Genomic DNA, 50866 nt, shown 5'->3' with positions numbered 1-50866 from the left:
ATTTTATCCTGTTACATCGTCAAAAATATTTTAAAACCACAAATAACCATCTGGCTTGTCTGTGTTTCAACCTGTTAGATTTTTGGGGGGGGGGGGCGTCAAACAACAACACTATGATCTCACCTCAATCACATCCCTTTTTTGTCTCAGCAAAAGCTGTGTGTGTGTGTGTTGTGTGTATGTGTGTGTGTTTTGGCCAGAGCTGATTTGCAGTATGTGTGTGTACATCTGCATGAGGTGTGCATGATCTCCTGTGTGATGGAGCTGCTGAGCTGGTATTTGCTGGATCAGCAGGGTCTGCATGTGGCCAGAAAACACCATCATGGAAAATTCCATAGGATGGATGGGGAAACCACTGCGGTGTGTGAGAGAATAACAAAGAGTGTGTGTGTGTGTGTGTGTGTGTGTGTGTGTGTGTGTGTGTGTGTGTGTGTGTGTGTGTGTGTGTGTGTGTGTGGTGTGTGTGTGTGTGTGTCAATGCCAAAGCCACTGTTATGGTAGGGTCGCCATGGGGACGGATAGTGCAGTAGAGGCAGTTGGACAACTCCAACCTGATTTCAAGGACATTGAAAGTGTTTATTGTCATGTGTTCAGTAAATAAACAGGTTTCCCCGCACAGTGAAAATCTTACTTTTCCGTCCACACTGAACACCAACAGAATTTAAAGGTGCGGGAGACTTTCGTGACCAATTTTTACAAATCTGTCAAACCTCAGCCATATCCTCAGTATCATGAATCTGTCAGTCTGTCATTACTCACCTGAATCTCTTGCATTACGGTGAACAGTTTCTTAGTTCCATCCACCATAAACAAACCATGTGTTTACAGAGCCGGAAGGGAGCTCAGGCATCTTCGGAATTTTGTTGTGATGTGCATTGTGGAAAACGCCAGTTCGCTCCGCTGTCTGGCAGCAGCAGCTGGAACAGACATGATGCAGAAACAGCAGGAGCTCTCTTCCCTCTATGCATATTCCTCCTGCTGTTTCCGCATTTTAGCCGTTTCCGCATCGTGTTTTTTTCATCCATATACTGTAATACCATATGCTCTTCACTTCCCACAGTGCATGTCACTACAAAATTCCGAAGATGCCCAAGTTCCCTCCCAACTCTGTAATCACATGGTTTGTTTCTGGTGGATGGCACTAAGAAACTGTTCACTGTGAGGGAAAAGATTCAGGTGAGTAATGACAGACAGACTTACAGATTCATGATACTGAGGATATGACTGAGGTTTGACAGATTTGATGAAAAATTGGTCACGAAAGTCTCCCGCATCCCCCAAATTGATAGCTGATACCGGATCAGATTCGTCAGATTGGGACATCCATACCACATGTGAAAGTGGCCTGGGTCGGATGTTTAAAAAATCTGATTAGTGCTGTTCAAACTGTCTTTCAGATTGGGTACAGGTCACATATGGGCAAAAAAAATCAGATTTGGGCCACATTTGGCTGCAGTCTGAACGTAGTCTAAGGGTTAATGAAAAAGCTCTTCAGATACAGTATCAGTATTTATTAGGGATGCACCGATACCACTTTTTTCCAGACCGAGTACGAGTACTTACATTTGAGTACTTGCCGATACCAAGTACCGATAAGAGTACTTAATAATCCTATTCCAGTTCTTAGTTCCTTTAGTAAATGTGCTTTATTGTCGTAATTAGTCTGACTGGAACAAAGTGCTGCTACTGACATTTAATGTGTTGGAATGAGCATTTGTCAATTAATCCACCAGGGGGCGCCGCTCTGAATTAACCATACTGGACAAATACCACGAAGAAGAGGAAAGTTTTTTGAGAAGAAGAAGAAGAAAGTCAGTAATAACAAACATGGAGACGACAGAGGTAACACTAATGTGATACTAATGCTGCAGCGTTTTCACTGGTAAGGTTTAAAAGATTAGCTTCAGCAGGAAGAGAAAAGAGAAATGAGTGAGAAGTTTCGTTTTCACTTCTGTTGGTGGCGGTCCGAACTGCTCTGTACACCCGCTGGTATTCTCATTCTGTTTACACATCCACCAGCACCTGGTAGAGGGATGGAATGTACGCAGAGGACGGACAGAACGCTGCGTCCGTATCTGTCTGTGTCTTTAACGTTACTTGCAGTCAGTGTTACTTTTATCACCGTCATTTATTTTGAAAAATCTCCACACTCTTCACACTCCCCACACGTTATTCCACCGCCACGTACCTGCTGCACTGAACTGTGAATGTCACACGGCTGTAAGTGGTATCGGTGCATTTGTATCGGATGTCTTTTACGAGTACAAGTATGAGTACACACATTGAGTATCGGAGCCGTGCATCCCTAGTATTTATTAAATGCGCTGATATCGAGGTAATGCTAAGTGTTTTTGCTCTTCTTTTCTCTGCTCCCATGGTTGAACTTCTTTCTGGTCGATTTCCAACACCATAAACATTCAGAAGAGGGGGGTTTTTATGTGACGAAGGTGTACGTTGGGACGTTCTGTGGAAATTCTGTAGTATTTTGATTCTTTGATCATAATCAGATCTCAGGTTCACGCAGAATTCTTGCAGTTGTGATATGACTCAGCGGTTATGTTGTTAAATTTGAAAAAATGGGTGTTTAGTTATTTGGCTCTTGGCTCTCAGTGTAAATGACATGAACGTACAGCAGATAATTCACAATATACCTGAAATTCTGAAGGTAGAATTCACTGCAGACAGAGCCATGACTTTGGATGAGGTCATGAGGTCCATTTTTGTTGTCAACCGTTCAGGATTCCCAGATGATAAATTCTAAGAACTCTGGTAATATTTTGAGTTTGCATCTAGCACCATCTTCAAGTCAGAACCTTTTCTTTTTCCCGGTCTCTTCATCTTTGCTGTGCTAAGAAGCTAGACTGGGATGGAGAATATTATGGATAGATGTGGTGGCACTGTCATCATGAGTATTAATACTGATCATGGGGGGGGGGGGGTTATAAGACAGGCTAGGTCTCTCTGTCTCTTCTCCCTTTCTCTTTCTCTGTCTCCTTCACTCTCCCTTTCTCTTTCTGTCTCTCTCTCTCCCTTTTTCTTTCTCTCCTCCCTTTCTCTCTCTCTCTCTCTGTCTCTCTGTCTTTCCCTCCCTCTCCCTCTCTCACCCTGTTCCTCTCTCTCCCCCCTCTCTCTTTCTCTCTCTCTCGTTCTCTCTCTCTCTCCCTCTCTCTCCCTTTCGCTCTCTCTCTGTCTCTCTCTCCCTCTCTCACCCTATTCTCTCTCCCCCCCCTCTCTGTTCTCTCTCTGTCACCCCTGTCTCCCTCTCTCTCTGTTCCTCTCGCGCTCTCTGTCTCTCTCTCTTCTTCTCTCTCTCCCTATCGCTCCCTTTTGCTCTCTCTCTCTCTCTCCCTCTCTCACCCTATCCCCCCCCTCTCTCGTTCTCTCTCTCTGCCCCCCCCATCACCCCCCCGTCTCTCTGTCTCTGTCTCTCTCTCTCTCTCTCTCTCTCTCTCTCGATTACGTCGACTAATCGCTGCAGCACTAGTTCTATTCATATGAAGGGGTGGGTTTGGGGTACAAACTATGTATTTGACTTTCAAACAACACCGTACAAATGGACACTGAAGGTTTAATATGAAGACCAAAGTTCAGTAAACATACTGTCACAGAATGCTTTGAGAACATTTAGATCACAGGTGTCAAACATGCGTCCCGGGGACCAAATCCAGTCCACCAAAGGGTCCAATCCGGCCCGAAGGATGAATTTGTGACGCTGAAGATTAACAATCAATGGTGTAAAAATCATTTTCATTCGGGTTCCACATACAGATCAAGTAGATCTCAGTTGGGTCAGAGCAGTAAAATATTATCATAAAACGTATGCATAATGACAACTGCAGATTTTATTTTTGTTTTAGTGTAAAAAAAAAAAAAAAAAAAAAGGAAAATTGCATGAAAATGTTTATATTAACAAACTATCCTTTTACAAAAAAAAGTGGATAACCTAAATAAATATGAACAACCTGAAACATCTAAAGAGAAGTAAATGCAATTTTACCAATATATACCTGTTACTAAATGTTTTGTGTATTTAATGTAAGTTGTAATGCACATGTGTAAATGATAAACTGATAAACTGAGGCAGAATATTGTTAAGTGACACTCTCAGATATAATGATACAAACTGTAGAGCACAGGTGTCAAACATGCGTCATGGGGGCCAAAACCGGCCCACCAAAGGTTCCAATCCGGCCCGTGGGATGAATTTGCAAAGTGCAAGTTAGGGCATCAAACTAAAAAATAACAACATAATAATATATAAATAATGACAACACCATTTTTTTCTTTAATTTAGTGCAAAAAACATTAAATTATGAAAATGTTGACATTAACAAACTATCCTTTAACAATGAAATGTGACTAACTTTAAAATGTCTGAAGTAAATTAAGTGCAATTTTAACAATATTCTGCCTGTTACTGAATGTTTTATGCCTTTGTAAAATCGGATCTGTAATGCATATTGTACTTACATTTCTTACCAAATTTAATTTTTTTCAGGTTATTCCCATCCTTTTTGTTTGGATAGTTTGTAAATGTAAATATTGGCATAATTGAATTGATTGTTATTTTTGTGCTAAAACAATTTGGAGTTGTCATTATTTATTTGCTATCATGGTATTATTTTCAGTAGAGTCTGTTGTGGTGGTGGGCTGCACAGCTTCATATATGATCCAGATGTGTTTGGCGGTGATGAGGCAGGTAATGGTAAAGGAGCTGGAAGACGTCATGTATTTGTCCTTTATGTAGCTATATGTTCCCCAAGAGGAAAATTAGACGACAGCGCTTACGTCAGGGCTGCACTTGTGGTTTAAGATCTCCTCTCAGTTTCCTAAACAGATTTATGTGTGTGTGTGTGTGTGTCTGGAATCACACTGCCGCCTGTAAATGCAGAGGCGTGTTATCACATGTGACCACTTGACTTGACAGTCTGCATCCTTATCGCTGCTCTTTTATCTCCCTGTTTTCCACTTTACACCACAGATGACTCATGTTATGTGCTTCCAGTCTGCATGTCTCGGCATAACTCATGTTTTCAGCAGCCTTTTCCTGTTCAGGATTATTCTTTCTCTAACATGTTAAATCAGACACTAAACCACTAATTGTGAAGTAATGCATCGATCAGTTTTTGTGTATGGACAGTCTAGAACACAGGTGTCAAACATAGGGCCCGGGGGCCAAATCTGGCCCGCCAAAGGGTTCAATCCGGTCCCTGGGATGAATTTGTGAATTGCAAAAATTACATTGAAGATATTAACAATCAAGGATGTTAAAATCACTTTAGGTCATTTCAGTCTAAAGTGGATTAGACCAGTAAAAGACTCATCATTACCTATAAATGATGAAAACTGTAAATTTGTTTCTTGTTTTAGTATAAAAAGCTGTAAAATCACTCAAAAATGTTGACATTTACAGACTAGCCTTTTACAAAAAATGGAATATCTGAAATGTCTTAAGAGAAGTATATGGAATTTTAATAATATTCTACCTGTTATTTAATGTTTTGTGTATTTGTAGATCCGTTGTGATTCACATGTATGAATGATAAACTGAGGCGTAATACTGTTAACATTGCACTTATTTTACTAATGAATTTTCAGATTCTTCATATTTGTTCATGTTATGCTCAAGTACAATTCATAGATGTAAACATTTTCATTACGGAATTTACCTTTTTTTACTCATAAGTTCTTATCCTATTATTTATATTATTTTACTGGTTTGGCCCACTTTATATCATTAGGCTGAATGTGGCCCCTGAACTAAAATGAGTTTGACACCCCTGGTCTAGAATAACCTGAACAACCACCAGCCTTAGTTTAGGAAACACTGTAATACTCACCCTGCCTCAGTGCAATGATCACCACGTATCATGCACCTTGTGTGTGTGTGTGAGAGTCAAAACAATCATCCGCATTCCTGCACTTCCTTGAGTAGTTAGTCTGAGTGTTTTTTTTTTGTGTTTTTTTAATGAATATAAGCTTTTAGTGTGTTTGATGTATAGATGTAACTTATTCCATAGACTGGAGGAACTGGAAAAGACAGAATTTTTCAATCAGTTCGTTTTTGGTTCGGGAAGTTCAAGGTGACCCATGGTAACCTGTCCGGTGCCATGGTTATGTCGTAGACCTCTACGCCTTATTTTGTCGGTAAGAAAGTCAGGTTTCCCAGTCACAAGAGCACGCCTCATAAGAAGTACTGTGTACGTGTATTCAGAATTTCATTTATATTGCTGCTAGGGATGTAACAATTACCGGTATAACAAAACCGCGGTAAAATTGCCAATGGTTAGTACTACCGTTTAAATTCTAATTATCATGATAAACGTGTTTGATTACCACACTTTTCCGTAGAAAACACCTATGTAGAGATGTGCTTTTATGTCAAATATTTGAGTATAGTTTTAATTCATTAAAATTTTAACTTGATATACCTAATATTTGGAACAAATATTTAGTTTTAAAGTCTTTGAAAAGGTTCGTTAAGCATCTGTGTGTTATTTATGCAGTAAATTATATACATTTTTCAAATCAAATTTTATATACTTTTTTGTGTTTTCTAGCCTTTTATGTTGATATAGTAGGTTAAAGTGAAAAAAAAATAATAGGCAGATGATATAAATGAAGTTGTGCTGAAAAAAAAGATACCAAACATGGGTATATAAATATTTCTTTATATAATATATAAAGGCAAAATCAAAAGCACTGAAAAATGGCCAAAATAGGCTCAGACCCCAAAGGGTTAATACTTGAATGCTTCTGCCAAGAAAAAGTGCATTGTGCCAATTATTTTGTTTTTTTTTGTTTTTTTTTCCTTTTTTCAAAATACAACTTGGTTAAATTATTTCAGTGTATGTATAAGTACTTACAACAATACCACAATAATAATGATAACCATGATCATTTTGGTCACAATAACCGTGATATGAAATTTTCATATCATTACATCCCTAATTGCGGCATAAAAATTGTAATTATCTGAGTGTTTCAGTTGTATTTTACGGTAAAAAAAAAAAAAAAAAATTTGGCCTCAAAAATCAGCTGTAGACATGGGCATCAGTGTTAGAAAACCCATATCAGTCGACCTCTAGTCTCTTGCCACATAAAGAGTTTGTTAACGTGTTCTTTTATTGGAAGTTCCAGGGATGAGTCTGGGTTCAGTTCGGTCTCAAATTTGACAAAATGTGTTCAGATCACAAATAAGGTGGACACTCAGCGCTGAGGACTCAAAAACAATGAGCCCCGAACATTAGATGAAATGTACATTTATTCACCCTATGGGTGGGCTCACCTGGACAAATGGGTTGGTCTTTAACTTAGCGTTATCCAAAAAGATCAAACAGATGTGGGGCCTTAACTCTAAGTAAACTTATGCCAACAGTAAGTTTACCCTTATCACCTATTTGACAACACTATGTGTGTGAATGTGTGTGTTCAGACGTGTATCTACAAGAACAGAACCTACTTAACTCTTGTGCAGACAGATGTTTCCTATCTTAACAAGCTTAACCTACTGATAACATACTTAAACTACAACAGAGTACTACATAAATCCTGGTCACAAAGAACTCACTATTAACATTATTGAAGTAAAACAGATTAAACAAAAGAATCCTATGTTACAACAATAACTACTTAATACAAACAATTCATCCTAAAACTTAAATATCTAAAGTAACATATTTTACAATTCCCCCTTTTGACATGATTTTATCATGTCAACAATCATATGAAATTTGTTTTTGTATAACATCTTTATAACAATCATAAAATTACCCATATGTAGACTACATGCATAAACCAGATTACTTCATTATATCCAAAAACAAACAATGAAAAGACATAAACACCTACTATACTTAAGATTACGGATGTAACGATAGGAAAATTTCACATCACGGTTATTGTGACCAAAATTATCAGGGTTATCATTAATATCGCGGTATTATTGAAATTGTGCTCAGAATGTTCAAAAAGTACTTATACACACACTGAAATAATTTAACCAAGTTGTATTTTAAAAAAATAATAATAAAAAAATAAAATAATAGGCACAATGTACTTTCTGTTGCAGAAACTTTCAAATATTAGCCCTTAGTGGTCTGAGCCTATTTTGTCTGTTTTTCAGTACTTTTGATTTTGCCTCTATATACTATATAAACAAATGTTTATTATACCCATGTTTGATGTCTTTTTTTCAGCACAACTTCATCTGTATCATCTGCCTATTATTTTTTTCACTTTAACCTACTATATCAACGCAAAGGACAAAAAACACACACACAAAAAAAAATCGGATTTGAAAATTTGATGTACTTTATTGCATAAATAACACAAAGATGCTTAACGAACCTTTTAAAAGACTTTAAAAGTGAATATTGGTTCCAAACATTAGGTATATAAAATCAAAATTGTAAAAAAAATTAAAACTATACTCAAATATTTGACATAAAAGCAGATCTTTACAAAGGGTTTTTTCCCCTAAAAGTGTGGTAATCAAACACGGTTATCATGATAATTAGAATTTAAACGGTAATACTAACCGTCTGCAATTTTACCGCAGTTATCGTTATACCGGTAATGGTTACATCCCTACTTCAGATAAATGTTGTATGTTAACAGGTTCTGGATCAGTACCAGCCAGAAGAGGAGGGAAGCTGTTTGTCACTTTGCTCAGACTCCAAAGTCAACTTACTGTTTTTATTCCATTAGAAAAATGATGAAAGCACCATGTGTTGTGAGCAGCAGGGTGTGTTTTATTCTTTAATCCCATTATTCTCTATGACTGCTGACGGGTCAGGAGGGTGGGAAGGCAACACTGATTCTCTGGAAACTGCTTGTGGACGCCTTTGTTCCACAGCAGGAATCTCACAGCGTTTCCAGTATGAACACAATCTGATCACATCTAAGCCCATCATGGGCCTGCAGGGGAGGGGCTAGGGTTCTGAGGCTGGGTTCCACAATTCCCATGAAAAGACTCCAAGATTCAAAACGTGTGTACAGTTAAGAAACAGACTTCCCTGTACAATGAAAATATTACACAGTGAATGCCAAGAGAATTTAAGATGCATAAAATAAAAACAGTAAAAAAAATAGAATAATTTAACTAGGAAATTAACCCATAAAGACACAGTGCTACTTCTGTGGCACTTCCAAAATAATAATAATGTTTTATCACCATTTATTGAAATAGGATTCTGTTGGGTTTCTGTAAATTGACTTAGAGTCTGGTTTTGACCAACTCTATATATAAAATGTCAAGAGATAACTTTTTGTGATCTGGCGCTATATAAATAAAATTTGATTGATTGAGTGATTTAATTGGTTTTCCCCTGTAAGTCGCTTTGGAAAAAAGCGTCTGCCAAATGCGTAAACATAAACATAAACATAAACATAAATATTATCTTCTATATTTTGCAGCTTTTCAGTGTAAGTCATGCATTTTCCTGTATTTAATTCACTGATCATGTAGATTTTCATAAAAGCTCAGGTTAAAGTTGAAGGTTATTTTATCAGAAACAGAGAAAACTGAAGAAAAAGTGTCATTTTCAGTCCAATCTGTCATTAACTGAACATAAACCCAGTGTGTCCGGTGTGTTTACTGGTGAATCAATATTTCAATTTCAAATTATGATTTTTTTTAAATTTTGTTTATTTATTGCTTACTTTGATTGTTTTGTTCATTTTGTTGCTTTCTCATCATGTTATGTATTTTTTGTAACTATTTTTGTCCACTTTTGTTCATTTGTTAATTTCATTTATTTTACTCACTTAATTTTTTTTTTTTTATTTCTTCAGATTACTTCAGTTTTGTTGCTTATTTTGTTCATGTTACTTATTGTTTTATTGATTTTTAATAATTTTTGTTCATTTTATTCATTTTGGGTGTTTTTGCTCATTTTATTGCTTATTTGATCTTATTAATTTTTTACTTTATTTTAGTACATTTTTTGCTTAATTTTTTCCACATTATTTGTTATTTTTGAAGAGATTTCTGAAGAGACACCATAGCTCCTGGGATCATTCAGGCGCTCAAACTCCCCACCACGGTAAGGTGGCAGTGCTGTCAAACGATTTAAAAATTTTAATCAGATTAATCACAGGTTTGCTGTGGAGTAATTTCGATTATTCACGATTAAATATCATTGATCTTAATCTGCATTAATCATGTTCATTTTGCGTGAACAAACAGACTCATTAAAGAAGTGAGTATATCTGCACTTAACATGTTATTAAACACCTTCATCAGTTTCAACTATCCCCAACTGTTCCAGCTTGGGGTTTTTTTGTCCTCATATTTCCATCCAGAGGGCCAACGTGCTGTTGTGCTCTTCCATCTTTAAGGGGTGGTTCTGCTGCCTGTCACTACCGGACCAACTGACCATTTGTTCATGTGCGTTAACGTTAACTCCACTGGACAAACTGACCCAAATGTGTTGGAGGAGACGTTCAGTCATTCTGCACATGGGTTCATGGAGTTATTATTTACAATCAGAATAATCAGAATGGATTAATCTGCGTAACGTTAACTCCACTGGACAAACTGACCCAAATGTTGGAGGAGACGTTCAGTCATTCTGCAGATGGGTTCGTGGAGTTATTATTTACAATCAGAAAAATCAGAATGGATTAATCTGCGTTAACGTTAACTCCACTGGACAAACTGACCCAAATGTGTTGGAGGAGACGTTCACAGTCATTCTGCAGATGGGTTCGTGGAGTTATTATTTACAATCAGAATAATCAGAATGGATTAATCTGCGTTAACGTGTTCATTTTAACAGCCCTAAATAAGACAGTTGTAATGTAAACACTGTAAACAGTCAGTCTGGCTGTTGTCGACTCCCGTCAGCTGTTACCGATGAAAACAACTCTTCCTCTTGCTTTTCATTCTGCTTATCTTATTTCCATTTTCAGATGCCGTCCTCCTCTACTGTTGTTCTCAAGCAGAGATTTTATCAACAGTCTTATTTGATTGTCTTTCCTGTTTTAGTTTGATCATCAGAAACTAATGTCAGCTTTGTGTCAACAAACAACTAATCAAACAATTACTTGAGCATTCTTAAGGAGATTTACTACTCTATTAGCTGTGGGAATTGGTTCTGTCACAACACAACAAACTGGCTGAAATGCAAGTGTGGTGTGGTGTGTGTGTGTTTGTGTGACTAGTCATAACCTGGCCTTCATCCAGCAGGAAGTGAGCGTACAGAGAGACCGTGATCACATTATCTTCAAGTCTATTGAGTTAAGGCTGCTCCGGCGCTCTGCTCACTTTGGTCAACAGAAAAATAACATGTTTGAAACTGTACAACACGTGTGTGTGTGTATGTTTTGATGAATCAATGCTAAATAAAGCATTCAGTAAACATACAGTGCATCGGGGAAAAAACTGACCTAAAACTATCATCACCCATCAGTAAATCAAAGCCTCCAGTATCTGCTGAGATGGTTCTGAAGCCTTATCTGTCTGATCATGACTCTGAGCGGTGGCAGGATGTTTTCTGCCCAGTACTGCTTTTATCATCCCACACAGAACAGACAGGCGACTCCCTTTAGGAAGATAATTTTTGAAAAACATGTTCCCACATCATATCATTTTAACCCTTTAAAACCATTTGTATCAATTTGGTACACCAGGTTCTAAGACCTCTGTCTAATCAGCAAGATCCATCCACGATACTTTCCTTAAACACCTGTTGTATCTGACCGGTATGTGTTTTCTGCCCCCTGGTGGATTATCGTCCCACTGCAGCCAGTGCAAAGACTTTTTTAGCCTTTTTCAATATGGTCGCTAACGCTAAACCGTCCACACACTTTTTGCAGGAAAGTTTTTGGTAATTTTCAAAAAGCTACATTTAGAAGATTTCTATAGAGGGTATGCATGCGACGTTACCACTAGCGGAAGTCACTGCAGTTCCGCCCACTGAGTGGCAGAAAGAGGGAGATGAGTGGCAGTGTTGGCTTCAATACTGTCTAAACTGAAGAACAATATTTAATAAAAAATGGGGAAGAGCCGTTGTGTGATTGATTGTATGAACAGGTTTGAAAAGCAGTGGGAGCTATCGTTTTACAGACACCGAAAGACAAACCAAACCTAGATCTGTGGATCCTGTTTGGTGTCAGCTAACATTCATTTATGCTGTATTTTTGGGTCAAATCAGACCTTAAATGACTATTGTTTTGGCTAATGTTATTGCTTAGTAAAACTCTTGGTTTCATGATCAGATTTTCATGGTTTTTGTCTTCATTTTGTGATTCTGAACCTTGTGCTCCTACATGATTAGTAAACTAACTGAAACTGAGGCTAACCCAGTTTTCAAATACAGCGGAACTGGAGAATAAAGCTACAACGGAGTATTAGGACCACAGAAGAAAAGAAAAACACTGGTCATGAGTATAAAGTCAGAAAATATTGATATAAAACCTTAATTTTATGAGAATAAAGTGAATACAAAAAGAATCACAATGTTATGAGAATGAAGTTGTAGTTATAAAAAAAATCATAATTTAACAAAAATGTCATTCATTTATGAGATTAAAGTCGTCATATTCCAACAATAAAGCCATAATATTATGAGAATAATGTGTAATTTAAAAACAGGTGGTATAAATCTGCTAATTTCCCAGAATGCAGTGGTGCCCTGCTGGTCCACAGCAGTAGTATCTGTGTTGGATAAAGGACTGGATCTGAACTAGACTCAGTAAATCTGCTCAGTCCCAGTAGATCATGCATATTCACTGGGGTCAGTCCACGGTCTACTGTAAATGACCTTTGGATCAGCTGGTTCTGGGCCCTAGTTTGGAGCCTTTGGATCAGCTGGTTCTGGGCCCTAGTTTTGGAGCCTTTGGATCAGCTGGTTCTGGGCCCTAGTTATGGAGCCTTTGGATCAGCTGGTTCTGGGCCCTAGTTTTGGACCCTGGTTGTCAGTGATGATGAAACCATGTATATTTGTTTCACGTAAAAATAGCATTGATTCCCTATACCAGGGGTGTCCAACTCTGGTCCTCGAGGGCCGGTATCCTGTATGTTTTAGATGTTTCTCTCTTCCATCACACTGGAAGCCATTTTGTCATTATCAGACTTCTGCAGAATTTGATGATGAGGTGATCATTCATTTAACCAGGTGTACTGGAAGAGGGAAATATCTAAAACATGCAGGATACCGGCCCCTTGAGGATCAGGTTTGGACACCCCTGCCCTCCACTCTGGATCAGGTCTGGATCCTCCATTTGTGTCCACATGTCAGTGTTCATGGACCACTTGTTCTTTGGTAGCTCGTACAGATCCATGTCCAGTCCAACTGTCCTTCATTTAATTTCATATTTCACATTTTCCTGGTCTGGCTGTGTTACTGCTATACTCCGTCATGTTGGGCAGGTTGGTTTAAGACACTCAGTCTGACTTAGAGGGGCGTGGCCTGGGGGAGAAGTGACCTATGTGCAAACCCTCTATTCTTTTTTTTTCTTCTTTTTTTTTTTTTTTTTAAATAAGTACTTCATGATTTAAAAATTCTAGCACAAAATAAAACAAATGTATATAAAAAATTATGTGAAATTACTATATATAGTCATTATATATTGTTATATGTAGCAATTTAATTATTGTTTATAGTTGTATTGTTAGACCTTGTAAAAATAGAAAAAAATGTTTTTCATTTTCTTTGTATTTTTCTATTATGTTCATTTTTCTACCATGGGTCTTAGAGTTTTGTAACTAAGGCTGTGTATCGGCAAGAATCTGCGCGATACGATACAAATCACAACACTAGGATCACAATACGATATATCACAATATATCATAATACTGTTAAAAAGGCAATTTTTTGTTTTTCTTTTCTAATGATTATTTCCTTGATGAATTGAATTACATCAGAAATCTGCACAAATACTAAAGACACTTTTATTTGATCAGAACAGGATCTAATGTTATATCCCAAAATGTTCCTGTCTTCAAACTATTACAGTTTCAGATCCTGTTCAAATGTTCATATTCTATTAGTTCAGAACTAACATCAGAACATTATTTTTGTGCAATCCCAACAAAGGAACTAACATTATTTAATAAAAATAAATAAGTAGTAAGTAAATAATAACAAATAAGAAAACCAAAAAAGAACCTCCACAATATCTGCATTTGAATAAATACCTAAAATATCGATACAGTACTTTTTAATGTCGACACAGTATTGTGAAATCAAATATTGCGATATATTGCTGATCCGATATTTTCTTACACCCCTATTTGTAATGTCAGTTTTCTGTATGTGATGCACATATGGAAAAACCGACAGTCAAGCTGACTTTGAAAACGTCCAGACCAGTTTGGTAAACCAGTCTGTCTTCTTCTGTCCTCTCTCCTGGTCCCTTTGTTACTGTTTCCTTTCATTCAGTTTGGTTCACATCCTTCTTTTCCCTTCGTCTGTTTCTCTCTTTCAACAATATTCCCGGACTAATGGGTATTTTTCTGTTTCATTGGATGTTAAAGCTGCTGAGGTCATTGTCGATGATGTAAGTCTCAGGGGTGAGTGGACTGTTGTTTTTCTCTGTTTGGTTGCAGTGTCACCGCTCTGTCCTCAAATTGGTGTTGCCATGGTGATATGGGTTGTCACAATGCACCCAGCAGGCCACTGATTCAGTGTTTTTTCGGGGGCATGGGGGGTGGGGGTGGGGGGTTGTGCTTTAGTACTGGAGATGATCCCAGTAGCACACAAACCCACATGTGTTGGTGAACCTTCTGTGCTCTTCTTCAGGTGCTTTCAAACCTCCCTGTCCCTCCTTCATCATGTCCTCTGAGGCCACGCCTATCCAAGGGTCACGACCTATGACCCCTCCTCTGAAAACTCCAGGATCGCCAAGTTCTGCCCCTTTGTCAACAGGTAAATGCACATCTAGGATACACATACAGGATATGAACCAAAAGCTGATAGTTCTAACCTTTAACTGAGCCCATCTCATGGATCTAAAACTAGGTTAACCCTTTAACCCCTGACATGTCTGTGGTGAGCCTTCTGAAGGTGTGATTTAATTTAAATATTCATATAAATTCAACTGCTTAGTCAATAGGAAAATTATTCCAATCATGCTGATAGAATAGACTTTGTTCTTTTCATAGACATCTGAGCATGCTCAGTTCACCCCCCACCACCTGTGGAAGGGGGGGTCAAACACAGAGCAGTGAGTGAGACTGACTCACTATAAAAGTAGACGGTTTGGGCTTTTTTTTTTTTTTTTTTACACCTTTTTTCTTGTGTTTTTTTTTCTGTTGTTTCCAGGGTTGAAGTGATTTTCCTTTTTTTTTTTTTTTACTGTGTTTCGTCCATGGAGTTAAACAGGTGTCAAAAAGCAGCTGGACTGATTAAGAAAAAAAGAGCCAAAATTAAAACTACTGGAACCAAATTTAAATATTTCTTGCTTATTTTATTCGTTTTCTTTTTTTTTTTTTTTACTTAATTTTAGTCCATTTTTTGCATATTTTTATGTTATTTGTTGTTTTGTAAATATTTTATTTGTTTTTGTTCATTTAGTTGCTTATTTTGTTTATTTTCCTAGATTTCATCTTTTAATTTTTTTTTTTCTTCAATTTTGTTCAGTTTGTGTCTTATTTTGTACGTGTTATGTATTACATTGTTGGTTTATTATTCATATTTGTTATTTCTTTGATCACTTTGGCTGTTTTTGTTCATTTCGTTGCTTATTTTTGTCCTTTTTTTTTTTTTTCAACCATGTAACTATTTTTTGGAATTCAACCAGGTGTCAAAAAGCAGCTGGACTGATTTAGAGAACAAAAAGAGCCCAAAACTAAAACTACTGGGCCCAAATTCAAATCCTTGTTGTTGTTCAGTTTGTTCCAGTTCTCAGTTGATGTTCAACATCCTAAATCTCTTGTTGATGTCCATTCTAGTGTCTTATTTAGTCCAAACCTGTCAGACTTCATTCCTCTATTTGTCTTTTTCTGTTATTCCACCTGTTTGGTAGTAAATGTGAGGAGGGTTAAGGGTTAAATAAATCCTGTTTTAGTGGGATATTGTCTAACAGTCAGTGCACCACACAACCCCAATTTGTTTTCAGGAGTAAAACCGTTTTTAGTCCAATGGTGCGATGGAGTATTAGTATCAGTTGTCGTCATCCATCCATAAACAATTTTTCACAGAAACTTCTTCTCCAAAACTGTTAACCACTATCAATTGAAACTCATTGCAAAGGGTCCTTGGGCCCAGGCCTACCAAGTGATTGAATTGAGAAATATTAATTTTTGAATTTTTGATGACTTTTGAAATTTAAAAAATCCCCATTGGTTCATTATGAGACACATTTCAAAGTGCTATAACTTTGGAACAGTTGAAGGTATTAGTCGCTTTTTCATTGACCCTATAATTATGTGAGTATAACTTGTGCATAAAAATGTACTTAATGGAAAAACGACAATTTCGCCGAAACTCTGGTTTTTCGATGGAAACTTTTTGCGCTGGCAAGAGGTGCTTTTTTGGGCGTAGTTAAACTGGTGTATCATACAAAACTGCAATGGAAAGACCTTTTTCCGCAACTAGAGTCTCATGAATAATAAAACTGATGTTGACGGACGTTATAACGAGAGAAGAAGAGTTTTAAAAGAAACATGGTGTGATACGTGTGGATACACCAGGAAACCCAATAATTTTTAATTTAGTAGGAGATAGAGGGGTAATATATAATAATAATGAATATATCTGTAAATCAACACCATTTATGTTCGTCACCATGTTTATGGAATGACTTCTCGTGTCATCTTGTGATGATAAATAAACAAATCCTCGCATTTGTGATTTAATGGAAAAACTGACATTACGCACTTCTGTTTTTTTGACATTTAGTAAATATGGGTAAAGTTTTGCACAGATGTCCAATGGAAAGCAACTAATGATATAATTACTATTGGCAATAGATAGGAAAGTCACAGTTGGGCTTTCATTCAGTGCATGACCTTTGACCTTGAGTGAAAGGTCAAATGAATGTCAATTAATGTCTTTAAATATGCCGACCCTTGGTCCTGTTTTTTTCTTGTTACTAAATGATGTTTCTAAGGAGAACTAATGATGAGTTTGTGCCCTTTGTCCTGATGTCCCATCAGAGTCCCTCCGGCCTCCGGCGTGCAGACACAGAGAGCGCTCCCCCTCCCCTATGAGAGGCTACCTCATCCCCAGCCCCCTGCCCACCCGCAGGAACAGGACCTGCTCAGCGTAAGCACCACACCCACCGAACATTCAAGATGAGCAGAAAGGCAATAAATAGAGTTAACCCTTTATCAGGCACCCATTCCCATTGAAATACTCTGAAATTCAAAATGTCAACCTTGGTGTGTTAATATACACCGTCATCTACCTCCTTGTCGGTTGCCGTGACAACAGTCTCCCTCCTTTTGCCATAAACATCTGAATAGCACTTGGTAAAAAGTAAACACAGGGGGGGGGGGGGTGTAGTCTTATAGGTCCCAGTGGAAAGGGCTGGACTTTTGGAGTATTCCAACCATGCACTTCCTGGAACCACAGTAGTCAGTTAATATGATTAATAATAACAATGAATGTGTCCATTGGTGAATTATTCTTTCACACACAATGAGTTGGTACATATGTCATTTTATTAATAAATTAGAGGCTGATTTTAGACTTTTCAGCTAAACTTAACCTAACCCTAACCCTTAATCAATATGATGTCTGTCTGTCTGTCTGTACTCTAGCGGTCACATTTCAAGCATTATTGATATCAATCCATGTCCAATTGATTGTCCATATTCTCTAGTTGACCTGATTAGTTTTTTTTTCCAGTATCAGGAAAAGTTCAACTTTGGCTCAGATATCAGCCAAAGTTCAACAAATGGTTATTTCTCCATAATTTCTGTTAAATTCATCGTATCGACTTCAAACCAACACATGCATTTTTCTATTCTGCAACCAATAGTCTGCATCATGATGTCATAGGGGCCACACCCTCGTTAGCGCCCGGGGTAAATATCAGGGGGCAGTAAACTCAGTTTTAAGACATTCCTAATGGTTGTAATATCACCAGTATTCATCTGATCAAACCTAAATTTAACCTGAAACATCTGTGTTCAAGTCCATTCTCATATGACAAATTTTGCAACTCTAGGTTGCGTGACTTCAGGTTGCTATGGTAACATATGTAATATTTGTCTGTCATTAATGACATCCGTTCTGTTTGTAGCGATTTCAGACTAATGCTAAATTATTGTAAATTCAACCCTCTATCCATTACCTGTATCATTTGTCACATGCGTAAATAGATTTTGACTTATTGGCATCTAAAGACCAGGGCTCAAGCGCCTAATTTACATATTCATAAAACGGCTTCTATCTTGAAAACTAAGACGAACATCGACTAACTTTGTATTATCAACTTTTAGGAAGTCAGATATGGTCTTTCATTTGGTACAGGTTTTATTGACCTTTAAAGGTCAAACTCAAGGTCATGATTTTCAAAATTTTTGACCGCAACCGTTTTGCAGAAAAACGACTGGTATCAGATTATGAAGTCTGAAAATATCGGCCAAAGTTCTCTGTCAAAGGCCTCCAGCAAACACTTTATGGCAGTTTTGTCTGTTTGTTTTGAATTTAAAACCAAAAGCAGCAAAGAAAAGCTCAGAAAGAGAGGAGAAAAAAAAACATATTTGAAAAGGAGGAGGATGCAGTGTAACTTACATACTCCCTTTCCATCTCCACAAAATAACTTCAAAATATGACATATATCAAAAGTAAACCCTGTCCAAGCATATATACATGATATACATTGTATATCGTAGTTCATTATTCATGATCATATAATATAATGCACATTATATACACTAGTGGAATTGTACCCGTGGTGCCATTGTACGATAGCATAAGTAGAACTTGTCTGCCACCACATCCATTTGTAAACTACCATTTAATCCTGCATTGTGCAGCTAATAATTGGAGCCAACATGTGAGGCATGAAGGGAAGAGCATGTATTTGTTTGTCCTGTCAAACATGATTACATTCATCCAGCGGTAGTGAACTGCAGCCTTCACATTGTAGCATCGTATGCTACAGCAGAAATTTTAAGAACAGCAGCAGAATCACCTCTGAAAATGGAGTATGGCGGCAGGAATGAAGATTCAAAGTAGAGAGAGGCTAAAATCTCCCAGCATACCTCACAACATTTGAATATGGACATAAATTGTGCCTAGTAGATAGTCAGGTAATTTTTCTATTCATTTGGTGAGTTTGGCGGCGCGGGTCTGTGAAGGCTGAGGAAAACCCGTACGCCCTCCTGTGCTGCAACATCGATGGGACACAGAACGTGTATTATATAGGATACTTATACAATGATGTAACAACATTATAAAATAATTATGTTTACAATGTATAATAATCACATGATATGACATTATTTCTGATCATAAAGTGCTTTTATTGTCTTCTGTTCTGGTCCTACTGGTGGTGGTTTGTATCAGACTGTAAATATCAGTGTGAAAACTCTATTAAATGTAATGCATGTAATGCAGTATTTCAGTTGTGTGTAGTAAGTTTGTTGGACTTGAATTGTCTTGTTACTCATTTCTCTGTCTTCTCTTGGTGGGTGTTGTCCCCGTCTCCTTCTCCGTGGACAGGACTGCTCGTGCGTCGGAGGGTCCTCTGTTTACTGGCGTGTGAAATATTCTCCCGCTCCAAAGGCCACGGCTTCATCACACCATCGGATGGAGGCAGCGACATCTTTGTCCACATCTCTGAGTATGTGGTCATGTGCTTATTAGTGTGGTGTGTGTGTTTGTGTGTGTGGGGGGGGGTGTGTGGTGGGGGGGGGGTGTGTGTTTTTTTTGTATTTTTGTCGAGTTTCACTGTTTTTTTCACCTTTTTTTCCACCATTTTTTCTGTATTTTCCGGTTTGTCTTGTTCATTGATAATCTTAATTTCTCTGTAAATATTTTATAAATGTCTGTATATTTTATATACACTGTAAAAAAAATCTGTAATTTAACAGAACTTTCACTGTTTATTTTACAGATTTTTCCTGTATTTTACGATACAGGAAATATCAATGAAATGACAAAAACAGACTGTGATTTTACATGTCAAATGTAAAATAACACAAAAAAACTGTAACTGTGAATAACCATAAAATTTCCATTTTTTAAAAGATTTTTTTTCTTTTTTCACAGAAATACAGTTAAAAAATACATTTGCAAATGTATCATAATTTCACAAATATTTCTTTCTATTTATGAGATTAACTGTTCAAGTTTAATACTGTAAAAAAAAATAAAATATAAAATTACAGACAACCGTAAAAAAGTGTTTATTCTGCAAGTTTAACAAGACTTGTTTGTTAAATGACAAATATCTTGTGTAATTACAACAAAAATGTTGAATAAATGTATTTTTGTGAATGTATAACATGTATAAGCACTGATAAACAGTTTTATCAGTGGATTGTACAACTTAGTCTCATTGAAAATTTTATATATATGTATATGTAGGCAATGTGATTGTTTTAATACACGAAAATATTCTTTATTAAACATTAAAAAGTCAAAAAAAAAAATGCAAAATCTCATGTAAAGTTAGGGCAAAAAAACTGTAATAATAATAATAATAATGGATATTTATATAGCGCTTTTCTAGACCCCAAAGCGCTTTACATTATTGATCCATTATTCATTCACTCTCACATTCTCCCTGGTGGTGGTAAACTACATTTGTAGCCACTGTATTTTAATTATGGAAAATTACCGTATTTTTTATGAGATGGTTATTTTCTGTTATTTTACAATATTTTTTTGGCACCCCTGCTGCTGGAATATATGTTTTTTGTTTTTGTTTTGTTTTTTTTGCAGTGTATATATATAAACTATATGCAGATCTATCCGGGGCATACACAGATGCAGTGTGCGTATTTGAGTCAGATGATGGATGTTTTTGTCAGTGAAATGAGGGGCTCTCACTGACTATCACACAGGATCCAAATGACACCAAAGAACCAAAAAGAACAAGAACAACACGGAAACAGTCATCTAGATACACTAACAAGTTCAAACACATGGAAAAGAGTTGAAAGCTTATTTCTATAGTCCCATAAAGTTTCATTATCAACATTTACAGTTGTTTTCATAGTAAATCTGATTTTTAAAAAGTCAATTCTTAACTATAACACCCTGTTTGAAGCATTTATTACATATAATGATAAGTAATGGACAGATAAAGGTTTAGTTCTTCCTGAAAAAAGTGCAAAAGAATTGGTGAAAAAGACATTATCTGACACTTTCATTGCAAAAACAACATAAATAAATCAAGGCGGCCTGTTCTAATGGGTGTTCTTAAAGGGCACATATTTGTCTAAACCCACTTTTCTTAGTCTGTGCTTCATTTATTTGTGTATTTGGACCCTAATAGTTCGTACAGTTTGAATTTGAACCCTCCAACTGCTGCAAAACTATATTTAGATTCATTTGGACAAAAATCTGTAGGATTTGTACAACCTGTTTGAATTCCTGCTTAATTTGTTATGTTTTATAACCAGTTCCGTCTCCACTTTTGCTCATCAGGTCCAGACTTCAGACCAACATTTCTCCAGTATTTCTCCATAATTGTTTGTCGTCATCAGCGTTGTAGTCCAGACTGAAAATATGTCCAAACTTGGAGCCCAGCACCTCAAATGTTCAGTTGTCGGTTGAACGGGACAGAGCACAGCTGACAACAAGAGGGGCGGGGCCTGAATGGCTCATGTGCATTTAAAGGGCCAGCGCTCCAAACCACCTTTCTGGTGTCATTACTCAGAAATAGGGTTGAAGATGGCTGTGAGTTGAATGAATGAAGAATTCAGAGCCAAGCAGAGCATTTACAGTTTATGGAGACCACAGGGAAATGAGGAAAAGGAATAACATTTAAAAAAGACAAATATCACTGCTTTAACCCTTGAAAGGGCACTCATTGAAATACTCTGAAGTTTAAAGTTTCAGTCTTATGCCGCGTTTCCACTATGTGATATCGGCTCGACTCGACTCAACTCTTACATTTTTAAAAAAGGACCTGGAATCTGGTACCTGGGACTAGTTTTTTGGTATCATCTCCGCCGAGGTTCCAGGACTGGGGACCAGATACTAAAATGTGACGTGTAAACACTGCAGACCACTGATTAGTTAGAGAGTCGTCTCTGTGACCCGCCATTTTACAAAAAACAGATGCGGAAGTTTACAGTAAATGTAGTGGTAGGTGAATCCACATGATGACAGCCTGTAAAACTACACCGTGGTTTGTCGAGGAGGTTCAGATGTTAAAATTCAGCATGGGCTTGAAGAGACAACATGAAACAAGCGTTTATCAGCAACTCTGAGCAGACGACACAGAAGTAATGCGCCACATCACTATGATGACCAGGTACTGTAAAGTAGTAGTATCCTGTAATGGAAACTGTCCTGGACCTGGTACCCGAGCTGAGCCGAGTCGAGCCGTTCCACGAAGTGGAAACGCGGCATTAGTGTGTTATTGGACATAGTAATTTACCTCCTTGTCAGTTGCCGTGACAACAGTCTCCCTCCTCTTGCCATAAAACATCCTATCAGCACTGGTAAAAGGAAACACATGCAATAAATCAACTGTGATAAGGTCATAAACTGACAAAAAAAATCACTCATATTTACTATTTACAGCTTCAACATGTCTGTTAAATCTGAGTCTCTGTATAGTTTAATAAAAAACTACATGCTTTGCCAAAATGACCAAACATAGTCACTTGCCTGATGAAGAGTTAAAGGGCTAACTAGTCTTTCCAACATGCAACGATGACACATGTATACTTTAATTCAGTGGTTCCAACTATTTTTTACTCATGACCCCACTTTAACGTCACAAATTTCTGGCGACCCCAGACATTCAAAACAGACTTTTTTTCGCTATAATTTATTTGTTTTTGATCATGTAATAGTTTTATACTATGTTGCAAATAAACGTTAATTTTAGACATTAACATTTAGTCTATCTAATGTATATATTGTGGATGGAGGCAGTAAATCCAGGTGTAGATTACTGCACAAAGGGAGAATTTTATTTTCCTTGGTCAGGATCTGTCCAGTCAGTCCAGCTGTGATTTACAAGGAGGACAATTAATACTGAACAAACAAGAAATGAAACTATAAATCAAGGTTATAATAGTTTTGGATTTTTAATTATAGTTTAGTTTTATTTAGTTTTGACTTTTTTTTCTCTAATTCAGTTAGTTTTAATTAGTTTTTAGAGCAGGTTTGCTAGTTTTATTAGTTGTCGTTTTTTCTGAATGCTTAGTTTTAGTTTAGTTTTAGTATTAGCTTAAGTTTTTTCATATATTTTCCTCTTCTTCGCCATCCTATTCAAAGAAATAAGTGAGGTTTCCCTGGATGCTTTATTTGGGGGTGGGTTATTGCAGCTCTGACTGAGCACAGACACAAACATATGTACAATACCATGGATAAATTCACTGGAGGTTGGGGGGGCGGGTGCGATCCATACACAATGTCATTTACGTGAAAATGAAACTGAAACTTTCTATACTTACACCGTTGTCCTCCCGCTTCTATACCACTGTTATACCGCTGATCTTAAACGAAATTTTCACATGTTCTATCCTATATCCACATTGACAAAGACAAAAACTGAGGGAATTTTATCCATAATTTTTATACATTGTAGTTAGTTTTGTAAGCACACAATACAGTTTCAGTGAGTTATCGTTTTTTTTTCTTTTATATGAGTTATTTATTTCAGTTAACAAAAATGTCTTTTCAATTTTAGTTTTCGTCATTTCGTTCGTTTTCGTTAACGATAATAACCTTGCTATGAATTATGAAAGAGCTGCATCTGAAATCGACCACAATGAACATTTGACAGATAAACAGAACCACAGTGCTGCAGTTTCACAACCACGGTTTGTCTGATATGGATTGGGATCTGCTCTGTCACTCAATATATGTTTTTTATTAGTAAGGTTTTTTATTTTTATTTTTATTACTAGAAATTTCAGGTGACCACATTTGAATTCCAGGCAACCCCACGTCGGGTCGTGACCAATGGTTATCGTTAACGAAAACTAATGAAATGACAAAAACTAGAACTTTTGATTTGCAATATTTTATTGTGTAACGTTTAGCTCCCTGTCGGTTGAGCATATTCTTGTGTGAAAGTGACTGTTTTTACCAGGGATGCACCGATCCCACCGTTTTCCAGGCTGAGTAGTACTTACATTTGAGTACTTGCCGATACCGAGTACCAATACTAGTCCTTAGTAATCCCATTCCAGTTTTTAGTTCCTTTTGTAAATGTGCTTTATTGTCGTTGTCATTAGTCTGACTGGAACAAAGTGCTGCTACCGACATTTAATGCGTTGGAATCAAGGTTATTATCGTCAGCGAAAACTAACAAAATGACAAAAACTAGAATTGAAAAAACATTTTTGTTAACTAAAATAAATAAAAACTGTAATTAAAAGAAAAAAAAAAGATAACTAACTGAAACTGTAGTGTGTTTAGAAAACTAACTAAAACGTATAAAAATTAGGATAAAATTCCCTTCATTTTTGTCTTTGTCAGTGGGATTGATACGAAAGCGATTTATTTTGCTGTAGCGATTTTAGCTGCTGGCACCATATATTTAACGGTCCGTCACTTGTGGTTTCCAGTCGTCTTCTGGTCCCCACTCTTCCTGGAAACATGGAGACTAAAGCAGCAGAGTCCTGTCTGGGATTTATTTGAATACGACGACAGAGAAGAAGAGAAAGATACAACAAAACTAGAATTAATACTAAAACTAAACTAAAACTAAGCATTTAGAAAATAATGAAAACTAAAAACGAGCAAACCTGCTCTAAAAATGAATTAAAACTAACTGAATTAGAGAAAAAAGTCAAAACTAAACAAAACTAAACTATAATGAAAATCCAAAACTATTAGAACCTTGGTCTCGACCCCAAGGTTGAAAAACACTGCTTTAAATTATAAATCATCAGTGAGTTGACTGAGTTTATATGAAATGGAAGATGAGTGTGTGTATGTGTAGTGTGAGCTCATACACACACACACACACCCACACACACAGTTTTCGTCTCCATGGATTTAAGGATAAGTGTTTTCACTCATTGTCTGATCAGGTGTGTGAGTAGGGTCCCCTTTGGGTTTAATCGTTGACATCAAACGGCGGCGGTGTGTACGAGGGACGGCAGCAGCAGTAGGAGTGTGTAGGAGGACCACCAATATCTGATGACCTTCACCACCGTGCCTTTGTTTTCACCCACAAGCTTTAAAACACATAGACGTCAGCAGTACACACACACACACACTCATTTTCTCTTATGCTGCTTTTGAGAGTCGTTCCCGTTGCCATGTAGCCAATCACACTTGCGGGTCGTGCTACTGTTTCCAATTTTCTCATGACCAAATAAGGACAAAATGGTGCTCATTATTATCAGTTAGTGTTGTGTTTTTATGTTCTGTTCAACTGGAATGGCCAAAAAAAAAGTGTGTATTCCACTTAATTAAAACTGGGTTATTATGAAACTTTATGTGAATAAACATCCAAATTAATCAAATAAATCACAGTTTACACAAAAAACCCCCCCACAAACTCATTGTAAATGGAGACAGGTCGTACCCCTTTGTCTATTTTTTTTTTTTTTTTAATTATTACTGACAGTATATAGACTTAGCGCCATTAAAAACACTTAACAGTCAACATTTTCAGTTTCTGAGTACCAGTTTTCAGTGACTGAATGAACCTGTTCAGTTCAGCACGATTTGTCCACAGTTCATCCTGTAATGACCATGCTTCCCTCTTCAATCTGAAGGGAACCATAACCAGTTAATTTAATATATCTACAAATATACATGTTTTTCTGAGCCGTGTGTTTTTAATGGCACTAAGTACATTTACCCCTCAGTGTCATGTGGTATTCTTAGACATATTTGGTCATTATTCTCACCTCCATCTAGTGATCCAAATGGATGTCATGAAAGCATTTATTTTCCTTCTCATTGTATGTTTTCTAAGTGCGTGTAGAATGCATGATACGGATAATAGTGGTTAATAGTAGTTAAACGCAACACACACACACCCCACACAGTTTATTATAGACTCTATTTCCAAATGTGTGCATGGTGAAACAGTAGAATAATATTAAAATATAATAGAATAATACAGATAAACCACAGACTGAGCTGAAAGTAAAAAAAATAGAGCATGTGTAGTTACCAGACCACTCCAATTATTTAGATTAGATTAGATTTATTATACGGAAGCGTATTGCATTCACACAAAAAAATAAATTCGGCTCTGTTTTTCTGAATTAACTAGATAATTGTCTCATAATGACAAGAAAAAATAAGTTTAAAAAATTTGGCTCTGTTTTTTGAATTAACGAGAAACTGTTTTCCGACAAAAAAAAAAAAAAAATTTGCTGTGTTTATCTGAATTCCCCGGTGCGCTTGGAGGGCTTGATACGTGCGCGAAGCGGGGCTTGGAGGTCGGAGCACAGCTTGGTTCTGAGTTCTGTAAATGAACTAGTTTCCATGATCCGTAAACGGAACCAGTTACGAGAACGGAACCAACTTCATGCTCCTCTGAAGGGTTTTCAGCAGTGCAGGTAGAAGGAGCTCCTGCCTGGATCAGACACCACTGTCCCCTGACACAGATGAACAGAGCCCCATTTAAAGTTTTTCAGAAAACAGTATCTTGTTAATTCAGAAAAACGGAGCTGAATTTTTTTTTGTGTGAATACAGTTCGCTTCCGTAAGATTTGATTTGATTAGATTAAATAGAAATTCCTAGACAAAAAGGAAAGATAATTAATAATTATATAATAATAATAATAAATCCCCCGTGACCCGCCCCGATAAGCGGAAGATAATGGATGGATGGATGAATAATAATAATAATAATATAAAATGACATAATAATAATGATGATGATAATAATAATGATATAGTGATAATAGTGATAATAATGATAATGATAGTAATAATAATGATGGTAATAATAATATATGATAATAATGATGATGTGGTAATATATGATAATAATAATAAAATAATAATAATAATATAATAGTACAATAAATAATGATGATGATAATAATGATGATAATAGTGATAATAATGATAATGATAGTAATAATAGATAATAGATAATAATGATAATGGTGGTAATAACAACAACAATAATAACTAGAAGCACTCGGAGAGCGCAGACCTCCGCCAAGGCTGATCAGTGCCCCCCCCCCCCCCCCCCCCCCCCCCCCTGGGCCCCCCCCCACCCCCGATCACCACCAAAATTTAATCATTTCTTCCTCATCCCATTTCCACAAACCCTGAAAATTTCATCCAAATCTGTCCATAACTTTTTGAGTTATGTTGCACACTAACGGACAGACAAACAGACAAACAGACAAACAAACCCTGGCAAAAACTAACCTCCTTAGTGGAGGTAATAATAATAATAAATAATAATAATAATAATATAGTGATAATAAATCCTGGAGGATTCTGTTGGGTTTCTGTAAATTTGATTTGATTTGATAAAGCACTTTGTGACTCTGTCTGTGAAATGTGCTCTATAAATAAAATTTACTTACTTATTTAATAATGAAAATAATTATCATGATGGTAATAATAATAATGATAATAGTGATAATAATGATGAAAGTGATAAAATGATAATGATGGTAATGATAATGATGAATAATGATAATGATGGTGGTGGTAATAATAATAATATAATAAATATAGTGATAATAATGAAATGATGGTAATAATGATGGTAGTAGTAATAATAATAAGAAGAAGAAGAAGAGAAGAAGTGATAATATAAAAGTGATAATAATGATAATGATGGTAATGATAATATGAAATAAATGATGGTAATAATAATAATAATAATATATATAATAGTGATAATAATGATGGTAATAATAATATAATATAAATATGATAATAATGATGGTAATAATAATAATAATAATAATATAATAATATATAATAATAAATAATAATAATAATAATAATATTGTGTTTTTTTCTGCAGCATCGAGGGCGAGTACGTCCCAGTGGAGGGGGACGAGGTCAGCTAGAGCTGCTCCATCCCCCCCAAACATGAGAAGGTCCAGGCTGTGGGGTGACCATCACCCACCTGAACCCAGGGACCAAACACGAGACCTGGTCAGGACACGTCATCAGCAGCTGAACGGGCCCAGCCTCAGCACGCGGGGGTGGGGCCGGGGGCGGGGTCACTGATGTGTCTGTGGGAGGGATTGGACGGGCTGAATGGGCAGTAGAAAAATAGTGATGAATCATCATATTTGACACATGTGTAAACGTGGAAGGGCTCACCCAGCAGATAGACATGATTTATGAGTCCACAGTCCTAATACTAGGTTTTTTCTGGATGTTTAAATTGGAAACATGATCTGATTCCTGATGAAGTGGACATTTCTTATCTCACTGTAACTCTGCAGCCTTTTAGCATCACCTCCTGAGGCTGATGTTGAGGAACACTCCCACTGTTTCAGCACCAGGGGTTGATTTTTCAGGAGGTGTGTTTGTGTGTGTGTGTGTGTGTGTGTGTGTGTGTGTGTATGTACCTACTGCCACTCAGAGCACTTACAGCTCTTTTGTGCCTACTCCCACAAATCGACCATCTGTTGCCTGTTTGATCATGTTTGGGTGTTTCTGTGAATGAATTAAAGCATTTTCAACAGCTGCCAAAGTGGGTGGTGTGTTTGTTTTCCTCTGTGTGTTACATTCAGGTCAGCTCAAGTGGTATGGAGTAAGGAAGGTGTCCAAATATTCATGACATTAGGCAGATATGTGTGCGTATTAGCCTTTAGCTGTTATGTGTGCGTATTAGCCTAGAGCTGTTAATATGTGTGCGTATTAGCCTAGACTGTTAATATGTGAGCGTATTAGCCTATAGCTGTTAATATGGTGCGTATTAGCCTAGAGCTGTTAATATGAGCGTATTAGCCTATAGCTGTTAATATGTGAGCGTATTAGCCTTTAGCTGTTAATATGTGTGCGTATTAGCCTAGAGCGGCTAATATGTGTGCGTATTTGCCTATAGCTGTTAATATGTGCGTATTAGCCTAGAGCTGTTATTATGTGTGTGTATTAGCCTAGAGCTGTTAATATGTGAGCGTATTAGCCTAGAGCTGCTAATATGTGTGCGTATTAGCCTACAGCTGCTAATATTGTGCGTATTAGCCTACAGCTGTTAATATGTGTGCGTATTAGCCTACAGCTGTTAATATGTGAGCGTATTAGCCTAGAGCTGCTAATATGTGTGCGTATTAGCCTAGAGCTGTTAATATGTGTGCGTATTAGCCTACAGCTGCTAATATGTGTGCGTATTAGCCTATAGCTTTAATATGTGTGCGTTTTAGCCTTTAGCTGTTAATATGTGTGCATTAGCCTATAGCTGTTAATATGTGTGCGTATTAGCCTACAGTTGCTAATATGTGTGCGTATTAGCCTACAGTTGCTAATATGTGTGCGTATTAGCCTTTAGCTGTTAATATGTGCGTATTACCCTATAGCTTTTATTTGTGTGCGTATAGCCCATAGCTGTTAATATGTGTGTGTATTAGCCTACAGCTGCTAATATGTGTGCGTATTAGCCTACAGCTGTTAATATGTGCGCGTATTAGCCTAGAGCGGCTAATATGTGCGCGTATTAGCCTAGAGCGGCTAATATGTGCGCGTATTAGCCTAGAGCGGCTAATATGTGCGCGTATTAGCCTAGAGCTGCTAATATGTGTGCGTATTAGCCTACAGCGGCTAATATGTGCATTAGCCTACAGCTGCTAATATGTGTGCGTATTAGCCTACAGCTGTTAATATGTGTGCGTATTAGCCTATAGCTGTTAATGTGTGCGTATTAGCCTACAGCTGCTAATATGTGTGCGTATTAGCCTAGAGCTGTTAACACGTATGCGTATTAGCCTAGAGCTGTTAATATGTGTGCGTATTAGCCTATAGCTGTTAATGTGTGCGTATTAGCCTACAGCTGCTAATATGTGTGCGTATTAGCCTAGAGCTGTTAATATGTGCGTATTAGCCTAGAGCTGCTAATATGTGCGCGTATTAGCCTATAGCTGTTATATGTGTGCGTATTAGCCTAGAGCGGCTAATATGTGCGCGTATTAGCCTAGAGAGCGGCTAATATGTGCGCGTATTAGCCTAGAGCGGCTAATATGTGCGCGTATTAGCCTAGAGCTGCTAATAGTGCGCGTATTAGCCTACAGCGGCTAATATGTGCGTATTAGCCTACAGCTGCTAATATGTGCGTATTAGCCTAGAGCTGCTAATATGTGTGCGTATTAGCCTAGAGCGGCTAATATGTGAGCGTATTAGCCTACAGCTGCTAATATGTGTGCGTATTAGCCTAGAGCTGTTAATATGTGCGTATGCCTACAGCTGCTAATATGTGTGCGTATTAGCCTAGAGCTGTTAACACGTATGCGTATTAGCCTAGAGCTGTTAATATTGTGCGTATTAGCCTATAGCTGTTAATGTGTGCGTATTAGCCTACAGCTGCTAATATGTGTGCGTATTAGCCTAGAGCTGTTAATATGTGTGCGTATTAGCCTAGAGCTGCTAATATGTGCGCGTATTAGCCTAGAGCTGTTAATATGTGCGCGTATTAGCCTAGAGCTGTTAATATGTGCGTGTATTCGCCTATAGCTGCTAATATGTGTGCGTATTAGCCTAGAGCTGTTAATGTGTGTTGTATTAGCCTACAGCTGCTAATATGTGTGCGTATTAGCCTAGAGCTGTTATATGTGTGCGTATTAGCCTAGAGCTGCTAATATGTGTGCATATTAGCCTACAACTGTTAATATGTGCGCGTATTAGCCTATAGCTGTTAATATGTGTGCGTATTAGCCTAGAGCTGCTAATACGCACACGTATTAGCCTATAGCTGTTAACGTGTGCGTATTAGCCTAGAGCTGTTAACACGTGCGTTATTAGCCTATAGCTGTTAACCGTGCGTGTATTAGCCTATAGCTGTTAACACGTGTACGTAGCCTATAGCTGTTAACACGTACGTATTAGCCTATAGCTGTTAACATGTGTGCGTATTAGCCTATAGCTGCTAATATGTGTGCGTATTAGCCTATAGCTGTTAATACATGTGTTATTAGCCTATAGCTGTTAATACATGTGCGTATTAGCCTAGAGCTGCTAATATGTGTGTATTAGCCTATAGCTTTAACATGTGTGCGTATTAGTCTATAGCTGTTAATACATGTGCGTATTAGCCTAGAGCTGCTAATATGTGTGGTATTAGCCTATAGCTGTTAACATGTGTGCGTATTAGCCTATAGCTGTTAATACATGTGCGTATTAGCCTAGAGCTGCTATGTGTGTGTGTAGCCTATAGCTGCTAATATGTGTGCGTATTAGCCTATAGCTGTTAATACATGTGTGTATTAGCCTATAGCTGTTAATACCTGTGTGTATTAGCCTATAGCTGTTAATACGTGTACGTATTAGCCTATAGCTGTTAACATGTGTGCGTATTAGCCTATAGCTGCTAATATGTGTGCGTATTAGCCTATAGCTGTTAATACATGTGTGTATTAGCCTATAGCTGTTAATACATGTGCGTATTAGCCTAGAGCTGCTAATATGTGTGTGTATAGCCTATAGCTGTTAACATGTGTGCGTATTAGTCATAGCTGTTAATACATGTGCGTATTAGCCTAGAGCTGCTAATATGTGTGTGTATTAGCCTATAGCTGTTAACATGTGTGCGTATTAGCCTATAGCTGTTAATACATGTGCGTATTAGCCTAGAGCTGCTAATATGTGTGTATTAGCCTATAGCTGCTAATATGTGCGTATAGCCTATAGCTGTTAACATGTGTGCGTATTAGCCTATAGCTGTTAATACATGTGCGTATTAGCCTAGAGCTGCTAATATGTGTGTGTATTAGCCTAGAGCTGCTAATATGTGTGTGTATTAGCCTATAGCTGTTAACATGTGTGCGTATTAGCCTATAGCTGTTAATACATGTGCGTATTAGCCTAGAGCTGCTAATTGTGTGTATTAGCCTATAGCTGCTAATATGTGTGCGTATTAGCCTATAGCTGTTAATACTGTGCTATTAGCCTATAGCTGTTAATACCTGTGTGTATTAGCCTATAGCTGTTAATATGTGTGCGTATTAGCCTATAGCTGTTAATACATGTGCGTATTAGCCTAGAGCTGCTAATATGTGTGCGTATTAGCCTATAGCTGTTAAATGTGTGTGTATTAGCCTAGAGCTGCTAGTATGTGTGCGTATTAGCCTATAGCTGTTAACACATGTGCGTATTAGCCTATAGCTGTTAACGTGTGTGTATTAGCCTAGAGCTGCTAATATGTGCGTATTAGCCTATAGCTGTTAATATGTGTGCGTATTAGCCTAGAGTTGCTAATATGTGTGCGTATTAGCCTATAGCTGTTAACACATGTGCGTATTAGCCTATAGCTGTTAACATGTGTGTGTATTAGCCTAGAGCTGTTAACACATGTGCGTATTAGCCTAGAGCTGTTAACATGGGTGTATTAGCCTAGAGCTGCTAATATGTGTGCGTATTAGCCTAGAGCTGCTAATATGTGTGCGTATTAGCCTAGAGCTGCTAATATGTGTGCAAGGACATAAAATGTATAATGTGTATTTTATCAGAATAATAATGAAAAGTTTTGACAACGAGAATTCCAAACATGAAACCCAACTTTCCAATAGTGTAGCGGTTGTCTTTGTGCGTTGTGTTAAATAGGACAAAACTGAACCACTTCGGACACTGGTCGTTTATTCCCGGCAGAAGAACGTACGGTCAGTCTCATCAGTAAAACCCAACGTGTTCTCACACTGTTAACGACATTTTAAAAAATTACAAGTTAGCTAACTCACCATGTGTTAATAATACTGTGAACAAATAAGTAAAAACTAGGGATGCTCCGATCCGAGTATCGGGCATCGGCTCCGATACTCAGTTGTGTACTTGTACTCGTACAAATGCACCGATACCACTTACAGCTGTGTGACGTTCCCAGTTCAGTGCAGCAGGTACGAGGAGGAGGAAGAATGTGTGTGGAGACTGAACCAAATAAATGATGATGATAAAAGTAACGCTGACTGACAGTAACGTCACAGACAGACGCAGCGTTCCGTCCGTCCATGAGTACCCAGACGGAGAATACCAACGGAACCGTGGAGGTAGAGGATCTGATCAGAGAGGCGCTGTGGGAGTTAGAGAAAAACTACCGACACATGTAGGACGAGTACCCAGGACTGGACCGGTTTACAGCCTACTGATAATACTGTGGAGGTACGGACCGGACAGAATACCCTGTGTTTGGCTCCATCCATCTTCCCATCAACTCTGACCATCTTCCCTGTTCCTGCTGAAGAGAAGCCCCCCCCCCCAGAACATGATGCTGCCCCCCACCATGTTTGACAGTGGGGATGGTGTGTTCAGACTGATGTGCACTGGGAGTTTTCTGACACATAGTGTTTTACATTTAGGCCAAAAAGTTCCATTTTGGTCTCATCTGACCAGAGTACCCCCCCCACACACACACACACACACACACACACGGCTTCTGTCAACTGCTAACTTCTTGTGGTTTTCTTCTTCCCACTCTTCCATAACGACCAGATTTGACTAATAGTTTTCCTGTGGACGGATTCCCCACCTGAGCCGTGGATGTGGCAGCTGGTCCAGCGTCTCCATGGGTCTCTTGGCTCCATCTCTGATCAGTGCTCTCCTTGTTCAGGCTGTAAGTTTCGGTGTCTTGGCAGATTTCAGTTGTGCCATTTCTTTTTGTCTTTCCATTTCTGGATGATGGGTTGAACAGTGCTCCATGAGATGTTCAAGCTTGGGAAATCCGTTTCTAACCTTCTCCTGCTTTAAACTTCTCCACAACTTCATCCCCCTGCCCTGTCTGGTGTTTTGGGACTTCGTGATGCGCTTTGCTTCCCAGTATCCTCTTAACAAACATCTGAGGCCGTCACAGAACCGCTGTGTTTGTACTGGGATTCAGTTACACACAGGTGGACTCTATTCAGTCATTTGGTCAACATTTGATCATTCAGCAATCATCAGACAACTTCTGAAGGCAATTGGTTGTACTCAGAAACAAGGGGGCTGAATACTTTTGCACGCCGCACTTTTCAGTTTTTTATTTGTAAACAACATTAAAATCATGGACCTTTTTTTTTTCTACTTCACAATTGTATAGCACTTTGCGCTGGTCTTTCACATAAAATTCCAATAAAATATATTTACGTTTGTGGTCATAGCGTAACAAACTGGAAAAGTTCAAGGGTATGAACACTTTTGCAAACCCCTGTAATAACTTCCCTCAGATCCACTTCATTCCTTTCCTTTCTTGCTAAATTCCACTGGTGTTCTCAGTTGAATAACCTCTCAGCGGGCGGTCTGTTTCTGCATAGGAAATTTGACAACATGGCAATGTGGCCCTATTGTTTATCTGTTGCTAGGTAACCCACTTAAGTGATGATTCTGTGATTCTGGGCATAACAACAGGATTGGCCACTGAATTCCAAAATTACTGATATCTGCCAAAATATTGGTCCGATCAACTTACCGTTTTTTTCTCTTCCTTGACCGAAACTACATAAGTATGACACGCACACCCACACCACACACACATACACACACACACACACACACACACACACACACACACACACACACCACACACACACAGGTTCCTGTCCTCCTGTTATTGTTTTCCACCTGAATACTTGTGGAGTGTTCTGATTCAATCTGTTTCAGACCTTCCTAAAATACTGATGCACCCTCACAAACCCATTCCAACACTACTGTTCTAAATTATATGGAGAAAACATACATTCATGTGACATGTATGTACTGTATATGATCAATGGAAACATGTATTGAATATTGATCATCTGTGTTGAAAGTCTCTTCTTTTCCTTCAGGGCGACATTATCCAGAGTAAACTCCTTCCAGAAGCCTCCACTGGACTCATCAACTTCTACTGTTTGGCATCACACTATTTTACAGACTTAGAATGTCGTCAATATGTTTATTATGTTTCAATAATCTATAACTACAGTACACTTTATTCATTTATTTTCATTGTTTGTATATTTTCCAGTCAGCGTCTATGTTTAAAGTCATAGTTTTACTTTAGACTTCTGTTCGCTCTGATTGGTCTGTGATCCTGTCCTCTACTGTCCTCTAGTGGTGATAACACAAACTGCAGCTCACTGTTCAGTCATTTATGGAGCTGATCAAACCTGTTACTGCTGTCATGGAAAACACACACCTGTTCACACACACACTTTAATAGAACTGTTCATTGGACATGAATCAGGAGTAAATACAAGTCATAATAATAATGAACAGACAGAGTAAAAGGAGCAGATATGGAGGATTAAAGATGGAAAAGGATTAAAGGGAATTTAAGCACTGATACATGTTGGACATTCAGACTGCTGTCTTCACCTGAGGGTCAGTCTGCATCACAACTAAACAATACAACAGTAAGGCAGCAATAAAAAATATACAAGAAGTCCAAAAAAAAATACCACAGATATGTACAGAGCTTTTATATATTATATATATATATTATATATATATATATATATATATATATAATGACCAAAGGTCTTGTAGTCCATATTTAAAGACATTAACCCTTTCATGCACAAATTATGAGAACCTTAGTCAAGATTTTTTTCTTCAGTGTTTAGCCATGAAAAAAACAATGCGATCGAGTTCTTTTTTTCTATGGAGTTACAAAAATATCCATGCATTTAATTTTTGAAGTAAAGAAACATGTGTTTAAAACCCAATATCAGAGAGTGATACGAAAACAATGAAATAAAAACATTTTTAATGCTGCTAATCTGATGTCTTCTCACATTTTAACATATTCTAATGCTAGTAATTACTCACTTCATGGAGATAATATGAAAAAAAACCCTTGTCTAACAAATAATTCATTTACACTCAAACATGTTAGTGCAGATCAGGTTTATCAAGAACAGCAAAGTTACAGTAATGATCTGAATTACAGTGTATGGGATGGTGCATAAGCGTCCACTGTGTCGGCTGATATGGAACTGAAACAAAACCCATGAATATACAAGAGAACAGCTGGAGAAGAACTGTCCACTGGAGTGGACAGTGCATGAAAGGGTGAACTGGCATTTGTTTGACCTTTCAAGGTCGGCCAGGTCAAAGGTCACGGCACCAAATTAAAGCTCATGTGACTTCCAATCTATTATCAATAATAATTAGATCAATATCTTCAACTGTTTTCAACTCATAGCACTTTGAAATGGGTCCCATTATAAACCAATGGGAATTTAGAAAATTTCAAAAATTCAGATAAATTCATATCAATATTTCCCAATTCTTTGAACAAACTTGGTCGACCTCAGCCCAAAGATGTTCCACAACAAATACCACTCATTCTGACCGACGGTTTTGGGGAAGAAGGTTCTGGAAAAACTGTTTCTGGACCACAGCTGATCCCAGTCGTCCATCGGACCTTCAGGACGTTGGACTGAAAATGAAACCTGACAGGTTTAGCACACAGCATCAGCAGGTCAGTCAGAAGGATGGTGTTTCCATGGCAACCGCCGGCATCCTATCCATCTGTCAAATACAAGTGACATCACATCCTGAAGCATTAAGCTGGTTTGACTTTAGGGCCACGAGCCACCAGCTGAGAAGCTTTAATACAGCAGAGATTCAGCTGTAGGCCCTGATCAGAGTTCAACAGTAGACTGTATGGACACCATAGAGACCCAGACAAACAGGACAAAGGCACAAACAAGTAGGATGACAGAAAGACAGAAAAGCAGTGAAAGAGTGAACAAAACGACAAACTCTATTAGAACTGTGGTGTCAAACTAAAGGAACAGCCCGTAGAAGTGCTGAATTCATCTGAAGGACTTCCAAGTGTTTGCAGCTGCTTTCAGAGCAGAGTTCATGTGTGAGCGTGAACCAAAGTGTTGAACAGCTCCTCTGCTGTCCTTTGAGTCAGGACTGAACAGGTCTGAGTCCAAGTCCAAGAAGAACCAGGAACCAATGAAACACAAACACACTGAACATTCAGACCGGACCAGGACTCCAGGACCAGAACTGGGACTGGAACACAACAACACACACACACACAACTATTCTGCAGAGTGGACGTGGATGTGGACGAAGATGTGGACATGGATGTAGACAGTGGTCGTGGTCGTGTATTTCATCCTGTGTTGCGTCTCTTCAGTCTGAAGCGCCCCCTACTGGCCTGGAACAACATACAAACATGTCATCATGTGTGTGTGAGTCCATGTCCAGTCCATTCAGTCACTGAATCCAATCAGCTGATCAGGTAAATCCTGCTGACATGGGACGGCTCTGAAAGCACACAGACGTTCAGTCTCAGTGTTTGTTTGTCTGGACTTTTCCTGGTGGACTGGAACAGACAGGAGGTGGACTGACTAAATCCAGGACTTGGACTCCACAGACTGGAGTTCCCATCCTCAGTCCTTCCAGGTTGGAGCCTTATGACCTGAGTCATGTGATCTCATCTGTGTGGACATTTTCCAGATGAAACCCAGCCCAGTTCAACCAGTCAAACCATTCAACACACACATGAAGGGCATTGGTGTTGGACGGAGGAAAAGCACCATGAAGAAAAACACCGATAATGAAAGACTTTTGGCCGAAAGTTATTGGCCTGGTAAAAAAAATTCTCTCTCTCCCTCGGAAATAGTTCATTTTTTTTGTCTGTTCAGGTCTTGTTTTTTTCAGTCTTCGTCCAGTCGATGTCAGTGGTGTGACTCTGACTTTCTTCAGTTTTTTAAACTTCCTTTCTTTCTTTCTAGGACACATGTTCTAAGGTCATCAGTGATCAGTTTTCTTTGGTGAACAGTTCATTTTATTCAAATTGTTCCATTTACCACAAACAGTCTGATAGATTTAATACCAGAGGATAGAACAGGATTAGAGTGGATTCACAGTGAACTGACTGGACCGAGCTAACTGCTGGCTGGTTATTAGCATTATTAACTATTAGCAGAGAGAGAGGGGGGTGGGAGAGAGAGAGAGAGAAGTAGCAAGGGAGAGAGAGAGAGAGAAAGAGAATGAGAGAGGGAGGGATTTTTAATCACAGTTCTATCTAATAAATCAAACTTAAATACAGTTATATTCATATATTTTTACGTTATTGGCTCAGTTATTACATTTGCAAAGAATTTATTTTAAACAGGACAATAATATAATAAATTATTCTGTTATCGGTTCAGGACCGTTATTCCATTATCGGCCGTTATTCTGTGATTGTCTTCTCCACACCATGAGTCTGGTAAACCTGCACAAACACATGTGTCAGATGTTGGAGGTAAACCCAGTTTGGCAGAAGCGTCCCATGTCAGCGTTGAAGTGTGTTAGTGTTGAATAAAGCTGTGAACTGACCCGACAGTAGAAGTAGAGGAAAATGGTCCCCGTGATCAGATGAAGTGGACCAGCACCACCCTGATGATCAGGTTTCTCACCAAGTCTGAAACACACAACAACAACACACAACACAACCATCATCAGTGGAGCTGAAGAGTCCTGACGTCTGGAAAAGCTGACAAACTGCATCTGTTTGACACTATTCTGCTGATCACAGTGTGAACAGAACTGATCCCATCAACACCTGGAACACATGCACATCTACTGATGGAACACATGCACATCTACTGATGGAACACATGCACATCTACTGATGGAACACATTCACATCTACTGATGGAACACATTCAGTGTGAAGAACATCTGCACTAACAGGACACATTCCCATCATGAGGCTGTTTGTGCTGAGCTCAGTGGGATTGTGTGTTGAGTTCAGACTGCAGTTGGATTTGGCTCCAAATGGGAGTTGAGTTCACACACACAACTGTTAGTGTTGGAACAGAATCTGTTCAGTCCTGGTGGTGGCGCTGGTGCAGTGGACAGCACTGTGGCCTCACAGCAACAAGGTCCTGAGTCCAGGTCCACCCACAGGGTCAGTCTGAGGCCCACGCCCATTGGACAATGTGCTCAGACCGTCACCCATATCTACAGCATATCTGAGGACCATATTGATGATTTTTTGAAAGCACACTGACCGTAAAATACAACTGAAACACTCAGATAATTGAGATTTTACGCAGCGATATAAATGACATGTTTAATCCACGTACACATAGTACTGTTTGAACATTTATCTCAGTTCAAGTTGAAGAATAACTCTTGAATAAATCCAGTTTTGCTGTGAGCTGCTCTAAAATGTCCCAGTCACCTCATGTATTTCTCTACTGGTGAAGCTTGCCTCCCAGTTCAACTCATGGACGTCACTACTGATAAGTTCAGGGTCAGTTCTTTTCACTGGAGAAGATGTTGTGTCTACAGAGGCTGGGAACTCACTCCAATAGATCACGTCTACGACAACAATCACAACACTTTACGTAGCACGTTCTAGTAGCAAAGACGTGAACTGACGGTCGGCAAGTGGTGTCAACAGGTGAGGTCCAATCAGAAGACGGAGTCAGAAGACGTTACGAAGTCCAACCTATTGTTCGGGGAGACATCCAAGAAGATACTGTAAATTCCGGACTATAGACCGCACCTGAATAAGCCACAGACCCGTCAAAACTGGACGGTAATTGCATAAAGGTTTTCTTTGAGTTCAAATGAAATTATTCCCTGTATGTAAATGGGTCTGATATGTGTGCTTGCTGTCATATCTATAGGTTGATTCGTTGTTAATATGATGATTAAAAAATGAGGCAATAAAAGGATAGTAAAAGCACATTTTCTCTTTCTTTTTTTTTTTTTTGTCGGTGGACTTATCGGGGTTTCCTTTGGATTCGTGCCGATATGGGATTTACTTGCTTTTGCGCTGGCTGGGGATTCACAGACTTAAAATGACTTGAAGACACTTGAAAGTGAAGCAATTTTGTTTGTTATTAGAGTAGGACTTTTAATTTATTTTTAAAATATAAAGATTAAAAACAAGTAATTATGTCTGTTGTAATATCATTTTCATTTAACATTACGCACGACGTGTAGTAGGCGAGATGCCACGGTACTTGGCACCATGCTGTGGTACCTGGTACCGCTGTGGTACCGAGCTGAGCTGCGGTACCGAGCCATACTCCCACAGCACCATGGCACCTGGCACCAACTGTGGCACGGCAGTACCACGGCTCGGTGCCAGGGGCCATGGCATGACTAAGGTGCCGCGGCACCTCGGGGCCAACACTAGGTGCCGTGGCACTGCAGTACTACGGCTCAGTGCCAGGTGCTATGGCACCGCGGTGAGGCATCACCGGCACCTCGAGCCGAGGCACCACCGCGGTGCCACGGCGCCTAGCGTTGGCACTGAGGTGTGGCACGCGGCACCCCGGCGCCTCCGCTCGAGGTGCCGCGGCACCAAGCCGTGATACTGGTAAAATCGGCATATAAGCTGCGTCGGAGTATAAGCCGCAGTGTTTAAAGCGTGGGAAAAAAGTAGCGGCTTATAGTCTGGAGTTTACGGTAATTATCAGTCGGACCTGGAATTTGGGGCTTTTTGCGACTTGAGTTCCTGTGGGAGCCCTTGTCCAGAAAGACCAGCGCTGGTGTTTAGGTTTTACATGTGATCCAAATAAATTCTTAAACTGAGACCAAGTGCGTCCTGAACTCGTCTTGTGCTTCCAATCAACACACCAAAAATGCTTCCAAAGTGCTGCCCACACAGGTGCCTGATCAAATATCTGACAACATTTGGACTACTGATCCAACATGACCCCCTCTAGACCCTGGACATGTGGACCACACACACACATGTACAGATGCACCTTGAACTGTGGACACTAACTGGGCTTCACATTCAACTGGATGGACTGGGTTTAAACCTGGGTTTAAACTCAACTGTGGTTTGAACTGAGCTCAGATTAAAGGAGTGTTTGTTGGTTCAGCCCAGTCTGTGACAGGTTCAACTGGACCGGCTTTACCTGATCTAGTCCTACCATCGTGGTTCTGCTCACACCTGTTCACTCTGCTCACTGGGAATGTTGTGGAACATGGTCATGTGACTGTTACTGATGCATTGTGGGTGTTTTGTGGTGTTTGTCCTGACGTTACCTCCGACAGTGAGATAGAGGGCGGGCTCTGAGATGACAAGAGCTGTGGTTGAAAACGTCCACGTGATAAACACATGTGTGGCTCCCTTGGTGGGCGTAGCCCATGGCAGAAACAGGAAGTGGGCGGAGTGATTGACAGCTGGCAGGGTGAGGTTCAGCGGCTTCTTGGTGTCGGAGATCAGCTGGAAGGAGCCTCCTGGGTACTGTGGTTGGATGGAGCATGTGATGGTGAAGTCGGAGCCCACACAGCACCGGAACCCTGCTGGTAGACCCCAAAGACCCCGTCAGACAGGGAGATTTTGGGCTGAGGCAGATCTGTCCACACACAGAGACATGATTGGACCAAGCACACATGAGCACAAACAAGCAGTCAAGAATCCATCCTCCTCAGAGCACAGATGGATCTGATCCACAGGATTTGGGATGGGATAACACTGACCAATGAAACATGGACGTTACAGAGGTCAATAAACTGACACATTTGACAGAAAACAATGAACAGACAAATAATCAACTGATGAAATGAACAGATTCTTAGATGTAACTTTAAACGTCAGAGTCAGAACCATCTGGTCACTGAGAATTCATGACGACAAAGTTTGTGTCTATTTGTACCTGAACACACCACGTCCACAGCAAATGAGAGTCTATAATAATCATCTGCCCCCCAACCGTGGGCCAGTATGCACCCCAATGCCCTGGCCAAGCATCCAAGAGGACCCACCCCCATCCTCTCCAACTCCCCACACCCACACACATAGACCCATCCACATATGCACATGCACACACACATATGCCCACACACATACAATCACACACACCTACCCGCATAAACACACACCACATATGCCACGCACACACCACCGACACACCCACATGCACACCTACTACAGATATGAGACATGGAAATTCACGTCACCCCCCGCGCCAAATCCCTACAGCCATCATCACCACCACAGCACCACAGACATGCACTCAAAACACCCAAAGAGCACCCACACACACACACTGAAACACTGCAGACAAGTTCCAGCCAAAAAATAAAAACACAAAAAATAAAAAGGTAAAAAGAAAACAGTTCAATGATAAAAAAATACAGTAAAATAACACACTCATTGCACCCCCTGGCAGAGGCACCGATACATTTAACATGGAAATGCTGGTGTTACTGCACTGGCAGATATTGTATTTGAAATAAAACATTTTAACCCAATAATGACTTTAATTTTTTTTTTTTGTGCAGACCTTTTTTCTGTGTACAGATTTTATCCATCAAGACTAAAAACATGGATTTAATAAACCAAGCCTACATTGACTCTTCCCTCCAACTGTATTCTACACCTTGACTGTTGTTCTTTTTCTGTCCTCCTTTCTCCTACAGGGACGACAGATGGACATGAACATCAACGTTCTAATCTGCTGGTCCATCTCTACTCTGGGTTGAAGGTTTTCTGTACATGGACCCTGAAAAATCTCATAAACTAAACTAAGTTTTACAGTTTTACAGCACACGCTCCTACCAACCAACGTCGACAGAGCTTTAAGCATCTAGTTCAAATTGTCAAATGTAAGAACTTGACTTTTCCTCAGCTGAGTTTTATCTTGGATCCCTAAGGACATAGAGATGATTATCATCTGTGGTCCATGTCCAGTCCGATGGTCTTTCTCTCTGAAATGCCCTCTTCACTGTCTCTGTCTTTGATCAGGACACTAGTTAGCGCCTCCTCATCTTATCTCCTCATCTCCTCTGGGGTTCGTGTTCTCCATCAGATAACTTCACATATTTGGGCAGCAAAATTCAGAGGTGGGAAGTAACTAAGTATAAGTACTTTGTTACTGTACTTAAGTAGATTTTTTAGGTATCTGTACTGTACTTGAGTATTTATTTTTCTGGGAACTTTGTATTTTTACTCCCTACATTTTGCATAAATATCTGTACTTTATACTCCTTACATTCTCAGAACAGACCCGTTACTTTTTTAAACTAAATTTCAGAGCCTTATGAATCAAAATCAAATCGATTAAGGAAATTGGCCATGATACCCAGCCCTAATGTGTATTATTCTGTGTACCTGTTTTACAGCTGGTCATATGAAAGAGCCAGAGTTGAAAAAGTGGAGTATTGACTGTAGTATTGAGTATTGATAAGGTGGAGTATTGACTGTAGTACTGAGTATTGATAAGTTAGTATTGAAAATGTATTTTCTCCATTAGCATGAAATGGCATCAGGACCAAAGGTCGCGTCAACTGAAAATATTCCATCATTGACGGATTTTTTTTTAAATGACGGAAAATTCTGAAGGCTGTCCGTCATTTTGACAGATTAAAATACTGAGGGTAATCTCAGCTTGTCAAGCTCAGCTTGTCCGACCATAGTCAGCAAACAGGAGAGTTTCCTCCAGGGCCGATGTCGGGTTAACTCCCTTGCCAGTAGTGGACAGCAGCTTTTATTTTATGCACAGTATATCCATGTTAGAACACTTTTTCCTTCTGTCCTCTTACACATCATACTCAAAACTGCCGCTCTCTCACCTTGCTCGACCACTCGCGCCATACGCACACGCACGCACCACCACACCGCTCTCGCACTAAAGGAACACACACACACCAGTCTCATACTACCGAAGAAAGTTTTCACACAACACTGTGAACAGAATCTGCTGCAGAATTGCTGGTCTGTCTGTCTCTGAACAAGTCATCAAACAGTCCGTAACAGCATCCTACCTGTATAGAACCAACAGCACCACTGTTCACAACTACACTGAATACAACAGCAGTACTACAGTCACATGACTCACTGTTAGTCCATCTGTAGTAGACCCCTTGTCCAGTTAGTCCACCTGTAGTAGACCCCCTGTCCAGTTGATGGTGATGTGCATATTACAGTCAGTGTCCAGTCTTGTGTCGTTGTTTAGCTGACTTTAGCCAAAATTAGATGCTACTTTGCCAGCGCAAAATGTGAAGACAGCCGAGTCTCCTTCGTTATTTTAAAAGCCCAGTAAATGTGATGGCATTGATAAACGCAGTGAAAAAAAGAGGGACTGATGCAGTGAAGGATGACGGACAAGCAAGGAATACACTAGTTCTGATGGCATTTGGTGTGTTATATGTACGCATTTTCTACCTTTCATGTGTTTTTACGGTGGCCCAGAGGTGCAACAGGCCAAAAAATAATCCACTAGACGAAAAAAATTATCTACTACAAGAAAAAAAAAGAGAACAGCCTAAAAAAATTGTCCACTAGATGAAAAAATTATCTACTACAAGAAAAAAAAGAGAACCCCAAAAAAATTATCCACTATAAGAAAAAAAGAGAACAGCCTAAAAAAATTATCCACTAGATGAAAAAAATATCTACTACAAGAACTACAATTTTTTCATCTAGTGGATAATTTTTTAGGCTGTTCTCTTTTTTTTTCTTGTAGTAGATAATTTTTTCGTCTAGTGGATAATTTTTGGCCTGTTGCACCTCTGGGCCACCGTAGTTATTTGTGGCATGTCAATTTGTGAGTAGATCTGTGGTTCACATAACTCGAACCCTAACCCTCAGTACGAGGTATCTGACACTGCGTGAACATAGATACACACCAATTAAAAGTGGCGTATATAATTATGCGAGTCGTGATATCACGTTGGTTTATCAGCCAGCAACTACAGTTGCTGCATCACTGAGATGTTTTTAAACATTAAATACTACTAAATATACTCTTTATCATTAAAAAATAAAAAATTTAAAATGACGGATAATAATATGTGATGACAGAATTTTTACGACCCATTCCATCAAATGACGGACAATAAAAATGTCTAGTGCAACCTCTGATCAGGACATGGATCTCCATATGGAATGTTTTCGACCCAGAAGTGAGAGCTGCAGCAGAAGGTGTGTGTTTTCAGATTGGAGCTGTTTCATGTGGTCTATCCCAGCACTGACCTTGGACCACCTGGAGCAGGACTTTAGACCTCAGGACGTCTCCTTCCCTGTAGACGGTGCAGATACACACCTCCGTCTCTGTCTGTGGGGTTTCAGAGTCAGACTCATGTCTTTATTCATCTGTGTGCGGCAACGGTAAAACCTGTCCTGTGTTTGAAGATCATCAGCTTTATTCCGGAACACGTGGACCACTATTAGTTCTGGATCGAAGTGAGTCCAGTCCACTGTGGTGTCTTCAGGCAGATCGGCTGAGGCTTTACAAGGCAGCTGGATAGACTCCGCCCCCTGCTGGACCACCACCTCCTCCTCGTCATCTGACAGGAAACGGACCACAATGATTAGAACATACAATAAAGCCCTCTAGAACTTCAACAGCACACACTATTCACATTAAATGGAGAGGAACAATAACAACCCAAGGTGTATTTTCAGCAACAGATTGACCAGAAGTTCAGCTCAACCTTCATCCAACCAGTGACAAAATGGAATAATCCAGTCAGCAGCTTCTGTGCATAAACAGTCAGGTTGAAGTTGCTGCTGTAGTGGGTGTGGTTTATATCTGACCTGTGTCTGCTGTAGTGGGTGTGGTTTATATCTGACCTGTGTCTGCTGTAGTGGGTGTGGTTTATATCTGACCTGTGTCTGCTGTAGTGGGGTTTTTGTCTGACCTTTGACCTGCAGCTGTACTGTGTCAGTCTCCATTCTTTAGGCCCCTCCCACCTGCTTTCCCATTGGAGGTTACAGGTGTAGTTGCTGCTGTCAGACAGTTGTGGTTTCTTCACAGTGAGGCTGAAGTCTCCAGTTTCCAGAATGTTCTTCTTCATTGACATGCGTTCACTGTGTCGGTATTCCTCTTCCAGTTTGTAAGTGTCATATTTAAGCAGGTGGATGACTGTTTGGTTCAGATCAGAGCGTCTCCAAACCACTGAAGGAACCTCCGGGAACATGCCAGAATACTGGTAGGGCAGCAGGACCGACTCCATCCCCTCATACACCTGCACCACTACAGCCATTGCATGCTGGGAAACTGAGGACAGACACACAAACAGAGTTGATCTGTGAATGGGACCAGAAGAACCCAGGTGGTCCTTCCTCAGTGTCCTCCTTCTGATTGTTGTTTATCATCCTTATCTGTTCCACACTCACATTAATAAGGCTAGGATTTTCCACCGGAACTTTGGCCAAATTCGTCCTGTCAAAACATACAGGGTGTGATTTGTTGAGGGGGGGGGGTCAACCCCTCTCTGGGGCGGGGGACACAAATTCATGGGGCCCATCATTTGTGTCCAGTGGATACGGTTAGAAGGTGTGAAAATTTCATTGATGATCCGCTGTATAATAGAGGAATAGAACCAGGGAGTTGGACGTTGAAAGTATGGAAAGGTTCACTTTAGTTTCACACCAGCGTTAGTTTGTTAGTTCTGGACCACACCCCACATACAGAACTGCTGCCAAGTGCGTAATTATAATTGTGCATTTACATAATGACTTCTATTGCAATTGATCACTTTGTATGTTTATTATGAAATCAGTGGTGTAATGTAAACTGTGCTGTGCTAAATAAAGTATTACATATATGTTGTGTGTGTGTGTGTGTGTGGGTGTGTGTGTGTGGTGTGTGTGTGTATATGTATACAGGGTTTTTTCTAGAAAAAATTAGTAAGAGGGAGCACAGGTAGGCAAGGGACCGAAGCAACCAAGCAGGGGGGATCGTGCGGAAGGGGGGGGGGTTCCCTTTTGAAAAATTGAGGTAAAAATGGAACATTCTGAGGCTATCTGAGAGGGATATTGTAACTCTAGTGGCCCTCCTGCAGTTTTTTAAAACAACCAATTAGGGGTGCAGCTATTGAATATTTTAGTATTCGAGTATTCTACTGAAAATTCCTTCGATTTATCGAAGGCTTCCTCAATTGAGAACTGGACGGGCTAGGGACTCCTTTATTCCTGCAGCTATTAGTAATCTGAATTCACGTAGCTGATATCTAGGGGTTTTTTTGTTTTTTTTTTTTTCTTTTTTCATATGTCAATTTTAAAATCTTTTTATGTGATTATTTATTTTTTAAGGCCCATGGCCATATGGCAATTAACTTGTGTACTGCCCAATTGGACCTTTCTTTTTTTTTACTTGTGTTGGGAAGGGGAGTGGCTCCATTGTGTGTTGTCCTGTTTTTTGTAATTTTTTGGGGTGGCATATGGGGTGCTGTTTCTGTGTATGTGTTTCTGCGTATGTGCTTATGTGTTTATGACCCCTGCTGCACACCGAATTTCCTTTCTAAGGATAAATAAAGTTGAAGTTGAAGTAATCGGATAAAGCCTATTTTTCTTGGTTAAGAGCAATTATAAATACACAAGAGGAAATAAGGTATTTCACTAAATAATGAAGGACCAATTAGTTTCCTTTTTTTTTATTTATTTATTTTTGATAATTAACAGTTTTATTTGTCACATTCATATTGTGCATACGCAACAAAATGTATTTTCTTGACTAGAAACATTTTCAGAGAAGCAATTGCAAATACAAATAAAAATAACTAAAATTTAATTACTTTCAACTTAGTATTTCTTGTAAGTATCGAACATATAAGGCATTAATAAATTAAAAAACATAAACATTGCCTTTTTGATGTGCAACTGAACTTTAGTAGCGCTAAGTTTCAGAATTTTCAATGTAGACTGAACAGGAATGTGTTGTGGCATAAAAGAGGAAAGAACATTTGAACGGGAACTGTGAACGAGTCCATGCATGAACAGTTTGACACATTTCTGCTCGATTCAGGAGAATCAAGGCAATGGTCCCCCCACCTTATCTGTCTGTCTCATAACCTGTAACCCCCCCCCCCCCCACACACACACACACACACACATACAGTCCAGTTAATGGATGATCGGCTTCATTTTAGCAGTAGTAGTTGGATTTTGCCAAAATTCGGCCGTGACAAGGTAAGAGAAAGCTTTCACCAACCCGTGCACCATTTTGGCCGTGCTTTTGGGAAATTAACCGTTCAAAAAAAAAAAAAAATATTATATAATATATATATATATATATATATATATATATATATATATATAATATGTCGAGGCCCAAAACGGAATCTGGCCCGATTCAGAATCAGGCCGGCCCAGAATGGAATTCTATTCTAGGCCGGCCTAGAATGGAATCCTGCTGCTATAATGTTATTTTTATACCATGTTCACTCAGAGTGAAGTGCACAGTACAGAGATGTTCCACTAGATGAGATGGGGGGGGGGGGGGGGGGGGGGGGGGGGGGCTGTTTTATGGTTGTCTTACCGTGGATGAGGATCACAACCACCACAACACTTTCATCTTCCTGCACAAAGTCCACAGTTGTAGTTGAACGTCCTTGTGACTGAAGGGACCCAGGCTTCAGAAGCACACAGGTGTCACTTCACTGCTTCCACTCAGCTCCACTGTGGACTGTTTCCACCCAAGAACCTTCTGGAATGGAATGGAAAACAGGCTGAGCAGCTTTGGACTGAAGAGGCTGGGAAGAGTTCACTCCAAGACTCTATTCTCTAATCTGAGGAACCAAACATTTCACAATCCAACTGTTTGACAGAATATGGATCAGCAGGTTTCACACCCAGGTATTCACTTCCTGTTTGACTTACTAGTGGAGTTACCTCTGAAGGCTTCATTCACTGAAGATTCCAGTGTTTCCCTCTGACCCAAACTTTACTGAACAGGTTGAGTTTGTGTCATTTGAACCTCCTCAGACCCAGCTGTGGGTTTTCTGTCCACATATGTGGACAAGAGTTTTATAACTTTATACAAAAAAAAGAAAAGAAAACTGTCCACCACAAAGGACATTCCATAAAAATGTAAAAAATAGGACAATGGCCCTGTAGCTTACCGGCCAAATTCAAAGCTCTGGGAAATGCATCCAGATGCCATTTATTCTCACCCAGTTCTGTGTATTTATTCTATTACAGAAATAGCCCAAGCTGAAAGTATGGAGGGTCAGGATGTATTCTTTGATAGACCTGGCTTTGTTGAAACAAGTGTTTCACACATATTATTCTGGAAACAATGTGCATACAACAATGGCTTGATTGACTGACCATAGGTCGACTTTGGTCATAAATTGTCATGAAATGTGTTGGCAATATATAACTGAAATTATGTAAGCATCAAATAACAATGGAAGGACTTTAAGGATCTATAGAGCGAAGTGTGCCTGAATGCCTCTGGAATGAAAATGTGGTATTTCAAGACAGGTCATCTATCATGGTGTTTGGGGGGGCTGTGGGTCCAGAGGGTCAGGTGATGGACAGACAGACCAGAGGCTGTTATTGCACTGATCCACTTCCTATCTCTTATAATGGGGAAGTATTTCAAAGTCGCACCAAATCCAGAATCAGATCCGGATCCAAATAACTTCACTAACTTTTGTTGAGATCATCATGAAGAAGTTTTATACCAAGTTTGAAGTCAATCGGAATTGTAGTTTCAGAGAAGAAGACGATTGAATGGACAACACATGACGACAACAGCTTACAGCCTGTTAGCCGGTGAGCTAATAAGACCTGCATCTGAAAAAACACTAGCATCATGACGTTTCCAGTATAGGCACTGATTTAATAAAACAGAAAAAGCTGGTACTTTGACATTTCCTGGATCTGAGGAGGCTAATATTTAACCCTTTCTCAGGCAAGTGACCATTATTGGTCATTTCCACATACATTACAAGACAGTGAAAGTAACAGTTCCAGTGAGGACAGTGAATCCACAATCTGAGGTCCAGTGTGGTCTCCAGGGTCTGTCAGGTCCAGTGTGGTCTCCAGGGTCTGTCAGGTCCACCTGTGCTTTGTTCAGTTCCATGCAGTAATGGAACTAATGTAAGGACTGATGTTCAAAGGGATCATGTGGATGTGGACAGGGGTCTGGACCAGGACACGTGGGGGTCTAATGTTCTGAAATTCCTGTTCCTTTCATCATACATGTGTTTTTCTTGTATTTTGGATCCTGGATCAACAGAAAGACCAGGACACGATGGGAGAACCGGGTTCAGCTGTGATCATGCACTAACAGGGTCGGTCTGGTTCTTACTGTGGCCCAGTTCCACTCAGACCAGTTCCACTCAGACTGACAGATGACTGATCGATAGCTAACATAACCTGACACCTCTGTTCGCTCGAACCACTTCCCACACAGAGTGAAAACGTCCAAACTGAAGAAAAGGCAAAGAAGGAGCACATGAAGGCAGCTGTCACTGTTCATGTTCACTCACTCTCTGTGTGTCTGTCTGTCTCTCTTTTTCTTTCGCTCTCTCTGTCTCTCTCTCTCTCTCTCCACATATTAGTACATGTAAATTCCTTCATTTCATAACTCTGGTGCTTTTATGCCGTCACTTTCTTTTATATCCCTTTGCAGAACAGGAGCTAATTTACTAAAAAAACATCCAAAAAAGGCCCTTTTTTAATGAGGCAAAAAGGGCGGGACAGAAAATGTTTGTGTAAACAACATCAGTTCTAGCCGTCGACCCACAGTCCAGTCCATCTACAGTCCATGGACTGGACTCATGTAGAATGTGTGTAAATGCTGTTGGTTTATCCATGTGGTTCAGTCAGAGGAACCATTTCAGCAGAGTTGGGTCAAATGCAATCCACTCTATGTCTCTCTCTCTCTCTCTCTCTCTCTCTCCTCTCTCTCTCTCTCTCTCTGTCTCTCTCTCTCTCTCTCTGTCTCTCTCTCTCTCTCTCTCTCTCTCTCTCTCTCTGTTCAGAGTTGGGTCAAATGAATCCACTTCTATGTGTG

At 39.2% G+C, this 50866-nt stretch overlaps 1 pseudogene; it reads left to right on the top strand.

The window, feature by feature from the left end:
• Window positions 1–14699: 14699 nt before the first annotated feature.
• Window positions 14700–28369, top strand: LOC115423529 (calcium-regulated heat-stable protein 1-like; annotated as a pseudogene).
• The last annotated feature ends 22497 nt before the right edge of the window (window positions 28370–50866 follow it).

The sequence above is a fragment of the Sphaeramia orbicularis genome, chromosome 8 (genome assembly GCF_902148855.1).
Source record: "Sphaeramia orbicularis chromosome 8, fSphaOr1.1, whole genome shotgun sequence".
NCBI classification, from domain to species: domain Eukaryota; kingdom Metazoa; phylum Chordata; class Actinopteri; order Kurtiformes; family Apogonidae; genus Sphaeramia; species Sphaeramia orbicularis.
This window is presented reverse-complemented; position numbering and strand designations above follow the sequence as displayed.